We start from the raw sequence: 72089 nt of genomic DNA, 5'->3' as shown, positions 1-72089 counted from the left end.
AGCTAAAATGATAGATAGATAGATAGATAGATAGATAGATAGATAGATAGATAGATAGATAGAGATACAGATATAAAGTGTTATGTGGAAAATACAGAAACTGAAGAAAATATAAGTATTATAAAAGACTTTCTCTGTGAAAACAAAATTAAAATAAATTTGAAACTTTGTAAATTCACAATAAGAACTAAACATAACATTGATTACAGAAAAAAGACAAAAAAGAAAATATATGAGTGGCATTTAATTCAATGGAAAAAGTCCTGCATAAAATAATAGGAACAACCACACAATATGGCACATGGATTATACACTGCAACCAAGTAGAATTTACACCAGGAATTGAAATAATTGCAGGAGCATGTAAAGATTTATTGGGAAATAACTTAAGATAATTTTTCATACTCCTAAATTAAAAAGAAAAGTCAAATGATCATCTGAAATGTTGACAAAATATTTGACTTATGTTACTGAATTGAGAAAAGTCACTTAAGATAAGAATGGAAAAAGACATTTAGTATGTCAGAAAAAGTCAGAAAAAGTACATATATATCAGAAAAAGTACATATATGCGGACAGACTTCATTCATATTGTTGACTGTCCTGGTTCTCAAGCCTTTAGCTTTGGCCTAAATTAACACCAGGATCTTTCCTGGGTCTCCAACTTGTAGGCTTTAAGACTCAGTCTCTATAACTGCATGAGCCAATACAGATTTACAAAAGGATCATAAAAGAATCCCATGAACTTGATGGGAAAATATTATTCCCTGAATACCAGGAATAAAAGAGATTCCGTTTTTACTACCATTCTTTAACATGGTGATAAATTACTTCACAGTAGACAAGAGAAGTGAAAGATGAGAGAGTAAAAACAAAAGCATCAGTATTTGCAGCAGTAGTTGCCTACCTAAAAAAAAAAAAAAAAACCAAGAGAGTCAAATGAGAAAACATTATATACATGAGATAATTCAGTGAGGTTGTGGAGAACAAATTTAATATGGGAAAATCAATGACTTTGATACATGCGAACAACAAATTAGAGAATGTAACAGGAGAGCCCACTTATACTAACCACTAAAAGTGACATTTCCGGAATAAATGTCATAAGATTTGTGCACGGGCTAAGTGCAAAGTACTTTAAAACATGGCCTAATCAAAAATGAAAACAAGTGACTATTCCAACCATGTTTTTAAGAAAACATATCATCTAAAATATATCCATTTACAGAAGTCAGTTTGAAATTGTAATTATCCTTGCATGGGTGAAGCTAAGGGGAGGCAGTCACTCATACATTCTCATACTTTGCTGGACAGGGTTTAAATTAGTATAATCTTAAGATTCCTCTTTGAGGAAAGACACCAATTCATCTTAACGCCCTACAAAATGACATATGTACAAAGACTTTTACTCCATCATTATAAAGGGAAATTATTGAAAATAAACTACCTGTCCATAATCAAGGTTCTAATTACATGTTAGTTTATTCATAGAAGAGACTGTAATGCAGTTGTAAATTCAATTTTTAAAAGTATGAAAAACTATGGACATAGATATGAAGATAACTTAAAGAACAGTATTAACAAAGAAAATAAAGACAGAATGATATGTAGAGTAAGTCACTATTCATTTAAAATTTGTATTTCTCTGTATACGCGAATAAATCCACAAAAAGAAATAAGTAGCAGCTGTTGCTGCTTTGAGGGTGGAAGAGGATTGGGATAGACAAGAAACAGGAGTGAAAAGGAAAATTGTAAAATATATATTTTGATCACTTGGATTTTGAATTTATATAAGTCCATTATAATTAAAAATAAAACATTAAATTTTTAATAGCGATAACGAGATGCAATAAAATATAATAAAATATAATTTAAGAAAAAAGACATTCAAATGGGAAAAAAGTTTGATTCATACAATCTTGAAATGTTAACTATTAATGACTAAGTGCTTAATAGGTGCTATTCCCTGTTTGTTGTAGGCATTATTTTACATGTGAGAGAGGTACTGTTATTATTCTCATTTACAAATGAGGAAACTGAGGTAGGGAGCTAGGTTGCATGCCCACAGTCACACTGGGCAGCTTTCAGAGTCCCCCAGTTTTAAAATCACTCACCACATAGACTCAATGTCTTCATTTGTAAAACAGTCATGATTCTATCTGTCCTGTCTCGAAAACTTGCCACAAGCTCATACATATTTGTGTGTGATGGGAAAGCAGACAGAAATATCTACAATTTAAATACTTGCTGCAGAGCATAGACTAGAAAAGACATAAGAACCCATTTCTGAAGGGTAAGGGCAGCAGTGGAGAAGCTCATCTGGCTTCTCCCCTTGATTTTCTTTGTCACTCTGAGGAGCAAGTTATACTGCAAAAGTTCTGGATCCTGGCTGCAATGTAATGACATTTAAGGAAAGAAATTATGTACACTGCCAAAAAAATGGTCACTTTCTAAGAAAATATCAACAGTCCCATCCAAAATAGTAACAACTTTAAAAATAGTGTAAGCCAGGAGCATCCAGGGACTCCGCTTCCAGGGAAAGCAGATCAGCTGGGAACAGAGAAGTCGCAAGCTCTGGTGTGAGGAGGAAGTTTCTGGGAGTCAGTTGGTGATTGTCCCCAAGTGGGTCATCTGGATTCCTACTAAGTGGGTTTCCACTCACTGGGGGGCAGGTGACTCAGTCAAGAGAACAAGTGTTTCCAGTCTTTTAGCAGAGTGGCTTTAGGCTTAAGGTTTGCTTTGAGAAACAATGGGCTTCTATTCACAATAGCCAGGACAGGGATGCAACCTAAGTGCCCACCGATAGAGAGAGGATGGGATCAAGAATATGTGATCTATCCACACCATGGAATACGTCTGGTCATCCAGAGAGATGAGATGTTGCCATTTATAGCAAAATGGAAGGAGCTCAAGGGAATGATATGCAGCAGGGCCAGTCAGAATGCCAAAGCCCAGTACTGGACATTTATATAACAAAAGCAAAATACTTTTAAAACCTAGTAGAGGCTAATAAATGAAGTGAGGTTTCTGACATTAAGAGGGAGGGGATGGGGAGAAAGAGTCCAGAGGATATCAGGGGTGATGGGGAGGGGGGGAGAACTTTAATCCAGAGAATATCGACATTCAGTGAGAGTGTTTGCAAACATGTACAATACATGAAAGAATGAATGAATGAATGAATGAATGAATGAATGAATGAATGAATGAAAACCAAGTGCCCTTCATACTGTGCACAGCAGCAATCTGGAATCCTGCCTGTGACAAAACTCTGAGTCAGGAATGACTGGGAGCGAAGAGACTTCCAATTCACCTAAGCTCCTGCTCTGCCACCTTCACATCTCAGTAGTTACTATTTCAGTTTGAAAAAATGACAAGAGAACAATCCCTTGGGAATCTTGATTGTCCCTGGGAGAATCTCCCCAGGCCAGGCTCCTGTCCACAAGACCATCTCTCCCTCCAACCTCCTCTTCTAAGCAGCAACAACAGTAATGTCAACTGGCTTCAACAATCTTTGTGTTTCAGGTGGACATGGGAGGCAGGGGATTTGCAACATTTACATCACTTGCATACATGTTGCCAAGATAGGAGCCAGATGATTAATGTACATGCACTTTCCAGCTCTCCAGCAGCCCCACACCCAGCTAAGAAAATAGAGACCCAGAGGTGAAGGTACATGCAAATGGTGAGAGACCACATCGCACACAGGGAAGAACTAAAATTCAGGTCTCTGGGTGCTGAGTTGTTTAGTTCTGTTGTACTCGTCACATTTGCAATGCTATGTCGTAACTTACTAGGAACCTACCCTCTAACAAAGCTCTTAGGCAAAAATGGCCAAGTCACCTCTTTTCTCCACCTTTCCCTCTGTATCCCCTAACTGACCAGGCTCAGAGATTCAGATGGGTGGGAGGGCTGGGAGATGGAAGTCGGTGTGGGAGGGGTCCGTGGGCCTCTGCTGGCTCTGGGGAGACATTTGGCTGCTTGTGCGCCTTTCTACACGCCGGCTGTGAGCGCCCATTTAGATAATGTCTACAAGCACCACTGAGCTATTCAAAGGTCAGACTTCGCTGCACTGCATTAGTCTAACAAGAAGGCGAGCAATGGCTCCACAGCCAAGGAATGTCTAATTTGGCCGGTAGTCAGAGAAGGGTGCAGAAATCAAAAATCACCCTGGTGGCCACTTCGTTCCCCATGTCCAAATGAGGAAGACGGGCTTCAACAGCAGCTTCTGGGTAAAATGCATGAAAGCTGCTGCTTCGTGGAGATTTATAAGCATCAAAGGACAGGCATCCAGGAGCTGGGCTAGACCCAGTGGAACAACCGATTGCAGATTCCAGAACAATTCACCTTTGGAGCACAAGGCACCTGTGCTCCAAAAAAAAGTAATCCAAGCCAATGAACAGGGATCACCTAAAAAGCAAAAAAGAAGAAGAGAAAAACCAGTTCCGCTAAAGGACAACTTAATAAAATGCATGTGTTTGATTGATCCTGGGGAGAAATTATTTGCTCCGGCAAATTACATTTATATCTAAACATCATATTTTCAAATAGGATTGCGTTCCGAGCCCAGCACCACTGGGGAGGCAGACAGTGTGTTGAATGTTCCACAATAGTCTATATAGAGCCTCTCTATTAAAATCTCATTTCACTGGGATAAGTCCTTTGAGAGAAATGTGTGGAATAACGTGGGAAACCAGTGGACCAACACATATTAAACATTCCTGTGTGTGCATTCACTACGTGCTTGGCCAGCACTTAATGCACAGGGGAGAGTGAGGAGGCCAGTGGCACAGGAGTTTGGGAGATGATTTGTTTTATCTTTAACCTGCTTTCTTCTTTCCTGCATGTAAATCAAATAAGGGGGGTTGCTGATTGTGAATTTCCACCCTCATCCCCACTCTGCAATCCCACCACTTCTACATGCCTTATGAGATTCCTTCCTCAACTGCCCTGGTGAGCAGTGGGAAGTGAGGCTGAGAAACCGAGTGCAATGTTTATGGTTACTGTGCACCTCCACAGCCAGGAATTCCAAGAGCCAGGAATTCCTTAGGTGCATGCTGGGCTCATGTTGTTAGGGGGAAAAGGCAGTCCCAAAGCAAATTCCATACAGGCTTTGTGGACTCCACCCCCACCCCAGGTCAAAGCCAAAGACACTGGGAACTCCAAATCCCATCACCACCAAAGGGAAGGTGGCTGGGACCTGAGGGTGGGGTTAAGCAGCCAGGTGGATACAAAAGGCAGACACGTGGGCTTTGGGGGTCTCTCCATTTTGGGGCCCTCGGCCAGCTTGCGGCGTCCGTCTAGCTCTGAGAGTGACTTTGGGGTTTCCAGGTCGTCGGATCGGGTAGGACGCATTAAAGACTTTATTTCCCTATTTTCTCCCTGAGTTGTACATTTTCCTTATTTCTTTTTCTCTTGTAAATAAACCTTTTATTAACCCTTTTGCGTGTGTCTGTAGTAGAGTATTCATAAGTCCCTTTAAAGCGCGCGGGTGAGGACCCACAGCCAGGAACCCGTTTAATATCGGGGTTGCTCTATAACAATGTGAGAGACACATGATTCCCCAAGAAATGGAAATTTAGCTCCAGCTCAAAAATCAGACATGTTAGGATTGTTGCACTTTTATTATAAGAATCAAGGAGAAATGGCTCCCTGTTGTGGGTGGGCAGCCACGTGTAATTTATGTTAAAGGCACCTAGCTGGAAAGAAGCAAGTCCTCTGAGCAGCAACTATATACAGGGATTGCATACAAATACATTTAAGGAAATGAGGCTTTGGATCATGATCTGTGCCAGGGGACATTTGGAGATTCCAGGAGAAGCAGAAAGAGACCCAGCCAGATGCAGCGTGCTGCAGGTTGGACAGAGGATGGCGGGAATGGTGGACAGCCAGGGTCAAGATGAAGGCCAAGGTAGATGTAGAATGTGGAAGAAAATGTTATTTGATCTTGAATGTTGTTGTTATTGATCTTGAAGCATTCATGGAATTGCACAAAGGAATGTAAGCTAAGAAGAAAGGAAAATTCAGACAACGAATAGCAAATGCAAAGACAGAGTTAGGAAGCATATGGACTGACCACATGCTCCCTGGACAGATAGCCTGAAGTAAAGAAACAGATGCCTGCACTTTATGTCTGAATGCCCAACAGTCACATCAATTCTCTTTGATGGCTACAGGCGGTCCTTATTCTGCCCTTGGTGGGTATTGATTTCCGTGACCCTTTTACCCAGCCTGGAGGTGGCGTCTGTGTTTGGACCCAGCCTTGGGTCCACACTCCTTTTCCTCCACTCTGTTACACCTCCTTAGCCTTGCAGGGGGCGGCCAGAATAAACCTGCCCGGCACCTCACCTGCCCTCCCCTGTTTCAGTGCCCTGGCACCCTAAATCTAAGTTCTCCCAGTGGAGACCTGTGCACTAGGCAGAGTCAGGCATCCATCCCGAGCACCATCATTTGTGACTGGAGAGGATCACATACCTTGGCCAAATACAGCGGCAGCCCTGTTCAGCCCTTCCCCTGCTGCTAGGCCTCCAGGCTGCTCCCCCAGGAAAGTGACATCAGCATCTACCCAAGATAAGGATAACGCCTTTGTTAAATGTCACAAAGGTCTTCAAACATTTAAAAAGATAAGGAAGGGGCGGTGAGGCACACTTTAGAAGCTGTACCAGAAATGGAAAGAAATGTGAAAGCTTTTGCATTTAGAGGCAACCTTTGCTTACATAGGGAGTTGCTGCATGGAGATAGTATGTAATTCCTTGTTATAAACACGTTACCCCATGTTCTGTGCTATATGCAACACTGCTGAATAAATAAGACCTTTTACTCCTTTGACTTGACAAGACCCCACCAGGCTTCATTGGTGCAATAATTTACCTCCTCCCTCTCCTCTGTAGACCCCTATAGGAAAACAAAATATCTGACTTTCCTATGTACATTCAAATCATTTGTAGCATGAAAAACATATTTTATGCATCCTCTTATGTAAACTTAACAGGTTAACAACATACTATATTTTCACAAGTCAATGGAATTTTAATTTTATATGATACATGGTCTGATAAATAGTGTCAGCAAAGACAGAAATTATATCAGTCACGGATTGAAAAAAAAAATAGAAGGGGAGACTTGCAAAGAGAATACTCTTAAAATCTTTTTAATATTGGTTGTGTTTTCTTTATAAAGCTACCACAAAGTTTCCTATTCATACAGTGTCCAGTTATTTTAATTTACCAGTATTGGCTGGTAAGTTCCTTTCCCTGAGCAAGGACACACAGAGCCAAATTGTGACTTGTCTTGTCATCCTTTCAACATGACAAGCTTGTTCCAGTAGTTATTTGATCACAAGACATACTGAATATGTGTGTGCATACTTACAGTGCACGGGCATGCGCGCGCACACACACACACACAAACACACACACACCCCAAAAGGCAGAGCTTCAAAATGAAGCCTGTAAATGTGTGGTTGTTATAGCATAAATCCACCATTGTAATGACTGTTCTACCAGATTCATGCTCTCCCAACAATAATTTGGCATGCTATTAACTTAGCCTTTGTCATTCTTCAGATATTTTAGTAACAGTCTCTTTCCTTCTTTGTTTATAATTTGTAATGCATTTCCACGCTGCAGATGTTTTGGGCTCAGTTAAGATTTCCTGCTTTCAGTCAAAGGGGAGAAGCTGCACTCTTAGGGACAGCACGTGTACTGTCCAGTGAATGACAGTAGCTGTAACTTCCTATTAGTACAGATAAGAATTCATTTGCTATTTGAACTTGGTCTCTTGTTACTTGGAATTTTTTGCAATGCATGTAAATCAGGATAGTTAGTAAAAAAAAAAAAAAAAAGTCAGACCTGATGCGCAAAGGAAACAGAGGAAGCAGCTGTTCCTACAAGGAGTTGATTTCTGTACCTGGTCACTGAATTTGACTCTGAGTTTCTTGGTGGCCAACATCAAGGGGATTCATACTTTGTTATCATTCAGAACAGACTACAGACCAATTATTCTTAAAACATTTAGGTCTAAAAGTCTATTGATTGTACCAAAGACCTTGAGAATGTCTCTTCTACTTAGAATATATGAACTTTATCATGAATATGCCAATAGTATTGAAACATGTCATAGATAAACAAATGATTATTTTTCCACCAGGCCTAACTTCTATCATCTGGACTACAGGCAACTCCACACTCAGCTGAGCATACATAGAGTTAACTTTAATAGAAAATAAAGGAACTGATCTGAAAAGGGGAGCTATGTGCATAAGCACTAACTTGTTCGGCTTCATCATCTGGGACATGTAACAAGCACGTGTCCAGGGCTGCCTAGCAGAGCTTCTCAGGGGCCCCAGGGTGCTCCTGCACTAGCCTCCTCATGGAGCTGCCACATCATACCTTCTCTCCCCCAAGTCCCTTTGTCACTGCCACCCTCTGGTCGTCACCTCTGCTCCCACGGAAGCTGTCCCCTCCTCTGTCACCTCTGCCACTCCAACAAGCATTTCCCTTAATGCTTGCCATGGCAAAACTGAGCTAAGTTCCATTTTTTATATAATGAAAGATACTTTTATCATTTTTTAAAAGACAAATGCAAATGAGACTATCTGATCCAGAAAATTAATTTTTAAGAAATGTCTTAAGTGAAATAAACGTAAAATGGAAAACCATCTCTTCCTGCAAAAATGGCTAAAATGTGCATTGCCAAAAAGCTATCTTCTAATTTGAGAGCCCCAACTTGGCACGTCCCTTGAAAGAAAAATAAAAGACTTTAATACAAAGGACATGTGAAATACTCACATATTTTTTAAATGTGTCCTAAGGTCCACTTTTTAAAGATTGCACTAATTGTCCAGTGATAAAAAGGATGAAAATAGCCTGGCAAAGGACTGTTCGCCATTGTGAGCAGGTCTTGCTTCTCCCAGAGCCCCAGGAAACCTGAACCTCTGAGCACCCCCTGGATCCACCCCCAATGTGATTTCTCAAGTACTTCAAACTTGAGTCCCACCTTGTGCTTCCGGCCTCCTGAAAGGCTCTCCCTGGCTCCCCCACACCCCTGCTTCACCCCTGCTTAAGTGTCATTAACTTCTCTTTTTCCTTTATATAGTCCCTGCTCGTTGTTGTCTTATTCAGACTTCATAGGTGCATTTTTACTTTTCATATTAAAAAAAATTAGTTGGAACCCAAAAGAACTGAAAGTATGTTTTTAAAGGGATGTTGTATGTTCACAAGACAAAAATGTTCATATCATTATTCTCCATATTTAATATAATATATATAACATATATATCTGTTCAAAGTTACTTGTTTATTTCTTCCTCTAGCCTGTATTCTCTGAGGACATGGACTGTGTAGACTTTTTCACTTATAATCCTGTTTCTGGCATGTAGCACTCGGTCACATCTCTTTCTTAAAAATAAGGAAAATGGAGCCTCCCTGGTGGCACAAGGGTTAAGACGCAACCTATGAAACTATCTGCAGCCACTGCAGCATGAGTTCGATCCCCAGGTGGCCAGGGAGAAACCCATATGGTGCAGCAGACCTCTCCTGATTTGCCTGCTGCTCCCCTTGGCAAAGTATTTCAATCTACCTGTTCTGTTCCCCACCCTGTCTCTGGTGAATCCTCTCACCCCCCACACCTCTGACCTGTACCCCAGCTCTTATATGCATTAATAAATAAATCTTTAAAAAAATAAGGAAAATGCTGAGTGGTAGGACCAGATCCCAGCTTTGTGCAAAGACACCATTTATACCTGTGTCTCAGAGTTCACACCCCCTATATGGGTACCCCTTAGCCCTGAAAGGAAAATTGTCCACCTCACTGTGGAATCTCCATCAGGTGAGCTCCCTTTGCTGCTTTTGATGCAGTTACAAAGGACTAGTCTCTCGGATAAGAATTAACAAGTTTGCCTTCCCCCATCGCTTGCAATTTCCCCCTTATTTGACAAGTTTGCCTTCTTTATGACCAGTCTCTCAGATAAGCATTAACAAGTTTGTCTTATTGCATTCCAAGGAAAAGGAAGGATATCCCTAAAAGGATAATAAGGAAGTTAAACATCTAAAGAAGTTAAACGTCAGGTGCTAACAAAGCAAGCTGGCTCCCACCTGATTGTCCACATGCCTGCATCAAAAGGACATGCTGACCCTCATCCATCACCCTTTTTTTTTTCCTCCTTTGTATAAATAACCCTGCACTCTGCCAAAGAGTAGGATGGTGGTCTTTCAGACATGAGTCTGCTGCCCTCCTCATTTGTCCACAAATTAAACCACTTTCCTTTTCCTCAAACTCTGTTTCCTTTTATTGGCTGAGGGAAACTGAGGCCGGCATTTGGTTTCATATTTGCCTCCACCCTGAAGTGTGGCTTCATTCTCTGCACCCAGTAGAACAATCTTAGAATATCTAATATCATCTCACAACATCAGTACATTTCCCCAACACTCACTCACAAAACTGCCTTCTATCAGGGATCATGGTGAAGAACACGAGCCCAGGGGTACTGAAGCGGATATGGTCTAGTCATATCAAAACTATTTCTTTAGTTTTCTGCATCAACGTTCATCTCCAGCCACTAACTGCTCAAGTCAAAATACGTAGGTTCCACAGGGATACACCACAATTTCTAGCAGAGGGTAGTCTCAGCTCACACTGAGCAAAAAAAATGGGCATGGTCTCCTTATTCTCTCTAGAACAATGTAGACATGAAACAAAAAAATGGAACACAGTTCAGGCCCAGCACCTACCACAGTTCACATTAAAACCAGCAAAACCCTGGTTTTCTTAGTTTTAAACTCTTTCATTCAGGTTTATGACACTTTCAAATTTTGCCTGAAAACTTTTTTTATAATTGGTAACTAAATATGGCATGCTCTAACTGGTCCTTCTAGAACAAAGCAACCAGTGTTCCTAAAAAGAAATACCAAAATTTTCAATGGATATGAAAGAATTGCAAGTGATAAGTTTTGCGATTGCTGCCCATCATGGTTGCCAGATCTTGCTTTTTGATTCATACTGGGACACTCGTTGCTTCCACTCCAGCCACCAAGGGTTTCTTCTTCTCAAATCTCGACTTTTAAATATGTATTCAGTTCTTGTAGAAAGCATTGACTCTGCATCAGTTTCTTTATTAAAGGTTTTATATCTTTATTAAAAGTATTTCTTTAAGATCTCTTTCCAATATTTAGTAATACCTCCTTCAAACTTGAATTTTTACAGCAACAGGAAACAGGAAATTATCAACCTCATGTTAGAACTTAGAGCAAATTTTTGAAAATCCTTTTCTTGAATCTATAAACCTGTAAGTTTTCTTGTTCTATTTCTGTTTCCAAATGAAACAGAACTCATTGTCCCCTCACAGGCCTAAAGCCAGGGGAGACCAGTCCTCTCTTGCCTCAAGAGCCTCCCCATCAGACTCCAAGTTCCCTCTGAATATTCTGAGAACATTTCCCCACCGGAGCGACCTCAACAAGCCTCACCTGTATGTCACACGTTGAGACCAGACTGCAGGATCTCATGCGAGCTGGGGTGCTCTGCATGGGAAACCACTGCAACGGCAACCGTCCTGCTGCTTGGGGGAAACTGTCCAGGTCCCTGCATGCTGCTTTTCCCTCGCAAAGGCACTGCCTGGGGGATTTGAGCCTGAGATCAAAACGTTTGTATCAGGAGCTCTTCTTTTACAGCAGGCACCTGAGACCCCAGAGGATCCTTCAGTGAGGTGGGGTTATATGGAGGTTAAACTGGCAGATGCTGAACCAACCAGGTATCTTTGCAGCACACCCATTACTTGGTACATGACCTAGAGGGAGGTACTTGATCTCTTTCCATCTCTGTCTCCTTATCTGTAAACTGGGGGTGACAGCTGTCCTCACTTCAGAGAATCTTCATGAAAGTAAAATGAAGACTACATGTAAAACATGTATTTTCCCGCACACATGAAAGCCCAATAAAAGTTATCTTGTATCAGCCACATCATCTACTTCTTCCTAGAACTGATTTCTAGCTCCCAAAGTTTTCAAGGACCGTGGCTCAGACTTAATCCTTGCAAGTATAGCTCACTGCCTGCTCCTCTCCTCAGATCCCATTGGAAATAAAACACCTCCTCTTGATAGTCACTTGATCCATTTGGGGGTCTGCAAGGTAACCAGCTATGGAGAGAATCTGGAAAGAGAAAGTCAGGTGAGGGCTCTTTCACTCATTTGTCCTGCTCAAGGCAAAAATAAATGCACCTGAGTGTTGCATGCTGGGGACTCCTCACACTGCAGAAGGGCACTCTCTGATCTTAAGGACCTCTCAGCCCAGTGCAACAGCCAAGTGAGAATCATTGAGGATCATTACCAAGGATTGAGTGAGTTGCTGCTCTAAGCACTTTGAGGGAATATCACATTTAATCCTCCTAGCAAACCACACAGAGGATAATTGTTGTTTCCACTTTGACAGATGTTGCCACTGAGGGCCAGGAAGGGAAAGTGCATAGCCCAGGAGGTCTATTGGTGAATGAGGGAGCTGGAATCAAAACAAGACTGTCCAAGTGTAGAACTCTCACCCACACAAGCTCCTCATACTTGCCTTTGTTTGTCCCTAGCTGTGTTTACTTTGAAATGTCTTGTTTCAGGGCAGATGGTTGGTAGCCTGTCAACACCTCTAGCCCCGGATCTAGTCTCCGGTGTATGTAGAGGGTGAGTTCAAAATGAATGCCTTGGGCCTCCCTGGTGGCGCAAAGGGTTAAGCACCACACTATGAAGCAATCCGCAGCCTCTGCAGCATGAGTTCGATCCCCAGCCAGCCAGGGAGCAACTGACATGGTGAAGCAGACCTCTCCTGTCTCGCCTGCTTCTCCCCTCAGCAGTGTATTTTGGTCAGTCTGCCTGTTCTGTTCCCTGCTCTGTCTCTGGTGAATCCTCTCACACCCCACATCTCTGGCCTACACCCCAGCTCTTATATGCATAAATAAATAAATCTTTAAAAAAAAAAGAATGTCTTACTTCAGAAAATTCAGGTGACAAACAAATCAAGAGTCATACATGGCTGTTGTGGGTTATGTTGAACCTGATGGGCTGGGGCCTGCCTAGCCAGGGCCTGGCAAAGTTTCTGAAAACCTTGACAATCATGGAAGGATCTAGTCTTTCTTTCAGGCAAGGAGTCTCTCAAGTCCTTCAGAACATTGTAACTCTTATTGCATCTGGCTAACTCTAGATTTTAATGGGTAGGGTCAGAGAGACGCTTTTGAAGCAAAGCACAGGATACATGGGAACAAGACAATGGAGGTGAAGATTTTATGGGTGCTTTATTCTTTAGTGACCATCCAGTAAAAGAAGAAAATTAAATTGAAAAAAGAAATTGTGTCTTACAGGATATAAAAAAATTAGAATAAATCACAAGGCAGCAAATGCTTAGATGAGCAAGTCTAAAAATGATATATCCTGTTAAAGCAACTCCAATATAATCCACTATCACATTTTAAAAAAATTAACAAAATAATTCAAAGTTAATTTGAGGGGAAAAAGAAAACTTAAAAAAAATAGTGAGAGCTGAAGAAAGAGACACTTGTCTTACTAGATGAGAGGCTGCACTGCAAGGATGCTACAGTAATTGAAATGTGATCCTGGGCAGAACTAACAGACAGATGAATAGAACTGAAGGCTGTCCTGAAAAAGACACAGCATATAGAGGAATTTAGCATATGACTAGGCTGTCATTTAAATCAACAGACAAATGAAAAAAAAAAATTCCAATAAATGGTTTTTGGGACAACTGGCTAGCCATTCGAATAAAATTTAAATTGGATTCTTAACATGGGTCTTATTCCAAAATCAATTCAGGATAGATTCAACATTTAAATATAAATCAAACACATAAACACACTAGAAGAAAATTTAGGTGGATACTCTTATAATTCTGATGCAGACCCTTGTCTAATCATGCCATCCAAGTGAGATACCTGGAGGAAAAATTTGAACACAGAAGATGTCAAAAAGTTATTTGGCAAAACCCAGTGCCAACAATATAAAAAGGGGGAAAATAATGAAACATATGACTTGGCCTCTTTGACAAGACACTGAGAAAAATTAGGTGTTCGTGATTCCAGGGAGTAAAGTATGGGTTCAGGAATTCATGCCAGAGACAGACCTGAGGGTACCAGGTTTGGGTGCTCTTCTGGGTGCCAAGGACATTACTAGAAGGGAGAAACTAGAAGGAGACAGAAAACACTTTTTCAGTATCATGAAGAGATGAAAACTATGATGACAACCATGAAGCCGAGGACTGCCCGAGAGAGCAGTGGGGAGCAGGTCCCCATGGTGGAGGGCAATCTGCATTACTCAGTCTATAGATACAGAACTTAATCTCATCCAGAACTATGCTCGCAGACACAGCCAGAAGCACGCTGATAAATATGGCAGTACCTCCTCGCCCAGTGGAGTTGAGACACTAAAGGAACCACCACATTCATTTTGTATTCCAGGTTCCTTGGTACATAATTTGTGCCAGGTACATTTTTATTGAATGGAGCTTGTTGAAAGAAGTTCAGATGGCCTCAATCTTAGGCCTTAATGCTACACAAAAGGCAAGAAGCAGGGGGGAAAATTAGTAAGAACTAAGGACTAGAAGAGAAATAATAAAGCCACAATGGACTGAGGGTGAATGGTTATTAGTTCAGATTACACACACATGTACCTTTCAAACTGAACCAGAGAAAGGACACTTCTAACCTAACCCCTTCATTTTTTTGAAAATAAATTTTATCTTTATATTCCCCATACAATTGCAAACCCCTCATTCTGACTCCAATCCCTCCCCTCCCCGCCCCCCACCCCCCATTGAGTGTCTCTGGTTCATAGTTTTCTGTTGATTTTGATTTTCACTTTCTTATAGTTAATCATTTTCCTGGTCCCTTATTTAAGTTTTCTAGATTCCTGCTATGAGTGAGACCATCCGGTATTTTTCTTTTTCTTTCTGGCTTATTTCTCTGAGCATGATCCCTTTCAGCACCATCCATGTAGCTGCAAATTGCACAAGTTTATCTTTTTTGAATGGTGAGTAATATTCCATGGTGTATATGTACCACATCTTCTTGATCCAGTTATCTATTTTGGGGCATTTGGGTTGTTTCCAAAGCTTAGCTATTGTAAACAGTGCTGCTATAAACATAGGGGTGCAGGTGTTCTTTGGACTTGACGTTTCTGTGTCCTTTGGGTAAATATCTAGGAGTGGAATTGCTGAATCATATGGAAGCTCTATGTTTAGTAGGTCCAGAAATCTCCACACAGCTCTCCATAGTGGTTGGACCAGTTTGCACTCCCACCAACAGTGCAGGAGAGTTCCTTTTTCTCCACAACCTCGTTAACATTTGTTGTTGCTAGTTTTTTTAATATGTGCCATTCTCACTGGTGTAAGATGGTATCTCATGGTAGTTTAGATTTGCATTTCCCTGATTACAAGTGATGTTGAACATTTTTTCATATGCCTATTGGCCATTTGCATTTCCTCTTCAGAGAAGTTTCTTTTTAGCTCTTCTGCCCATTTTTTGACTGGATTATTTTCTTTGTTGTTGTTGAGTCTCATCAGCTCTTTGCATATTTTTGTGATCAGTCCTTTATCATTAGTGTTGTGTGCAAAACTGTTCTCCCAGTCGGTGGGGTTTCTCTTTGTTTTTATTATTGTCTCTTTTGCTGTGCAGAAGCTCTTTAATTTGATGTAGTCCCAGCTGTTTATCTTTGCCTTCACTATCACTGCTTTGGGTGATGTGTCTGTGAAGATGTCTTTGATGTGCATATCAAAAGTGTTTCGCCTATATTTCCTTCTATGGATTTTATGGTTTCAGGTCTTATGTGTAGTTCTTTAATCCATTTTGAGTTGATTTTTGTGCATGGTGTTAGGTAGTAGTCAAGCTTCATTCTTTTGCATGCAGTGACCCAGTTTTCCCAACACCATTTATTGAACAAACTTTCTTTGCTCCAATGCATAGTCTTTGCTCCTTTGTCAAAGATTAGTTGACCATAAATCTGGGGGTTTATTTCTGGATTTTCTTTTCAATTCCATTGGTCTGTGTGTCTGTTCTTGTTCCAATACCATGCAGTTTTGATGATTATGGCTTTGTAGTATAGTTTGAAGTCTGGGCGTGTGATGCCTCCATTCCCTTCTATTTTTTTCAGGAGAGCTTTGGCTATTGGGGTTTTTGGTGTTTCCATATGAATTTCATCAATAATTGTTCTATTTCTTTGAAGAATGCCATTGAAATTTTTATTGGAATAGCATTGAATCTGTAGATTGCTTTTGGTAGGATGGCCATTTTAATAATGTTTATTCTTCCAATCCATGAGCAGGGGACATCTTTCCATTTCTTTGTATCTTCTTCTATTTCTTTTAACAGTGTTTTATAGTTTTCTTTGTGTAGGTCCTTTGCCTCTTTTGTTAGATTTATTCCCAAGTATTTGATTTTTTTTGTTTCAGTAATAAAAGGGATGTTTTTTTTGATTTCTTCTTCTTCAGATTAATTGTTTGTGTATAGGAAGGCTACTGACTTTTGCATGTTGATTTTGTATCCTGCCACTTTACTGAACTGATTGATGAGTTGAATTAGTTTTTCTGGGGAGTTTTTGGGGTTCTCTATGTATATTATCATATCATCTGCAAATAGTGATAGTTTGACTTCTTCTTTTCCTATTTGGATTCCTTGGATGTCTTTCTCTTGTCTTATTGCTCTGGCTAGGACTTCCAGTATTATATTGAAAAGCAGTGGTGAGAGTGGACATCCTTGTCTTGTTCCAGATCTTAATGGAATTGCTTTCAGCTTTTCACCATTGAGAATGATACTGACTGTTGGCTTGTCATAGATGGCCTTTATGATGTTGAGGTATGTTCCTTGTATCCCAAGAATTTCAAGGGTTTTTATCATGAATGAGTGTTGCACTTTGTCGAAAGCTTTCTCAGCATCTATTGATATTATCATATGGTTTTTATATTTCTTTTTGTTGATGTGTTGGATAACGTTGATTGATTTTCGGATGTTGAACCATCCTTGTGTCCCTGGAATGAATCCTACTTGGTCGTGGTGAATTATCTTATGGATACATTGTTGGATTCTGATAGCTAAAATTTTATTGAGGATTTTTGCATCAGTGTTCGTTAGGGAGATTGGCCTGTAGTTTTCCTTTTTTTGTGTTGTCCTTGTTCGGTTTTTGTATTAGTGTAATGTTGGCTTCATAGAACGTGTTTGGTATTGTCCCTTCCTTCTCAATGTTTTGCAAGAGTTTGTAAAGGATAGGCACTTATTCGTCTCTGAATGTTTGGTAGAATTCATTTGTAAATCCATCAGGTCCTGGGCTTTTTTTTTGGGGGGGAGATTTTTGATTACCATTTCAATTTCACTGCTTGTAATTGGTCTGTTTAGGTGTTCTATTTCTTCTTTATCTAGCTTTGGGTGATTATAGAGTTGTAGGAATTTGTCCATCTCCTCTAGATTGTTGAACTTGTTTCCATATAACTGTTCATAGTAGTTACTGATTATTCTTTTGATTTCTGCTGTGTCCATAGTGATTTCTCCTCTTTCATTTATGATCCTGTTTATTTGTGCTTTCTCCCTTTTTCCTTTGTGAGCCTGGCTAGGGGTTTGTCTATTTTATTGATTTTTTCAAAGAACCAGCTCTTGGTTTCATTGATCTTTTGGATTGTTTTTTTAGTTTCAATTTAATTTATTTCTGCTTTGTTTTTTATTATTTCTAATAATAGAAATAGACTATTATTTCTAATAATAGTCTCCCACTACGTATATGTTTTCTCTGATGTCTGTGTTCAGAGATGACAATAGTTGTCTGATATAATTTGGTGCTCCTTCGTTTGGTGAATATATGTTAATGAGTGTTATTTCTTCTTGAAGTATTGTCCCCTTGATCATAATGTAGTGACCATTGGAGTCTCTTTTTATCTTTTTGAGTTTGAAATCTGTTTTATCTGATATAAGTATAGCTGTTCCTGCTTTCTTTTTTGGTCCATTTGCTTGTAGGGTTGTTTTCCATCCCTTAACTTTCAGTCTATTTTTATCTTTTGTAGCTAAATGTGTTTCCTGGAGACAGCAAAAGGTTGGGTTTTGTTTCTTAATCCAGCCTGCAACTCTGTGTCTTTTTGTTGAAGAGTTTAGTCCATTTACATTTAGAGTTAATATGATATGTTAGCATCTCTATTTGCCATTGTGTTTGTCTTTCCTTTGATTTTATTTATTTATTCTTTTAATAACTTTTTTTTTTGGCCTTCTTTTGTTGTTATTCGTCCCTCTGAGGTTTTGGGCTTTAGGACTCCTTGTACTATTTTTTTGGAGTGGGGGTTTAGTCATAATGAAATTGCAGAGTTTCTGTTTGTCTGGGAAGGTCCTTATTGTTTCTTCATAGAGGAAGGAGAGCTTTGCGGGATAGAGTATTCTTGGTTGGCATCTGTTTTCTTGGAGTCTGTTGACTATGTCCCTCCACTCTCTCCTTGCCCATAGTGTTTCTTTGGAGAAGTCTGATGTCAGCCTAATTGGTTTTCCTTTGAATGTTATCAGTTTCTTCCCTCTTGTCAGCTTCATTATTTTTTCCTTGTCCTGGATTCTTGGGAGCTTTACTATTATGTGTCTTGCTGTATTTTTCCTTTCATCGTGGAAGTTTGGTGTTCTTCTTGCTTCTTGTATATCAATTTTCAGCTCCTTCTTCGCGTTTGGGAAGTTCTCTTCAATTTTCTCCTTGAATATTTTCTCTGTTCCTACATCTCTCTCCTCTCCTTCTGGGATTCCTATAACTCTTATATTTCCTTTCCTCATGGAGTCAGATAGTTCCCGAAGTCTTTCTTCGGTCTTTTTCCTTCTTATTTCTCTTTCCTTTTCTGTTTTGGTTCTTTTAATTTCTGTGTCTTCAAGAGTACTTATTCATTCTTCCATTTCATCTATTCTGCTTTCATTGCTTTTCCCAGAGTTCTTTAGTGCCTCCATTAATTCTTTGATCTCCTGCATTTCTTTTACTTACCTCTTTAAGGACTCAATTTCATTCTTCTGATTGTTGATTATTTTTCCCTTATGATTGTTTTCCTTTATGACTTCTGTCAGTTTTTTTAATCATGGCAATTTTAAATTCTCTTTCTGGAAGGCTCAGAAGATTTTCCCAAGTTACTGTCGTTGCAATCTGGGCGGTGCTTTTCTTTTTGTGGTGTGCTTTTTTCCTGAGGAGTTGTTCGGTTGCGTGTGGTTCTTCTACTCCCTACTGTCTGTTTTCTAATTTCTATGCATTGGGACACTGTGTTGCTGGGACTGGCCGGCATCTTGGGTGACCTTCTCCACTCCCCTCTGGCTCTTCTGGGAGCCATCTGTCGCTTTCTAGCAGTCTTTACTGAAGAAAGGTCCCTGTTCTAAAATGCCGATGCGGGGACACACTCCCCTGCATGCCTGGTCTGCCCCGGCAGTGGGTTCCCGCTCCCTCTCTGGGCTCAGACTGCAGGCCAGAAGGGGCCTGGCATGGGCGAACTTCCCAGCTCACCTTTGGCTCCTCAGGGAGCCTTCTGCTGGTCAGGCAGTCTTTACTGAAGAAATGTCCCTGTTCTAAAATGGCAATGTGGGACGCACTCCCTGAGTGCCCTGTCTGCCCCCTCACCCCTTCATTTTAAAGACAAGGAAACTGAAGTCAAAAGAGGAAAGTTGACTTGCCCAAAGCCACCAAGTGAACAGTTGAACAACAGCTATTCTAAGACTAGCTCTCCACACTAGAACTTGAGTCTCATGTTAAAATGATGTGGTTTGCCATTGCATCATCCTGCCCAAGGTCCTGGATGTCCTAGACTTTTGAAATCCCCTGCTAGCTTCTGTTGAGCCCTGTGTGGTAAAGAGTTGGGGGCAGAGTGATCTGACTCTGGATATAATCAGTCCTCCAGGGAGCAATGGCTTGTGGTGGCCTTGAAAGTCCATATTTGGAGAAGAAAGGCAAAATGGATGGGAGGCAGTTCCAGGAACTAATTGCTTTGAGATCATTGGAATCGATATCGGTGGCCCCAGGCCAAGGCCGTCTTTGCCTGTCTGGTTGCTGACATCTTATGCTTGGTCAGCCGGTTGCCCGCTCCAGAGTGATAACACTATTGATTTTCATTCTGTCTCATTAAAGTCACCCTCTCACCTTCTGAGAAAGAGACAGAGTCTGTTCTCACAGTTGGCTCTGCCCCGTACAGCTTAGTGGAAACAGTTACAGAATAAAAAGTTTATCTTTGCAATTTCAGACCTGATTCTGCCTGCAGTCTAAAAAATGCACTTACATGCAAATCAAACCATCTGATTTTCCTAAGTGCTGCTTTTTCATCTTTCTTGATATGTCAACTTTGTAAAAACCCAAATGAAAGGTTTCCTGCCTCTTCCCTGTGCTCCGATAATGCTGGGCTTCACATGTTCTGAAAGTGAGGTGCTTCCTGGGTCTCCCCCATGAGCAGTGAGGGATATGGGGAAGGTGATGGGCTTTGGAGTCAGACAGAGATGGATTCAAACCAGCCACCAACATCATTACCTTGCACAGATGAGCTAACCCCTCTGTAAGCCTTCAGGTCTCATCTCTTGTTGAGCTGGTTAACTGAGATCCTGTGTGGGAAGTCTCGCGCCAGTGGCCCATCCTTCTGTTCATGTCTCATCTTTTCCCTTTTCTCCTGCTCTTTTCTGATGGATGGACTGTGCCCTTTGCAGGCAGGACATTGCCTTCTCATCTTTGTGATCCCAGCACTGCCCATGGCACAGGGGAGGCACAATGAATGCTGGTAGAATCATCTTCTAGATGATGGAACTGCTCTTTGAAAGAGTCATCAGTCTGTCCAAACCCGTGCCAATGAATAGAAATGAGCGCAAAATCACAGCTTTTTAACACTGTCTAATCTTCCTCTAAGATTTGGTGCCTCATATAAGTCCTAAAACAACACAATAATCAGACAGACAGAGCGAGGGGGGTCACTGCATAACTTCTCTGCAGTTAACTAATTCCATGTCTGCATCATGGTTAGCATCGACGTCCCCCAACCCCCTGCAGCTGCCTCCCGCAGTCTGCCCACTGCACACCCTGCCTATTTATCAGGCACCAAGCAGCAGTGATCAAACCCTGGCCACCCACTGCCCTGTTACCTGTATCAGGGCCCTGGGGCTCCTGGGCTTCATGCTGCACTCCCAGTTGTAATTTAACTTCTTTGCAAACAACACTAGTTAAGCCATTGTGCCCTGGGTGCTCCAGTTATACAGACACATTCTCTCTTCACAATTCTTGTTCTGAACCCCAGTCTGGTGAGCCTGCCTTGGTATCCAAGGACAGCTCCAGGGGCTCCAGGTGGTGGGTCTGCATGCTATGTCTCTCCCACCAGTTCTGGTCATTAACTCACCTCCTGGGATCCTGGGTACCAGGCCACCTGGCAGCCCCGCTGGTGGTCTGTGTGCCCACAGTCATTCTGAAAGCAGGTTTGTTTCCTCAGTCTCTCCACATCTGCACTCCCCAGGATGCCCCTTCACTCCAGCTGGGTCTCAGCCTCCTCCACTGCAGCTAAGTTCTTTCCAAACACTCCTTTCACTTACTGATGGACTCTCATTATGCAAATCTCCTTTATTTCATCACCTGCTACAAATTACATACTTGGCCATTCATTTGAATTTAACAAGGACAATTCTTAGTCATTTCTCTTCTGATATTATTTATTTAATAACTAAGGACTATACAGTGAGTGAAAATACAGAAGTATAAAGAAGAAATGAAAGTCCTCTTTCAAGCCTCACAAATCCTAGCTGCCTTCATAGAGATGACTGAGGTCAGTAACATCACGTGAATGTGACGGTGGAAGAACATTTCTATTTTTTCTCCAGATTTCTGAAGCTGCTCCCAGTTGGCCCTCGCTAGACCAGATGTGCAAATGCGAGCATGAATTACCCATGTAATGGCTTCCGATGGGAAGGCCAGGCAAAATGGCAGCTTCATTGAGCCTCCGACTTCTGGTTCTCAATGGTCCCCAGTCCCATCACATTTGGTGATGATATTTCTTCAGCATTTCTCTGGGATTGGTATTCCTACAGCTAGAGGCATAGCACTGGAGGACGAGAGGTTCTCAGAGCAGGAAGGCACCACAAGCTGGCTGTATCCTTGAGCACAGCACATGAAACCCGGGCTCCAGCGTACATCAGCTCTTTGTTAAATCTGAACCACATCCTTAGTGTCAATACTGCACCTAACCCCTTCCTAAAGTAGGTTTAATTGGGGAGGGAGTGGGACTCTAGTTCTTTCCAACCAGGCAGGGAAACGCCAAGCCAGAGCAAGTCAGGCAAACACTCCATCTGCAGCAGAGCAGACTTTGATCCCTGGCATGTGGGCTCAAATCCCTCTTAAGAGATAAGGGGCTCAACACCCCCATCTGCCACATTCTCTCTAAGCCCAGAGACTCTGTTCTAGTGATGGGAGTCTGACAGCCGGGGTGCAAGAGAGTTATTAAAATCCACATCTTTTTCAAATCCTATGGACTTGGGTCCTTTGCCCACCCATTTGGGCTCATCCTGACCTTCTCAGGCTGACAGTGAATTTCACATCCGGGTCCTTCGTTTACAGGGACAGTAGCTACTCTGGGACAGGCACTGTCCTGAGCGCCTTCCCTGCAGAAGCTCATTGACTGCACACAAGGAACTGTGTGTGGTGTTGATGGAAATAATCCCTGCTCTGAAGTGAATGCCAAGCTCAGGAGAGAAGCTTATTAAGGAGGCTGTTTTGGAGACAAAGTGAGGACCCAGGCCAGAGGAGCAGTCAGTGAATTTCTCTGGGTCACCCACTCTCTTCCCAGATGTGAAGACCCACGTGCTCAGTTTGGGCTCAGTTAACAAAGGTAAGTCACACGCACACAAAGAATACATCATCGTTCTCCACGAAAGGAAGAAATCTAGTTAATTCCTAACACTTTCTAAAAGAGGTGGCTATTTAACATTCTTAGGTAATGATAAAAGAGAAGCATGAGTCTTCACTTCAAAGTGATGAGTTTTACAAAGTGAACTGAAGCAGAGAGTTTGGTGCAGGGGACGATGTGAGGGTCGAAGCTTATTTACATCTTTTATCCCAGACACCGATTAATTGATAAATAAGAAACTCTTCATATCTTTAAAGCCATTTCTTAATCTTACGAAGTCAATTCAGTCAGAGCTGTCTGTGCTGGGAAGACAGAAGGACAAAGGTTATTTGAATCTCTTATCCTACATATTCCTGGATAGATATGAGGGTACAACAGTTACCTCCTGCTCCTTCTTCCAGCACTTGTGAGTATGATGTAGGGGGGGAGAGGAGCTGTGGGATTTCCAGATGTTTCCTGCCCCACCCCTTCCCTACAGGGCCTCCTCACAGCAAACAAAGCCATTGTCTTCCTGACTTTTGGCATCTGAGGCAGCCTTCTCAAGGCAGAGGAGGCATTTCCAGCCTAGAAAAACGTGGAATGGGGGCTCCCTGGTGGTGCAAGGGGTTAAGCGCCATACTATGAAGCAATCCAAAGCCTCTGCAGCATGAGTTCGATCCCCGGCCGGCCAGGGAGCAACCCACATGGTGCAGCAGACCACTCCTGACTCTCCCTCTGCTCCCCTCAGCAGTATATTTCAGTAGATCTACCTGTTCTGTTCCCCAATGAATCCTCTCACCCCCTGCATCCCGGGCCTGTACCCCAGCTCTTGTATGCATAAGTAAATAAATCTTTAAAAAGGAAAAAAGAAAAACGTGGAATGTACTCGTTTTAGTCAACACAGTCAAGTTCAGGATGCCCCTCACCAGGGTGCCAGAGCTGCTTTCAGAGCCCAAGCCCTAGACACCATCTTTATTCTCAAGAACAAAAGTCTCCTTGCCCATGGTGAGACAGGCGCCCTCTAGCAGAAGATTCACCAGAGAGAGCCAGGTGCAGTTGTACCAGGCAAAGTTTTATTAGCAAGACTCATGCATGAGGAAGCCACAGCTGGAAAGGAGAATTTAGCTTGGCTCCTTGAAAAGGGGTAGGAGGAGCATTGAAAAGTTAGGTCTACAAGGTGAGGAAGAGAACAGTGTCCTAGCTCGTTCTGTCTTGGATTTCACCCAGGCATGTGCAGAGGGTTACACTCCAACTCCACCTGCGGGTCTAGGCCGTCTCCCTCCAGGATGTTGGGAGACAATCATTCACCAGATATCTACCATCTAGCATGTTGCCTCAGGGTCAGTGGTGGGCCAAACTGTTTGCATAGGGCTCCCATGACTTGGTCCTCCTGCTCACACAAAGCTTGGGGCCACTCATCCTACCATCCTACCAGCTCCCAGTGCCTCTATCTTGGCTGACTCACTGGCAGGCAAACACCGCAGGACAGAAGGAATGTTGTGTTCATTGGAAGTCGGGCGCACAGGGCACCTCCAGTGAAAAATAGGCAATGAGTGCCTCTGGCTTGCACCTGAAGATTTAAGCCACTTGAAGTACCTAATAATCTAGAAAGAATGTTGGTGAGAACTAAACTGGAGGCGGTGCTCCAACCAAAGCCTCGCTAAGAGGTGGAAGCAGAAACCTCCTCTGGAGAGCACATGAGCTGGCAGAAATGAAATCCCCAAGGGCCCAAGCAACCAGGATAGAAGAATAAAACAATGTGTTTTGAGCACCTGTTGTGTGTTGGGCTTTTTGCTTATATTATCTTTTTAAATCCACACAACCCACAATGCAGAACCATAGGCAATATCCTTACCAGAGAGATGAAAGACAATGGGACAGAAAGATGCCCCAAGTACAGATCTCGTGCTGGTAGAACCCCTACTCATGCTGAAGTTAATTTGAATCTACACACGCTGCACTTTCTCTCTTGCTGAAGAATTAAGCAGAGGTGTAAGGCAGCCAGGGCCAACCCAATAAGAGCAAACCCTGCTTGAGCTCAGGACCTGGAGAGGGCCTGGTGACTTCAGGGACTTGGGACAGAGTGACACACTGCAGACACTTAGCTGCTTCGTTTGTTTGTACTATTAGCCACCAAAGGCTGTCCTGCCTTCCAAATCTCTCCTCAGTTGCACGCCAGGGATGGGGTCTGTTTTCTTTCTCCTGTCCCCATGTCAGCTTCCAGATTCGCTAGAAATATCACCACAAACATGACAGAGACAGATGCTATGAAAAGCAGCCAACTGTTTACACCTGGCTCTCACCTGATCAGTAGATCTCATTTGATCCTCAATAAACTGATAAGGTGAACCTTACTAAATTGATTGATTTTTAAGATAAGGAAACTAAGTAAAGAATATAAGTGATAGTCCCCAAATCATGCAACTGTTATGCAGTAGAGCAGGTATTTTGAAGCTACATCGGCCCAAAGTCAAAGTCTATGCCCAACTCAGTCACTGTGGTCTCTAAGGAAGCATGTGCTATGGCAGACACACAATTAAAATTGTGGATTCAGTGTCTAAAGCTATAATACTAATCTTGAAATTGTATTGCATTGTGTGGCTCCCACATCACTCATCATACATGTTAACTTTTTTAATGAAAGCTTACGTGGTCTTTAGAGTATCTCCTTCTTCCTTTTTCCTGAATTGATTTGTTGTATAACCATTCATCTGTTATCACTCCTTTCCTTATGTCAATTCTTTAGCTTTTGTTCTGTTTTGTTATTGATCCTGTTCTCTCTTTGCATTTCTTGCTTCTGGTGTCATTTAGAACACAGCCTGGTTCCCAGCCAGCACTCAATAAATATCATTTGAAATGTACCTTGCACACAGTAGCGGCTCAGTAAATTTTCATTGGATTAAATATATTCTACCTCACTCAATACTCTAATACTTGGCACACAGTATTTATTCAACTAACATTTTTTAATGACAAATCTGTAATGGGGAGAAATATCAGGGTGAAGGCCAGAGGCACAAGCATGAAATAATTCACCAGAAACAGAGTAAAGAACAGAAAAAGTGGACTTATTTAAATACCCTGTGGGAGCAGGGATTGAAACAGGATAGGCCAATGATGGAAGAAGAATTTGGGGCTCTCTTTTATAACCTATTTGTGTGGACTTCTTACCGTTAGTGAAAAACAAAATCTCTAAGGACACACATGGATGAGAAGGTCAGAAACTGTTTCATCAGGGGAGAGAAGAGTTAAAATGTTCAGTCTGCTGTGGAGGATTTAAACTTCAAAATTATTGGAGATCCATGGGGTGAATGGAAATCACTTATCTAAATCAGGATGGTCAAATAAGGGCTCTCCAGCTCTGTAATTCACTTCCCTCTGAAGCCCACCTCCCAACCCCTGTGGAGAGCAAGAAGCATTGTTTGGGGTAGAGGAGAGAAATTTCTCTTCTAGTATCCTTGAGGCTCTGAGATTGAAGGAAACAAGTTTTATTGAAGTTTTACCTGAACATGGGACACTCTCAAGAGAATGAAGATGAGAATAAGGACTAGAGCAGGAAGCTTCTATGCCTTTCAGACAAAGGAACAACGCATTTGTAAAGAATTGGCAAGACCAAGGGTTTGGGGCTAGAGAGAGCAAATGGTGATGAAATAACCAGGAAGACGAGCGTTAGTTTCACAAGGTTGGTTTGTACAGATGTTTCAAGCCTCCGTCCGCATCGCTCGTGATTAGAACGTCTTCCTTCCTCCTGGTACAGGGAGGGCTTTGTCTCATTTTCAGGAGGGTCAGAGCAAATGTTGTTTCATAAAAGTGTCTCTAATTCAAAATTATATGTCAAAATGGCAAATTTCAGGGAATATATTCTGGTTTCCTTCAGGCAAGAGAGCAGAAGTGGGTTGGTTTGTAGTGGTGAAACAAACTTCTCTCCTCAAGCACAAAATCTGCTGTTGCATTTTCCTGCCCTCTGTGGATCTAAGTTAAGCACTTGGAGATGGTACTTGAGTTCTTCTTGATTAAGGTAAAGTTTTAAACATCAATATTTTATTGATTTTGAAGTGCACATTTTTATATTCTCACATCTCTTGCTGGTGTCTTACAGCTACAGTTGGCAGCATCCTTTCCCTCAGAGTGACATTGTAATAATGGCACTTTAGACTCAATAATCTACTGAACAACAATTGACATCTCTAGGCTGAAAGTCAATGGTTTGAAAGTCTAGAGGTGCAAAAATAATCTTTCTTCCATTCTGAATGCTTTTCTTTCCAGCTTTGTGGAGCTTTTCCCCCATTTTTTAAATTCATTCATAAATTTTCTTACATCACTGTTAATTCTTGGACAGTATTTGTTTTCTCCCCTCAAGTGTGGTTTCCATTGTTCTCCCATCACCATCCATAGCACCCTGATCCATCACCACAGTCCCTTGTGCTCTTCCCTCCCCTACTATGCGCCTCAACTCTTGATTCAAATCCTCTATAAGAAAAGGTTTATCAATGAGAAAACAAGTAAAAATTTATTAACATATACAGTAACTCCCTGAGTTGGCCCAAGCCGCCATCTTAAATCCATCTTTCGCTAAAGACAAAAGAAAGATGTAGGAGGGGAAGAGACTAATTTTGGGAAGTTACTGGAACAAGACATCCTTCTCTTCTTGGTGCAGAGGAGACACAATTATGAAGAGTACATTTCCAGTTGTAAATTTCCTTTGTAAGGGTTATTTATAGTTTGTTTTCAAAACATCTCCTGTGTCTTTAACTTCTCAAAATTTTCTGCTCAAAATAATCTGAACACCAAAGAAGAAAGTTTTGAGGTGACACGATCAGCCACCATTCGAAAAGCATTTCTGTTCATTAATCCTAAGGTGTAACATGACCACTTGGAAATATATGGTACATCATGGGGTGTGTGGGGAGGGGTGGTATGGAAGGAGAGAGTCACAGCAAAGGGAAGCTTAATGTGGAATCCAACTTGGGTAAATTTGTTTTTTTTCTAGGGTAACATATCACATAATAAGAAAACATATTTTAGATGATACCCGTGGTGAATATTTTCAGTGGGATCTAACAATAAAATAAAGAGCTAATAGAAAGCAGCACAGAGTGACTTCTGAAAATGGACTTAAAAGGAGTAAACATAATGGAAGCAGAATTAAAGCAAATGAGATTCATTTACTTTTCTTTTTTGAACAAAATTGGAGTAATTAAGTACAGAGGTGGTGTGACAAGCACTTCCAGAGAATTAGGTGGATACATACAGGGGCCACTGACTGCCTCCCTGGAATTCTTTCTGGGACTCCCACAACTTTTCTGATCCCCAGGCCTCTCGTTAACCAGTGTCCTGCTGAGCAATCTCTGATTTCTCCCATTCTTGGCTTGTATGTGGTTCTCCCTGAGCCCAGACATCAGTTCTTCTTTTGACAGAGATGATGTGGCGTGATGAAATGGGGTCTTGTAGAGACCAAAGCCTGGGGTCACCTCTGGCCAGCTGTGCCAACTGGTCAGGCTCTTTAATCTTTTATCATCATGTGTGTCTCAACTTTAAAGATGGTTGAAGCAGGCCTCCCCGGCGGCACAGAGGGTTGAGCGCAGCACTGTGAAGCTGTCCACAGCCTCTGCAGTATGGGTTCAATCCCGGCCAGCCGGTGAGAATCCCACATGGTGCAGCAGACCTCTCCTGTAGCGCCTGCTGCTCCCCTTAGCAGTGTATTCTGGTTCTTCTTCCTGTTCTGCCCCCTTCTCTGTCTCTGGTGAATCCTCTTACCCTCCCGTGCCTCTGGCCTGTACCCCAGCTCTTGTACAAAAATAAATAAATCTTTTTTAAAAAAAAAAAAAGATGGTTAGTGTCTCTTGGGCACTAAGAACTCCAAATCAGCGGGCTCAAGGGCATCAGACTGTGAAGCAAAAAGTCTTCAAGGGGCCTTCCTGGTAGCGCAGTGGGTTGAGCACAGTGCTGTGAAGCTGTCTGCAGACTCTGCAGCACGGGTTCGATTCCCTGCCGGTCAGGGAGATACTCACATGACACAGCAGACCTCTCCTGCCCTCCCGCTGCTCCCCTCAGCAGTGTGTTTCAATCAGTCTGCCGGTTCTGCTCCCCACTCTGTCTCCGGTGAATCCTTTCACCACCACCACTCACCCCCGCACCTCTGGCCTGTACCCCAGCTCTTCTATAAATAAACAAAATCTTTAAAAAAAAAAAAAAGTCTGCAAGACGGTTGTTAGGATATTAGTGGACACTTAAAGTGCTAATCAAAATGAATAGGTAAATAGATACTCTACATCAAAACTCAAACCTTTTGCTCTGTGTGAGACACTTTAAAAGAAATGAAGAGACAATTCCCCAACTCCGGGGTAAAAATATTTGTATCTCCTTGATTACTAATAACAGAAAAATTTTCCACCTACTTATTGGCTACTTCTTATGTTGTGTCTGTTCAAGTCTTTTAATTGGGTTCTTTGTATATTCTGAATTCATGTCCCTTATCATAATTTTATGAGCATAAAAAGTGTATCGCTTGGAGAGTTAAGTATAGAAATGGCATGATCAGGTCTATATAGCTTATAAATCTTTTTATTTTTTTTCTCTCACCACCAGCCCTTCTGTCCCTTGAAACATTTCTCTTTTCCTTCTGCCTTTACCCTCAGAAATCTTACTTCTTTTATTAGTTCTTATGAGCATTTGGCTTTGATGAGTCATCTACTATGTAAACATCCAATATTTGTCTTTGTCATTCTGACTTGCACTACTATACATGATTCCCTCAAACTCCTTTCTTTCGTTTTGCTGTAAATGGCAACATTTCATATCCTCATGACTGAACACTATTCCAGCATAGACCACATCTTCTTGATCTGTTTCTCTATCAGTGGGCACTTGGGCTGTTCCCATGCCCCAGTGTCTAATCTGTTTGAAAAAGAGCACTTGACAAGTAGCTTACATGCTATAAGGACCAATAATAGCAATAGGAGACAACCATAACAGTCTACATGAGAAATGTGTTGCCTTTGGCCAACAGATATGTTGTTTGTGGGGGAATCTGGTGAGAAGTGGTTCAATTTTTGATACTTTTTGAAAGGTAAACATCCTAACAGATAGGATGGGGTCAGAGAAAGAGTGGAGTATAGATGATCAGAGCTGTTTTAGCCTATGAAGCTGGAAGGATGAATTTGCAATTTTACTGTGCTGAGAAATAAAGCAGAAAGATTAGTGTGTGGGACGGAAGGGATTCAGTCGTTATATTCTGGATGTAAATGAGAGATGTTCATTAGACAGGGGGACACTGTGCAGATCTGGAAGAGGCAATTGGATGGAAGAGTCTGGAGTTCCGTGCTGAGATCTCAGCTGGAGCTATTCCCAAGAACTTCTCAGAACTCTAGATGGTCATTGAAGCATCAGTTTGGATGCTGTTACCTGGACAATGGATATAAGTAACTATGAGATAGGGGGATGAGAACTGACCTCTAACACTTCAATGCCAAGAGGTTGGGAAAAGAAGAAAATCCAGCAAAGGAAATTGAAGATTGTGAATAAATGAAATGGGAAGAAAATGAAGTAAAATACATGAAGCTTTTCCCAAAGGAGAGTGTGATTAAAGGTAACGAATGATGAAAGATTAAGTAAGGTCATGACTGAGAACTGACCACTGGATTTAGTTACAGGGGGGTTATAGTTGTTCTCGACACTAGCAGTTTTTGTGGGATAATGAAGCATGGAGGGAGACGTGAGAAAAGGAGTGGGAAGAAAGTAGAAGTCTCGATACAGTCAAAGAATAATGGTACGGAGTAAAAGAATGCAAGGATTTTAGGGACAACTTACGATTAGAGGCTTTAAATCTTCAGAATTAAAGTCATTCTGGGTCACGACAGCTGTCAGTGAGGCCGTGGTTTGGCTCATCTGGTTTAAGTGGAACCGAAAGACTTTGCAACTAAGGAAATTAGATAGAGATGAAGGTCAGTCTTGGATGGGTAATGCGCATGGACAGTCACATTGCCCAGGGAAAGACAACGCGAGGAGAAACCAGCACTGAACCCAGCAAAGCAAGACAAGTTCTCCACATGGACTGAGGGGGCCACAGAAGGACCACTCACCACGAGGGGGGATTTGGGGAACGATTAAGCCACAGCCAAGACACACACTAGCCCCTTTCTCTTCTCCCCATTATCAGGGTAGAACATGAAACAAAACAGCTGCTCAGAATGTTAGGTCTTCCCCGCAAAGAACAAGTGCGTCCTGTGGAGTGGCCTGCGTCATGTCATTCCTCAATGGGCTGAGAGAGTGATTCACGGTATGAATCACCCATGACATCCATCACGCTGGGTCTCGAAAGCGGCTGAGGATTTGCACTGAGGCTGACCTTGCTTTTCAGGTCCCTGGACGTGGGAGTGTGTGCGTAGGCGTGTGAGTGTGGGTGTTGTTCTATCATTATAAATGAAGGAGGTTGACACGTTTGGCTCTAAACTATTCAGAGATGAGCAAACAATATTAAGTTTGAATGTTCACATTTGCCTTTTCTTTCTACCTTTATAGAAAAGAGATATTAATAAAACCTGACTCCCATGCTCTGGGTTTTACTGAGGCCCACGGCAATGTTTCAAGAGGACACATGGCAGAATTGTCACAACGTAAAAGGAGACTAAACTCTACTTGTTCACTGTGCCTGGAGTATAGATTTCATTTCCTTAGGCCCTGGGATTCATGTCATACAGAATCCTGCAGAAGCAGGTGGGATCACCTGTGACCCCAGATGTCACACCAAAGTCATAAGTGACCCATGTCAGTGTTGACATAAAAATCACTGAAACTGAAGTGAGGCGGTATAACCACTGGACAAGGTAGACCAGGGTCTCCGTGCCAACTCAGCCACAGAGCTGCTTTGAAAATGAAAACTCAATCTTTGCTTCCCCTGAGAGTCTTTGTCACCTAATGTAAAAACAGAGATAATCTCACCCCATTTAGAGGATGTTATGTGCTCACTAAACACACATATGTGAAATCCTCTGACACCAGACCCAGGAAGTGTCGACTCCTTTCCCTTCTTTTACATCTCCCTAGTAGCAGTAGAAACAAAACCTATTCTTTCTGCCATAAATCCAAAAAACTATGCATAAAAAGTGCTCTGAAAAGTATAAAATGTGCCATTGCATCCTCCCTAGTCTGAGCATCTGAAATGTCGTTATCAACATTAGAGAAAAATTCAGACTTCCAGACAGTGGTGCGAGAAGACCAGGTCCCCTCAAAGCCCCAGGCAGCACCTCCCTGGAAGGCAGGAAGACTGAGCTTTGCACACAGCCTGGGTGTGCCCTGGGGCCTGGTTCAGCACCAGGGTGATGGGTGTCACCCATGCACACCCCATCTCTGAGATTCCACAAAAGGATAATTTGAAGGGTGGCAGGGTGATGTAAGAAGTGCTCAGAAAAGGGAAATGATAGCCTTTCCTGTTCATTCTGAAAATCAAACACACTTCACCTTGAACTCCATCAGTGAGTTCACTTCTCTGCTTCACTCTCCCCCAACACCTTCTTTCTCCCTCGCTTAGGAGGGCAGCATGGGCCAGACACAACTTACTAAGAGGGAGCAAGTTCTGGTCCCATCTCCCCTGATCCCCAGTCCCCTCACCTAACACCATTTCCACTGTCTCTCCACGACAAGACCAGGATACCACAAAAGCATGGGTTGAAGCTAGACTGCCCTTTAAGTCCTCCCAGTTAGAACAATCCCTCATTTGTTCTTTTCCTTGGCCTCCCACTCCTTACTCCATTTATTTTAATCTTTTTTTGCCCTTTCTCTATTTTATCTTGCTTATAAAATCTAGCTAGTGTGAGTAATGTTCATATGGTTATGAACACACTGGGTCCTTTGTCATCTGAGATAATGAGAGACGATCATGTGGATAACCCCAAAGTGCAAACACCACCCGTAGACATGACAAGAATGATTAGAACATTCCAGTGTGACTAAGAGTCTAATATTTGCTTTGGGCTGCAATCACTGAGGATCCACTAACTGGTTCACAGGATGGGCAAAGAGAGGCCACCTGGGGAGCCTCAGGAAGCAACAGCACCCCAGGCTAGGATGCAAACAGTGCCCAAGTCTCCTCTACCAGCTACAACCTGTTTCTCATTGGCCTCTGATGGCTTGTGTAGTGAATTCTGTGATGGTCCAGCATAGAACTTGTCAGCGGTGGGGTGCAAGGCTGCAATCAATAGCAGGTCATCCCTGACCTGGAGCTTTAGGGACCTAAGCACCTCAGCTCCTGAGTGATTCCACCTGCAGGGAACCAGACAAGATGTGCTCTCTAGGACTGCTGTCTCTTTGCTTCACTCTGGGGCTGACTACTGTTCTAAGAAAACCCCTTTGGACATTTGCAGCAATGAGACTGGAATCCACAGTGAGGCAAGCTGTCTGAAGCCCTTGTGTTTCCCTGATTCTGCAATGCTGTCAGCTCTTCTGGAACAAAAAGAGGATGTTCAAGGCTATTTGTGCCGCTGGTCTTATGACTGGTGTCCTGCTCTGGTCCCTGTCTGCTCCTCTATTGCTAATAATCTCCTCATTCTCAATTACCCCTTTGCATAGAACTGGGGTGTAGGCCAGAGGTGCGGGGAGTGAAAGGATTCACCAGAGACAGAGTGGGGAGCAGAACAGGAGGATCTACTGAAATACACTGCTGAGGGGAGCAGTTGGCAAGACAGGAGAGGTCTGCAGCGACATATGTGGGTTAGCTCCCTGGCTGGGGATTGAACTCATGCCATAGAGGTAATAGAGCTGAGATTTAACACCTAGACCACCAGGGAGGCTCAGGGAGTCCCCTTCAGTTACCCCTTATCAATCAGTGGAAGCAGCTTAAGTGAGCTCAATGGTTATTTTGATCTGGCTGAGTCCACATTCATATGAAGTTTCTTCTGTTCATCAAAGGTTGAAAATTCCTATGTAAGATCACAAGGTACAAAGTTTTGCATGTTGTTTTATTTAACAGGATACTTTTACTTCTCTCTTACAGAGTTTATATATTTGGAAAGCGAGGTAAAATATAAAGAATAATATATAAAGTAATTACACTATAGCACCCAGAGATAAGTACTACTATCATTCCAGTTTATTATTTTTATTTTCTTTTCTGAGCAGATTAGATAGATAGAGATTAAAAAAAATAGATTAGATAAGTAGACAGAGATAGACAACAGATGTTTTACATGTAATTTTAAATCTTACATTTCATAACATCTTGTAAGCATTTTTGCATCATTTAGTGTTTCTAATGTTAAATATTAATGACTATACCATTTAATTTTATGTATGCATAATTATTAAGTATTTCATTGTTATTGAGATATTGTTTCCAATGTTTTGCTTATTTATATAATATGGTAATGAATATCCTTTTGCAGGAATAATTTTTTGAATTGCTGAGTTTTTTCCTTAACACAGATTCCTTTAAAAATGAATTTCAGGATAAGAGGGTACAAAGATATTTTAGGCACTAGAATAAATGTTCAGAAAGTTTTCTAGGAAAGTAGAAATAATTTGTACTTCTCTTGACAGCATTAAAATGTTTTATTTATAATGTTGAGAACTTCATATAGGCAAAAAAGCAATAATTCTTTTGAATTTGTTTTAGGAATATTTTTCATATATTTAAAAAATTCTCAATTTATAATTTATAATTGGGTATTTTTATAAAATAGATCCCAGGGAGCTCTCTTGTCCCGAGAACCCAGAATAAACAACCATCGGTGAACCAGATGAGAGACATTACCCCACACTGTACCTCCTGGCTACTTTCACCTCGGACCTCCCAGCCTCCCAAAGAGTGAGAAATCAATGTTTGCTGTTTAAACCACATCTGTGGCATTTTACTAAAACAGCCTCAATGGACCAAGATATTCTCTTTCTGAAATTATGCTAATTCTCAAAGTGTCTCCGTTTTATTTCCTTATTTTTTTCCTTTTATTTACTTATATCATCTGCAAATAATGATAGTTTTGTTTGTTCATAAAATATCCATGCACCTCCTTCCACTCCCCACTACAGTGCCCTGGACAGGATGTTCATAGCCGTGTGGCAGGAATTCCAGTCAGTTTCCTCGTTTTAATAGGATTGTGTCTAGTGCTTCACCATTAAGCATTTTGCTGGCTGATATTTTGACACATCCTCTTAGTCACCTACAGAAATATTATGTTTCAGTTTTTTAAAAGCTCCCTTTGCATCTGGAAGAAATATATGGCATTGTATTATATGTATTTATATCTCTTGAAATGACCGTATGTTTGCCTCTTTTGAAATACTGCTGTGATATATTAATAGATTTTCTAATAGTAAGGCATTCTTGAATTTTAGGACAGACTCTATTTCATTATAGTGGATTAGTTACACTGATGTTTACAAAAATACAGATTTTCAAGTACATATTTATAACAGAGATCAAGCTACTATTATGTACTATTGGGTCAAACCTTTCGACCCCTCTTTCAGCCAGCTATTCTATATCTTCAGGGACACTTTCCTAGATGTTATATGGTGTTCTTTTTTGTGTTAATCCTTCCATAATGAAGGTTAATCCTTGCCTTTAAGACTGTACAACAACCTCTTATCTAACTGTAGAACTCTTGAGTTAAAATTTTTCATTAAAATCCTACATTTTTAAGTGCTCATTGTGTATTATTTTCATTAACTACAACCATTTACTTCAAAATTTTTATGATGAATAATTATAAATATACTTAAATATCTTACAAGAAAGGAAATTACATTCTACACATAATGACAACACCTTCAGAATTTCACTAAATAATTTACATAGGGCCTCCCTGGTGGCGTGGGGGTTAAAGACAGCATTGTCAAGGAGTCGCCAGCCACTGCTGGCCAGGGAGCAACCCACATGGCACAGCGACCTCTCCTGCCTCGCCTGCTGCTCCCCTCAGCAGTGTGCTTCAGCCTATCTGCCTGTTCTGCTCCCCACTCTGTCTCTGGTTAATCCTCTAACCCGCCCCACCCCGCATCCCTGGCCTGCACCACAGCTCTTGTATGCACAAATAAATATTTTTTAAAAAGTTAAACAAATATATTTTACATAACAATGACATTTAAAAATTATATGAAGTATATTATTGTAGTTATTTTTATTTGTTAAAATTTATTGAGGTAGAATTGACATATCAAATACTAGTTTCAGGTGTACAACATCATTCACATGTATTTATATACTTTAGGAAATGATTGCCATAACCAGTCAAATTGCCATCTGTTACCATGGTAACAATTTTTTTTTTTTGTCCCTTATGAGGAGACATTTTAAGTTTACTCCATTACCAGCTATAAAATATAGGTATTATTAACTATAGTTATCAAGCTGTATATCACATCCCCCTGAGTTTTTATTGCTGGAAGTTTATACCTTTGACCATCTTTACCCATTTCACCACCCCCATCATTTGCCTCTGGCAACCACCAATCTGTTCTCCATACTGTCTATGAGCTTCTTTGTGTTTTTTTTTTTATTTTTTAGATTCAATATATAAGTGAGATCACACTGTATGTATTTCTGTCTGACTTACTTCACTTAACATAATGCCCTCCAAGTCCATTCATGTTGTTGCAAAGGGCAAGACTTCATTCATTTTTATGACTGAATAGGATTCTGTTTGGTGTACAAACCCCACATTCTTTATCTATTCATCTATTGGTGGACACTTCGGTTGTCTTCTTATCTTGGCTATTGTAAAATTTTTCATCAATGCTCTACATTTTTTAAACTGTCTCAAGAAGTTTTTTTTGTTTTGTTTTTTTAAAGATTTATTTTATTTATTTATGCATACAAGAACTGGGTGTAGGCCAGAGGTGCGGGGGTAGAGGATTCACCAGAGACAGAGTGGGGAGCAGAACAGGCAGATGTACTGAAATACACTGCTGAGGGGAGCAGCCAGTGAGATAGGAGAGGTCTGCTGTGCCATGTGGGTCAGCAACCTGTTCAGGCATCAAACTCGTGCTACAGTGGCTGCTAATAGCTTCATAGTGCTGAGACTTAACTTACTCCTGCACCACAAGGGAGGCTCCATCAAGAAGGTTTTTTTTGTTTTTTGTTTTTTATTGTGGAATCCTTTTTATTTCATTTTTTGAATGTTTTCTTATTTTATTTTATTTTATTTATTTATTTTTTATTTTTATATTCCCCATACAATTGCAACCCCCTGATTTTGACCCCAATTCCTCCTTTCCCCGCCCTCCATCCAAAGAGTGTCTCTGGTTCATAATTGTTTGTTGATTTTGATTATTTTCTTTCTTATAGTTATTCTTTTTCCAAGTTTTTATGAAGTATCATTAAGGACAGTCTAAGAGCAGCATATTTTTTCCAATTAAACTATGTTTTAATTCTTAAAAAAAATACAAGAATATGAAACTTTATGAATAATTCACCCTGAACGTAAAAAAGCCTTTGATTCACAGCTCACATGATCACAGTGATGGGGTTGATGATGAGGGTGATGATTTTAACACAGGAATGTTTCCACATGTGTAAAACAGTATTAATGATACCTACCTTGCAGAGAGATTGGGAAATTTAAATAACGTACTATATGTTGTATGCATCATATCATTGAAATATATTAGTCATTTTTAATGCAGGAATTAACACATGACAAGTATCCAAAAAATACTTGCAACTATAAATGTTTGTCAATTGCACATTACTTTATATAAAACATGATATTCCCCATTTTTTCTCTAAGTAAACCATCTCTACTAATTTACTTTGAGTATCTAGTAATAAAATTCCTAAATGAAAACAAAGGCATTTTTAAAAACAGTTTAATTTGCTTTGTTCACATAGAGATGCATGGTCACAGGCCCATTTCTAACCACTGATCAATTTGATCACATTAACAATTCACCGATCATTTCAAGAACTCTAGGACATAGTCAATAAGAACACAATCCAATTTTGACTTAATTTTACATACTGATCGTAAGTAGCTCAAGAGTTTCATGATAATATCTTTTCACAGACTAAGAAATAATGTTTATAGATATAATAGAATCTTATTCAATCATAAAAATGAATAAAGTCTTGCCATTTGCAACCACATGAATGAAATCTGAAGGGTTTATGTTGAGTGAAATATGTCAGACAGACTAAAATGTTATCCAGAATTCGATTTCATTTTCATCAGGTAAAAAGACTTTCACTGTTGACATATTTCGCCAATTTAAGTTCACAGAAAGAGTGTTTTCAGTTGGTTGGTAACAAATATCATTGGTAACAAATGGCATTTCATTTAGGAGGGAGGAAAAATGGAGAGGCAGAGACTTTGGCAAAGCAGAAGTTCAAACAGCAACGCTGGAGGCCTGACAGAAAACCCACATCCCTAAATAGATCCACAGGTGTCAACCTGTAGTCAGAGGAGCTGCAGGAACAATGAATCAAAGTGGCTTCACTTCTGCTCAAGGGAGCCACCTACTGTGTCACTTTTACATTGTTCTTATACATCTTGTCCATGGAGGGCATGGGGGGGGGGATTAAATTTTTAATAATTCAAGTCATTTTAATGGCATTTTTAATTCTTCAAATGTAAAATATATGTGAACCTTTAGGAAAAAGGTTATTTCTACCTGAAGTGTAACAATTTTCCAAGAAAACTATTTGGTGTGATGTGTAAATGCCAGAATGAAATATAATGAAAAATATAACCAAGATAAAGTTATCACTCATACTGTAGTATAAGCCAAGGGCTAGAGAAGGAGGAGATGAAGGACATCTAATATGGGACATGGCCTTCTAGTTCACATTCAGAATCAGCACCACCTAAGACATCTGCATGCAACATTTATCCTGACATTTGGAAGACAGCAGGGCATGTTTGAAGAACACCCCTCAGGTGGTTTCACACACCCTCCCACCCCCACAGATTAGAGGCTTACTTCAACCTACAAGACTTTACACAAACCAGTTTTATCTCTCTGAACTTCAGTGTCTTAAATATGAGGGTGGTTGATTAAATCAGAGACTCAGAACCATATTTTAAATAAATGTGGCCAAAAGACGTAACTATCAAGAGAGAGAAAATCAAGGAGGTCCCTGAGGACTCCTGAGGAACTATGGGGTTCTGTGGGACTCAATTTGCAAATCAAGAAGCCAAATAAATCCTAGACATATTCTAGCATTAGCATTCTATAATTCGAAATGAAATATGTCAAAACAACAGAAATCTAAGCCTTATATTTCCAGCTATAGAATATGAGGCTCAGCATTGTAGAAATTTTGTCCAAATTGTATCATTCTAAATGTGAGAAAAAGAAAATACCAAAAAGAAAAATTTACACTGCTCTGACTAACAGGTTGTTAGTATTTTTGTGTTTACTTACTAGAGTTCCAATCTGTCCTCTAAAGAATTGCACAGGCAGAACACCTAGCCCCTTCTAAGGAAAAGATGTGGAATACACAAGAAGACATACTAATGTAAGTGTTACCCAAGGATCATCTTGTACTATGAAACATTTCTGTTCCTAGAGAGAAAAATGCTCAGTATGAGCCCTTTCTCCTCACATAGGTTTGTCCCATTTGTTTCTTTGTGCACTAATATAGTAGAATAGAGCACTGCACACAGACCATGCCTTTTTGCATTATCAATTTGCCAATCCTCCCATCAAAAGATGAATAATTTTCTTACCCTTTGAATCTGGCCTTGTAACTTGCTTTGGCCAATAGGAGGAACATTGCAGCACTAATACTGAATGGAGTTCACAGATGAGGCAGAGGAGGACCTTCACCTCCGTTTCCTCCCTCTTGGAATTCTCATCACTCTGTAAGGAAGCCCAGGATAGATGACTGTATGATGAGAACCATCTACAGAGTCAAGCTGACATCAGACAAGTGAGTGAGGCCACCAAACCCCTTCAGGCCCAATCAAGCTGCTGTCTGATTACAGTCACATGGCTGACTCCAGGTAAACGCAGCAAAAAAACCACCCAGCTGAGTTCAGCAAGCCAAAGAATCATGAAGAACAATGAATCCATGTTTGTTTTTTTAGATTTATTTTATTTATGCATACAAAAGCTGAGGTGCAGGACAGAGATGCAGGGGGGTGGGTGAGAGGATTCACTAGAGACAGAGTGGGGAGCAGAACAGGCAGATAGGTTGAAGTACACTGCTGAGGGGAGCAGCAGGCGAGACAGGAGAGGTCTGCTGCACCATGTGGGTAGCTCCCTGGCCAGGGATCAAACTCGTGCTGCAGTGGCTGTGGATAGCTTCATAGTGCTGCGTCTTAACCCCTTGCACCACCAGGAAGTCCCAAATCCATGTTTTAAGTCACTGTATGTTGGGATATTTTGTTACTCTGCAAGTGCTCACTGCTGTAAGGAATGTGTTTCTCTGTGGCTTTAAAAACCAATGAAGATGAAAGTTCTATAGTTTTGTCTTTAACCCTTTAAAAGTACCATAGACTTCCTCTTTCATCAGACAGAGCCTTTCCCGCCCTCACTCCCTTAGTCTTCTTTAATGGGAACCTACTTAATTTTGCATCAAGAATTTTTAGGAGATGCTACAGTTGACTAAGCTTATTTCCTTTTTTATTGTCTTCTTAATTAAAGATATATTCTCTCTCTCAGATTCATATTCCACCACCTAATATATCTTCCTTTCCTCCCATGTTTCCTAAGTAATTGCACTGCAATGAGGGAGGACATATATTTCTAGCAAGAAGCAATGCTTTTTTTTTTTTTTTTCCTGGACCAATCCTTATCTTGTCCATGGCACATACTCTCTGGCTGTTCCCAGCTAGACACAGGGGCTAAATGATACTAATTAGAGTAGGCAGCCACAAAGGGATTTGAGTCGGGTTCCAATTTGCAAATGGGACGTGTGTTATTTGAATTTGGATTTGGATTTCGACTGGACTAAAACTTGCTTTTGTACATTAACTTAGAGTTATTCTTAAATACACACCAATTGTTATACTCCCCCTTCTCACAGGAACACACACAGCAAAAATGGCAAATTCTTTTCAAGTCTAGTTAGAGGGTTTGAGTTGATATTTCCCAGCTGAAGTTAAAATTGGAGATTCATATTTGAAACTGTTCTGCCTTTGTAGCCTTTTAATAGCACCAAATCCTTGTTTGGGAGGGTTTTTATTTGGGGGAGGGGTGAGTAACAACTGGATGGAAAATCAAAGAAGTATTCACAAAATTTGTTCTGTGATTTTTGTTATGGCTGATAGTCCAACTAACTCTGCAGATTCATTGGATTATTTTGGAAAAATTAAAAACTGACACCAGCTAACTATTGTGTGTTTGTTCTTTTAATTGTTAAAAATACCAAAATTGGTGGAACCATTTTAATCCCCATTTTGTACATAGGAAATATGAAGAAAGAGGTTAATTAAGCAAATCAACTGTAATTCTATGCTTGGTCTTAGTCCCTTAAGGAGTCCCATGATAAGACAAAAGTAACCTTCACCATAAATATGTCCCTGCTATGTTATTCTGAAGTAAGTGATAAATAATTAGCCCTATATTATGTAAGTAAAAACTGACACATGACTCCTAGAATCTTAGAGTTTGGAAATCATCTACTCTAATTTCTTCATTTTGCATATAATGACAATAATGGGGGAAATAAATGACACAAAGTCACATTGGGGTCACTGGTAAAGCTGGTTTGGGCCAATCGCAGATGCACTGAAGACACACGGAGCACAGCAGGAAAGGGGAGCTGTCCCTTGGAGGTTGGTTTGATTCCCCAGAAGGACCACTGTGTGAATTTGAATGCATCAAAAGAGGCAGGACTGGGTGATTGTGGAATTTTGATCTTGACAATGAAATTCTCAACACTCTCAATGACAAAATACCACTTCCCCAAATAAATAGCAAGCTAGTGTTATTTAATCAAAAACAAATTACCTGTGATTCCTAATAGGCTTTTTCATTAGCAAGAGAACCCAATGATATAAAATTTCTTTGACTAATGGAAACCATGGAGAATGTCATACCTGCAGGGAGCCCCTAATGCCACAATGGGTCCCTAATGGAGGGTACCTGGACACACCCCCTGCCCCCTGCAGTCCTCTGCTTTCACTGGACCATAACCAGAGCATGTCTTCCTCCCGCTCAATAATTGCTTCTGACCCAAAGTATTTAAACCAAAGACTCGCTTTCCTTTCCTGGGACAAAAGTGTCTTATGAACTTCCCTAAGCACATTTCTCCATTGTGTTTCTAAAAGCTGCTGACCTTCCCTCACCTTTCCCAGATCAGGCTCCTCCACCTAGACTCTCCCTAGAGAATCAAGCTCTGCTCCTAGGGCTGCTCTACCAGCAGTGCTGCAGAATCAAGAAGCAGCTGCTTGGAGGGGCATGGGGTTTTATTGGATCCCTGTTAATCCTTAGAAACAAACAAGACAGATAAACAATATCACACCACAGTGGTGAGGGTGAGGCTCCTCCTGAGGACATGTGCTATTTTCATACGTGTCATGTATGATGACTTTGTACCCTGCATGCATTCCAGAAGCTGCTCTTCACACTCTGAGCCTTTAGAGAACATGGTAGGGAGCTGGTATTCTATGGTGACCCTCACTCTTGGCTTCCCAGGGGGCGTATTTACATCTACCTATGTGTGGGGTCCTCCCTTGCCAACACTGCTTGTCTTCTTGCCCTTATCTGGGTTGAAGGGTCAAGTCGGTGGAATGGGAGCCACGGATGCAGAGTAGAAGAGTTATGCGGGTAGATTTAGCCCGAAAGCAAAGGAAAAGTTAAGAATCCAAACAGGTTTCCGATTGATGAAAACTGCAATGGGACTTACGTCCCCTCAAAATGAGTATGTCCTAACTTTCAATGTAATGGTATTTAGAGATGGGCCTTTGGGGGACAAATAGGTTTAGATGGGGTCATGAGGGTGGGGGCTCCGTGATTAGATTAGTGCCCTGATAAGATGAGGAAGAGATGCCAGAGCTCTGGTTGGCTCTCCCTGCTGTCTGAGGACACGGTGAGAAAGCAGCTGTCTACAGGGCAGGGAGGCTTCTTACCGGGAACCTCCCTCACTGCCCCCTGGCTCTTGAATTCCTGCCACCAGAACTGTGAGAAAATTAATTTCTGTTGTTTAAGCCACTTAGTCTATGGTATTTTTTTGCAGCAGCTCAAGCACACTAAGACAGACGCAGAAGGAAAATATCATTTCATGCCAACGGAGCTCCTATTTCCTAATCATAAAATTCCTCCAAAATATTGAGGGTGGTGGAGATAAAAAGAAAAGCCAGGCACACTGAACTCTTTTGTGCCAATGGTTAAACTCCAGCAGGGTCCGAGCACAGAAGTGACCCCCCACTTGGCGAAGCCCTTCCAGGATGGATTCAGGGTACCCACCAGGAAGGAAGAGCTTCGATTTCTACTTAGTCTCTGGAGAGATGGGGCCTTTTAAATTAACCAAAAAAAAGCAAACAAACATAATAACAACTGACATATTGCCATCCTAGCTGTGTCACACTCTGCAGGAGGGACTCGTTTTAGTTTCTGGACAACTTTCCCACAAATAAACTAATAATAAAAGCTCATCATTTCTGTTCCTTCACAGCATCGCCCCAGTCACAGCTCCCTCGAACTCAGAGCTCATATTGCTTTTGCTGCTTTGTGATGTATGTGTGCTGTGTGGACACAGGTCTGTCAGCTGCTGCAGTCCCTCCATGTGATTTCCCAGGCCCAATTCAGAGGCTGAGAGAGAAAGGACCATTGACCCAGCAGATCCACTGTCACTGCTCCAGCAGAGGCTTTTCACACTGGGTCTTCCTTACCCAATCAGTTTTCTTGTTTTGTTTTTCTTCCTGACAGTGAGGCCAAGGGCAAAACCCTGTGGTTCAAAACACATTGACATTAGGATGCTCCACTCAGAGTGAAGGTCTAGCAAATCCTAATACAGGATGCAATGTTTGAGACACACTTTTATTAAAAAAAATTACTTACTGTTTATCTGAAATGCAAATTTAACCAGCTGTCCTATATTTTATCTTATAACCCTACACCCCATCCAAACAGCTTGTGTGAGGCAGCTGTACAAAGATGAGCTTTCCAGGAGCCACATGTAATGAGTCCAGCCCCCAATCTTTACTGGAGAGCCGTGTGAAATATACATGTAACCACCGCTGGAACAGACAAAAGACATGAAACAGAGCTAGGCATCTGTTGATAACACGGGTCAGTGTGGCTCTGTGTTCAAGGCTTATTGTTGCAGGCAGCAGCTACCCTGAGCTGGTGTTTCCATTTCTTGGCTGATTGTTCTAGATTGAAGTTATTTTGTCATATCTTGCTGTTGGTAGTGTGCTTGCCTCTCTTGCTTAAGTTTATAGGGATGTTTTGTAACTATTATAAGCTAAACCAAGAGTAAATAGAGAAGCAGGGTGAGGGTGTTAGGAAAATTTTTGAGGTACATGAACATATTTAAAAGCAGCTTCAAAACTGCAAGTCCTACTACTTGGATTTCATTGCATTGACTGGTGAGAAATATTTTTGTTGTATTTACAGAAGGAAAAACAGTGCATTGATTGCCACTGAGTAAAGTTGCAGGTCCACTGTTCTAGTGACACGTCAGATACGTGTGTTTCAGATACGTGACATTGAGAGATGGCTAAATTCTTAAGAGGAGACATCTATTACTCTATTTAAAACTATATTATCTCATTAGGTAATCCTTGGCTTTCCAGGCTGCTCCCGAGTGAGGACAGATGACCAGGGTTAAAGGTACCTATTAAAACCATGTTTCTCTCAGCTTCCCCCAGTGGAATTGCTGACAACTCAAAATTGAATCTCATCAAACTCCCCCAGGCTGCTCCTCTTTCTGTGTCCCCCCCACTCCACCAATATTACCAGCACCCGACAGCCACCCAAGTCAGAAGACTGAGAGTCCCACTAGACTCCCCTTCTCCCTTCACCTTAATCAGTCATGAGCTTAGCTGATTTTCTCTTTTGATGACATTATTTTCTTTCTTTCCATTCACACTATCTTCCTTTGTTTGGTTCTATTAAAATTTGCCAGGACTACATAAATAGCTTCCTGTTTATGTCTCGTGTGCAAACACCAATGGTGCACACCACCATCTGAATACTCTCTCTAAAACACAATCCACCATGTCCTGCTCTACCTGACCCTGGGAGCCAGACCCTCCCAAACTCATGAACCCATCTCCCGTGACTCTCCCTCACTTTGAGTCTTATACTCTTTGAAACAGTTTGTATTCCACCTCCCATGCAGCCCTATTTCACAGTTCAGTAACTCTGCTAATACTGTGTCCTCTACAAGAAACACCTTAAGCAACTCAATAGCCAAACCAGCTCTTACTAATGCCTTTTACATTTCAGTTCAGCCCTCTGAGCTCTATCTAGTCCAGATTTAAACTCCAAACTGGGTTCTTGCTTCCCCTTTGTGTCTTCTTAACTTCTTAGACAGCATCTTCTTTCAATACCTAGCACATAACATCAAAATGGTCCATGTGATCTTTCCTTAACCTAGACAATCAGCCTCTTGAGGGTAAAGGTCCTGCTCATTCACTTTGTCTTAAGCACCTAGGACAGCACCTTTCACATGGGAGATGATGGATGCTGGTGGGGCAGACTATGGAAACTGGAGCCTCAAGTACGCTCTTGAGAGCCCTTGCGCTCTCCTCCATGCTTTGCACCAATCTCAGCTTGGCTTCTCAGCTAGTCTGTAGCAGTGGCTCTCCCTTCTCATGTAGAAATTATAGACCACAGTGATTCCAACTCCAGCTGTGCCTGTAGATGTTGCTTTTTACAGATAAAGCCTCCTTTCCCCATGGTTACAGCTCTTCCACGGCCCCAAGCCACAGTCACTCTGCAGGCTTATCCCACAATTCCATGTCAGGGCTAAGTCAGGCCTCCTAATTTTAAGCCCATGATATAATCGCTGTTACCCCCTCCCCAAAGGGTCTCCTATTGGCCTGAGGCTGTCTTGAATTCTATCACTAGAATCAGCACTGCCAGCTTCCTTTTAATCCCTACTAGGTACATGAATGAGGAAAATGCTGTTATCATTTTCCCATAATGTGATTATATTTTTCTGGTCCTTCCCAATGATAGCTTTAGATAAGGGCTTGTGAGAAAGCAAGAGAGAGAGTGTTGCTGTCTAGGTAGGAAAGGGATTCAAAAGGAAACCAGCAGAGACAATAGCACATCACTTAAATGTCTTTGTAGGACAGATCTTACTTCTGAACAGTAAACATTCAAGAAATGTTATTTTGTGCCTCCCTGGTGGTGCAAGGGGTTAAGCACTGCACTATGAAGCAATCCACAGCCTCTGCAGCACAAGTTCAATCCCCGGCCAGCCAGAGAGAAACCCACATGGTACAGCAGACCTCTCCTGTCTCGCCCACTGCTCCCCTCAGCAGTGTACTTCAGTCTGCCTGTTCTGTTCCCCACTCTCTCTTTTGTGAGTCCTCTCACCCCCCGCATCTCTAGCCTGTACCCCAGTTGTTGTATGTATAAATAAATATATAAATCTTTAAAAAATGTTATCTCGTGTCTTTAAATAAGTACAAATGCAAACGGAATACCCAGTGATGTTGCATAGGTCATTTCTCCAACTTGGGTGTGTTAATATCAATTATAAAATTGGTGGAGTTGGACTTGATCACCTAACACCACCATGAGGCTTTAAGTTACTGCTTCTCCAACTTGGGATAATATTTCTGACCCTTAGAGCAGGGAAGACAGTGCATTTCAGCCTATTAACAAAAGAGAAAACAAATGGTGACACATTTGCAAGTACGTGGTCAGTTACCTACCTCAGGAAGCATTATCCAAGGATCTTAGCACCACAGTAACAATAACAGTAGTAGTAGTAATTACTTGAATTCAAGTACTAATGAAAATTTTCAAAGTGGCTCTTGCCTGTCTTTCACCAAAGTGCTGTAAATGCCCTGTACATGTTAGAGGTTAAGATTTCATTCCTAGCATGGCCTTTGGCTGAAACTGCATATATAGGATCAGAATAGGTTTAGTCCCGAGAGTACCGACCTTCCCATAATCATCCTGCTCACACAACATAAAGATTGAGCTGTGGGCAATTTTTCCCATCGTGGACTGACTAGAACTGGACCATATTTGTGAGATACCCATGAGCAATGTGGAGTCTATGACTTCACCCTTAACCTGTTCTTGGTGGAAGCTAAGCACAAACAAATAGATAACAAGCCAACAAATAGCATTTACAACCATGACAGAGTAGAATCAACTGGATCATCAACAGAGCCCTGCCTGTTACCCCAACTTCTAAACACAGCCCCAAGTATGGGGGAAATAGGTGTAGGGATGATAAAGCTGAGCTCAAAAATTTGATGATCACTTGCTGGTGATGTCAGGTGTACCTTAGCGGGTAGCAGGAGCCCCAGTCATGGGCCACACGTGGATGTGCTTTGAGGGGGGTGTATGTGTTCCAGTAGTGTGTGGTACACTTAATGCAGTGCTTTCTATCCAGGAAAACTCTATCACATTTAAATCTCCAAATTATTAAAATCTTGAAGTTTCTTACATCTGTTACAAGTCTCCTAACACAATTTCCACATGCTGTTGGGTGCCATATTCTGTGTCTGAGGTTACAATCATGCCCAACCCTCTCACTGCAAGCCAGAGATCATTTGCTGCTGTTGCAGCCAAAGCCTGGGAAACAGGGTTTTGAGAAAAGCCAGCTCACTGCAGAGCAGGAGGCTGGCTGGGCCATGGGGTGGTCTCCACACTTGATAGCCAAGGTTCTGGCCTCAGTGTAACCAGAGTCCCCAAGAGAGCAACCGACTGAGGTGCTTCTGCAGTTGAAAACTCCCTCAATGGTCTATTCCCTCTTCTTTGCTCAGACCACCATCATTTAGATGAAAACTGAGTTAGGTCCAAATTGGACCAACCGACTTCTGTTCAAGCAAAAAATTTGGCCCAGGTCTGTAGCTCTTTAAATGGACCATGAAGAATGTTTTATTGCCCGGGTGCTGGGGTGAACTCAACCCCTTACACGAAGACTCACCTTTTACACTGTTATTTTTAGAGATCTCATTACACCCCAGCTGAAACTAAAAATACGTTTCCCAGGACCAGCAGAACTCAGTTTGAATTGTGCAAAGTGACACAAATACTCTTGTAGTCTAATTACATGTGATGTTCCGGCTATTTGAGTGCTCCAGGATCAAGGGCAGATGGCTAAATTGTACTTTTCCAGAGCAGCCACTCCATTGGTTTGTGGAGACTGTTGCCCTCAACTAGCTTTTTCGGGACTGGGGTTGTTTCTTCCGAGCTGAGAGTGGTTGTCACATCATTTGGTGTGACTTAAACAGCATCACAGGTCCCAGAAATCCCTGCTCATGAGAAGTCACTCCCAGGTGTCTGCTGACTCTGCTACATCCTCCCCCACCCACCATGCTCCCTAGCGCTTGGAATCAGAGGCCATACAGTAGGAGAGCTTCAGGATCTAAGGAAACCCTTCAACCTCTGACTCAGGCAATTTCCTCACCTTCCTGAATCTGAGTCCTCATTGGAAAATGAGAAAAGTAAATGTTGGGAAGACATAATAAAATAATTTCTGTGCATGGAAAAAGTCTAATCAGTTATCACATTTTTTTTAATTCAACTTGCTCGTTGACTAGTTCTATCAGTGGGGACACATGTTGAGCAGTGATCAACGTCCCCTAGGGGGTATGTGATATGTCAATGTCACACCTGACAAAGAGCATTGTGGGGAGCCACTCTGGGCCTCCAGCCTGGACTCTGGCGTCACCAGCTGCCAGGGAGCATTGTGTCCTGGAGTCCTTGTATTCCTGGGACAGTTGCACTCACTCTATTGGCACACTTAGGGGTGACGGACAAGGCTACCTAAGATGGAATGCTAGCTCTCTGTCCTTGGATGAGTTCGTTAAGCTTTTATACCTAGTTTCACCTCCTAATGTGATTTTGAGCATTACATGGGATAGCTAAGTATGATGCACATGTTTTTTTTAGCACATTGTCATGAAGTAATTGCTCAAGAAATACTGACTGTTGAAAAATAGAGAAATATTAATTCAAAGAAATCTGTACCCCCATGTTCACCATATTATTTGCAATAGCCAAGAGCAGGAAACAACTGTGTCCATCAACAAAGATTAGATAGAGAAGGTGTGTAATGGAATACTACCCAGCTATTAAATATAGATGGGGGTCTCCCAGGTGGCGCAGTGGGTTGAGCACAGCGCTGTGAAGCTGTCTGAAGTCTCTGCAGTGCGGGTTCGATTCCCGAATGGCCAGGGAGATTCCCACATGGCGTGGCAGACCTCTGCTGCCTCGCCAACTGCTTCCCTCAGCAGTGTATTTCAGTCAGTCCGCCTGTTCTGTTCCCCACTCTGTCTCTGGTGAATCCTCTCACCCTCCAGTGCCTCTGGCCTGTACTCCAGCTCTTGTATGCAAATAAATAAATCTTTAAAAAAATAAATAATAAATAAATAAAAATAGATGAATTCCTGCCATTTGCAACAACATGGATGGACCTGGAAGGTATTATGCTTAGTGAAATAACCAATTGGAGGAAGACAAACACAGTGTGATAACACTCCATGTGGCACACAGAGAAACCAAACAAACCAATCAGCTAAATAAGACCAAAAAAAAAAAAATCTTTTAGGCTCTTGGAGTAAATGAGGGGTTACCAGAGGGGAAAGGGAGAGAAAAGTGGGTATACTGGGTAAAGGGAGTCTAATTTTAGGGTGAAGGATGGACTTGACATTTAGTGGGGAACCTAATGTAGTATATAGAGTTGTTGATTTACAACGATGCACATTATATAATGTTAGAATTCAATTTTACTTTAATAAAAGCTTATTTTAAAAAGGAACAGCAACGCTGACTGTGAGTGGTACTGTGGGAAGTGTGTCCCTGGATGAGGAGACGGGGTGATCAAAGAGAGGACCCTGCAGGACAATGGAAGGACTATCTCATGCCACGTTTGACTGTATCATGGAGACTATTAGGCGAGAAAAGGCAGGGCCTCACGGCTGCCCTCTGTGTCGGCTGTGTTCCCTTCCAACATCTTGTCGATTTTCATCTGTCTCCACTCAATCTCTCCACCAGGAGAGATTGTCCATGGTTCTCTAAGGACAAGAAATCCCCTTGTCCCTACTCACAGACCCCTCAGCCTCTCCACTCAGGGGGATCCTTTTCCATTCCTGTCTTCAAATTCCCCTGGCTTCACTGGTTCTCCAAGATGACCAGACAATACTCCACACCACAGCAAACCTCCCAAGTGACCGCCCCACATGGTCAGGGAGAGCAGCGTGTTTGCAAAATGTCCTCCTGAGGACAAACCCAGGGGCCCCAGCTGTGTAGCCTCTCCAAGTCCAGAGCCGAGACCAGTTGAGCACTGAGCAAGTTCCCCCAGGGGGTGTGCGATGTGTCAGTGTCGCACTGACAAAGAGCAGGGGGGAGCCTCATGCCCAGGGTAAGCTTGTTCTGCCTGGAACTGAAGCAAATTTCCCACATGGGGCCACAGGCAGGGAGGCCATGGCACAGAAGACCACAGGTCAAATGAGATGGCCCTGGGTGCTCCTTGTTACGAATGATGTGCTGCTGCGAGGCCTTCTCTTGGGCCAGCATCCTTTGGAGTCTCTGCAGAGCGTACCCAGACACTCTGTGACAGGAATTTCTTAGATGACTTTTTTCCCAGAGAAGTTTTGACACAGTTGCACCGAGAAATAAAAGCCCTGTATCACTGACTGTGGGGGAAGAACAATGATCTTGCACACCCAGGAGGATGGCAGATCAAACAAAGTAGATTGGAAGAGTAGATGCCATCCACCTCCGGTTCTGAGTTATCCCTCCATGTACACCCCAGAATTTCTGAGGGTCGCTTAAGGTCATGGCTTCATTCTTTCTCTCCATAGCTACAAGTACAGAACCTGACCCCTGAGCAAAGGCCGCAGCACCCCTGGGGTGAGTTACACATTCCTTCCAAGATTCCTGCCTCTTCCACATGGACTTCCAGCCCCAGGGTCTGCCGTCACCACTCACTGAATGAGGACAGCCTCAGGCCACAGGACACTCTCGTCAGGCACATCACAGGTCTACTTTTAGGTACATCTGAGCAAGCCGGTGGCCCACGTGCCCTGACATGCCGGGACATCTCAGCAGCATCTGCGGGTGACAGACGTGGCCCAGAACAACAGCCCAGCGACCAGGCAGCCAAGACAGGGAGCACTCGGCCACCGCTGGGAGGAGGTCTGCCTCCTGGGAGCAGCCCGGCTGGACAGCTGAGCCTCGCTAATCCCCTCCCGGTGGAGCCACACTGGGTGATTTTCATATATCTATGACTTACGTGTTGTTCTTTACATCGCTGCTTTATTTTCAAACCTGTCAACAGGCCTCTGAAAAGGTCGCACACATGAGCAGAAGCCTGGCCGCTCTGGAAGGACAGAAGCAGCTGCAGGCAGGAGGGAGGAGGTGAGAAGGGCAGCCGCCCCAGACCTGGGAGATGAAGCAGGAAATCACAGGCTCCCCTGCTTCTCTAATGAAAGCAAAACACAGGCCTAGCATTTTACACTGTGATCCCTCTGGTAAGGGTGGAAAACTGGCTATAAATCCAAGATTGGACCACACACTTACTGGACTGTATTTATCAAGTTTCTTAATAAAGCAAAACGTTCAGAAGACTTCAGGAGTAAACTTTTTTTCTTTTTCTTTTTCTTTTTTTGACAAAGACAGAAGCCAGGCAACCAGCAGTTTACTGCCTTTCAGCTGCCAAGTGGGTAATTCGGTTAAAATAGGCACGGCCTTGCATTTGTTGCTACAAAGCCACGGGTCTGCTATTTGCAAAGAGGCCCGCCTTGTTTGATGTTGGTTGTTGCTAAATGTTTTTGTTCCAAGTCCATCTCAAGGTAGCTGAAAGAAGGCCCATGGGTCACCAAGGCTGAGAGTGACGTCTCCACAAGCCCTGCTCTCCTGACACCATCACATCAACATGACAAATGCTAACCCAGGCAGTGGGGGAGGCAGGTGTTGGGATAAATACTTTTCCTCACTGACCAGTTGATTCAGTCTAACCGTGGAGTTCAAGTTCACTGACATGGGAACATTAGTACTGGAAGGGGTTGGTTCTGAAGCCCCATAGGTCCACATTCAAGTTCAGGTGAGAAAACTGAGGACTACAGAATGTGTTGGAGGATGAGCCAGGACTCAAAAATTATCAGGACTCTTCTCCATTTATCCCACTCTGTGGCCTGGTTCCAAAACTTTAACCAGACCTTTAACCAGACAGATGTGTAATGTGGTGCAGGAGTTGGGGAGAGTGGGGTGTCCTTCACGGTGAAGCATATTACAGATCCTTTCAAAGGCAAAGTCACCCAGACCATGTGGACAGTTCCAAGTTTCTGAGTTCTCCTAGGGAAACTGCAGAGGGGAGATACCAGGAGAGGCCAGGAACATTGGAGGAATGCCATGTTGTGAGGGGAAGGACCCTTTCTGGAAAATTCTGAAGCTCTCAGCAAATGCATTTCAGTGCAATGGGATGTCAAGTTGGAAGTTTTGATTAAGGGGTCAAGACACAAATGCCAGGGGGCCTCCCTAGTGGCGCAAGGGAAGCCCCCTATGAAGCTATCCACAGCCACTGAAGCATGAGTTTGATGCCTAGCCAGGCAGCAACCCACATGGTACAGCAGACCTCTCCTGGCTCACCCACCGCTCCCCTCCGCAGTGTATTTCAGTCAGTCTGCCTGTTCTGTTCCCCACTCTGTCTCTGGTGAATTCTCTCACCGCCAACCTCCACCTCACCCCACACCTCTGGCCTGTACCCCAGTTCCTGTATGCATAAATAAATAAATCTTTAAAAAAAAGACATAAATGTCAGATCTTAAATGATCAAGGAGGCCTTTACATGACAATTTCACAATTCCATGACCCTCTCTCTGGAGAAGGCCACCTCTGCAGTGCTCCCAACCCTCAGGCTCTTAAGGAAAGCCTCAGGGAGTGACGTAGAGTGTGTCCTCACAGTTAGGGGTGTGGACTAGAGTCTTCCTCTCAGACAACCACCCACTAATGAGAGGAGTGGCTGGTAAACTCAAGGTGACAGCACTGGACAGATGGCACCCTGGGGGCTGGCAAGACTAAGTATTTCCAAAGGCCAATGTGAGCCACTTGAGGGGCCATGGGGGGCTCAGCAGAGCATCTAAGGGGTATGTCACTAGAATAGAGACCACTGCAAGGGGGCAGGACTGACAGGCAAAGGGCCCCAGTGATGGGAGAAGACCATCCAGGAAACTGGGGAAGGCCCCAGGCCTGGGGATCCCAGAGCCTACAGTCTAAGGCTGACTCCCTTGGAGCCCAGCCTGCTCCAGGGGTTCTTGCCAATGGTTAGTCGGGGGCGCATTCTTTGGGGGAGGAGTTTGGGAGTCAGGATAGAACTGGGGGATAAGCACCAAAGAAGGCTATGGTTTCAAAGGCCAATTCTTCCCAAATGGCACTAACTGAGTCATTATCAACTAGTCTCACTGAGGACGGGGCGCTGGCAGGGGCATTGTTGCACTCACTCTGCCAGCTGCCTGCCCTCTACTGGGCACTGACTGTGTCTTACATCCACTTCCTCCTCCTGCTTTCCAAGCCTGCCAGGGGTCAAAAGCAGCTAGTGAGCAAGAGAGGGGTGAGGAAGATAGAACACACAACACTCTTCTCTATGCATGCGGGTCACCATATCCTTGTGTGTGTGTGTGTGCGCGCACACACACACACACACTTCCTTCCCAAAAGGCAAAGGATCCACCTGTAACAGAGTTTCACAGAGTTGGGGTGGGGGGGAATCATAGCTTTGAGTGAAAATGCAAGTTTTGGTGATTTCCGTGGGCCGAACACCTCGAATGACATGTAACAAGACATACAAACAGACACAAGCACGACATGCATATCACCATCCCACAGCCCGATGAGGTTGGGTTTTGCTTGCGTTCACCAAGGTCACATTGGACTACAGCACTGGATAGGACTCAGAGGTATAGGACTCCAGCTCTTCAGGTGTACATTACCACACCAAGGCCAACAACCAAAGCGCCCAAGTCCTCACCACAGGCCATTGGACACCACCAAACCCTGCTCTCCACCCTCCCCACTCCCTCTGTAGTTCCAAGTCCACAGTTAGATTTCTAGGGCTTGTAATTGCTCTGGCTTTATCTGCCCTTTGTTTGGTTTCTCTGTTCTACGTCTTGTCAATAAGTGACAACATCCAGTATTTGTCTTTCTCCTTCTGACTGACTTCACTTAGGATGATCTCTTCCAGATCCATCTATGTTGTCCAAGTGGTGTAAAGCACACCTGTAGAACAATCCCCACTATGAGAAACAAAAGCATAAATTACCCAGGGCCCCTCAGGCTCCTCCTCACTTCTTCCTCCCTGAACCACAGGGCAGCAGCCCAGCCATGCTCCCAGAGCGCAGCTCAACTTTGCTGTCAACAGAACCTGGGGTTTTGACCGGTCTGGAGTCTGGTCTTATTACTAATGTTGTCACTGAGCATGAAAATATGACTTCAATTCCTATTATCGTCAGGCTAAGGGGAATAGTTTTCATAATAAAAATGGACGAGAAGCAGATTTTTATCAATGACAGAGGCAAAAAAGAATTTTTTCAGACTTTCCCACCTCTCTCCAGCAGCCCTCTGCACACCCCCCTGCCGAACACAGAGACCAGCCTGAACAGGGGCTTCAATTCGGGTTGGGCGCGTGTCCCAGTTCCCAAGAGCTGGGGGTCATGAGCCTCCAAGCCATTGGCCCCTGCATGGGTCTCAGGAAAGCAAACCATATTTCGCTGTTTTTCCCACATTTTTGCCTAGTCAGTGGATTTCCTGAGAGAGTGAGGGGTCTTAGGAAGTCTGGTCAGTGGGGAAGGCCTTGGTGTGGGGAAATTTTCAGCCAGCATCATTTTCCAATCAGGCAGCTATTTGCTGTCGTTCCCTCGGCCTTGCCCGCCAGTGTGGGCCGAAGGTGACAATCACAAACAGGCAGCAGATTGCCACAGAAAACTCATCATGTGGTTTTCCTGACTCATCCTAACAACCCATGGGCTCCTCAAAGTGGAGAGATTATGTCTTCCCTGAAAAAAATACTACAGCAATGACGTCAGTTGCCACTGCTGAATGATAAAACGCATTTGTTAGTCTTTTGTTTTAAGTGCTATGTTAAAAGGTAGGAGGTGTTTGTCTGGACGTTGTCCCTCTGGATATTTTTTGAGACCTCAATTATTTTAGCCAATAGTGGATGTCAAATGGACCCACCAACATTACCCAAATGTTTGTTTCAAAGGAGACAAATGTTCATGCAAATATAATATTGTGGCTGGACAAACTTAGAAGAATGAATTAAATTAAGGATGCCTGGAAAGGTTACTGTATAATATAAAGTACTTTATAGTATAAGTAGGGACCTGCCCCTACTTTATAATAGGGGCACATGGTTAAAATCTGAAACAGATAGAAACTTGAGTGGTCACCTAAAGACAGAGCAGTTCTGGCTTTGTTCTCTGTGCTCAGGCTGGGCCTGGCTGCCTTGAAGCCTGTGCCAAGGCAGGAGGCTGTGGAGCTGAAACTGGTGCAGTCTGTACCCTGTGCCAGGCACACCAAGACACAGCCAGCTCCCTCTGCAAACAGGCTCGTCCGCTGAGTCTCATGTGTGAGGGGCCTGGTGTCTGAGTTCTTCCAGGACACCCCCCAAAATGACCATGTTTGTTAAAGGGTAATGAAAGTGTTGTGCTGTTTTGAAGTTGCTCTATTATGAAAACTCAGAGCCACCACAGCAACAGTATAGAGTTAGACCAGAGAAACATTTTTATTTGGGTGGAGCATTTTAGCACTGTCTGCTAAAAAGAAACTGGCTGGCATTACACTGGTTTTATAGAGTTTTGCATTTTCCCACAAATGAAACCCTGAACCCCTGGGTGAAGGCTCCCACACTCACTCAGCCCTGAGGTGCCACCAGCTCCAGGTAAGGACGCTTTGGCATTTCCCTGGGCTTGAAGTATTAGGAAATCCCCATCTGGTCGGGACGCCTCCTGGTGTGGATGAGGAACCTGAGGTCAGGGCAGGGCGGGGCATACAGGAGGTGCACAGGACAGTGCACCTCAAATGCCACCTAAGACCAGGGAGAGTAGAAGGGGAAGGTTTGCAAGGGAGCCTGTGGAGAAGCAGATGAGATAGGTTCCCTCCAGAGGCTGAGCCACCACCAAGCTGCCACCAGGAGTGGCCTGCGCGGGGGTGGGGGGCAGGGGGGGGCAGACACGGATGGTGAATCTCCAACTTTCCTAAAAAAGCCAGAGAACCTTCTCCTCCCCTTTGGTGTGAAATCTTCCACTTTTTGTAATTTGGTAACTATTTCAGATGACTTCAAGAAAGTAAAAAGGGAAAAGGAAGAGGGAGGATGAGAAGAAAGGAGAAGGAGGGAAGGAGAGAGGAGGTTGGAAGGAAGGAGGGGGCGAGGGGAGGAGGGAGGGAGGGATCACCTGGACTCTGCTTTGAAAAATAATTAGACTTTTTTTTTTATTTAAATAATAAATTTTATTTTTATATTCCCCCATACAATTGCAAACACCCCATTCTGACCCCAATCCTTCCCCTCCCGCCCCCCACCCCCAAAAAGTGTCTCTGGTTCATAGTTTTTTGTTGATTTTGATTTTCACTTTCTTATATTCATTTTCCTGGTCCCTTATTTAAGTTTTCTAGATTCCTGCTATGAGTGAGACCATCCGGTATTTTTCTTTTTCTTTTTGGCTTATTTCGCTGAGCATGATCCCTTCCAGCGCCATCCATGTTGCTGCAAATTGCATGTGTTTATCTTTTTTGAATGCTGAGTAATATTCCATGGTATATATGTACCACATCTTCTTGATCCAGTCATCTATTTTTGGGCATTTGGGCTGTTTCCAAAGCTTAGCTATTGTAAACAGTGCTGCTATAAACAGGGGTGCAGGTGCTCTTTAGAATTGATGTTTCTGTGTCCTTTGGGTAAATAACTAGACATAAGACCTGAAACCATAAAATACATAGAAGGAAATATAGGCGAAACACTACGGGATTTGCACATCAAAGGCATCTTTACAGACACATCACCCAAAGCAGTGATAGTGAAGGCAAAGATAAACAGCTGGGACTACATCAAATTAAAGAGCTTCTGCACAGCAAAAGAGACAATAACAAAAACAAAGAGAAACCCCACCAACTGGGAGAACATTTTTGCACCCAACACTAATGATAAAGGACTGATCACAAAAATCTGCAAAGAGCTGATGAGACTCAGCAACAACAAAGAAAATAATCCAGTCAAAAAATGGGCAGAAGAGCTAAAAAGAAACTTCTCTGAAGAGGAAATGCAAATGGCCAACAGGCATATAAAAAAATATTCAACATCACTTGTAATCAGGGAAATGCAAATCAAAACTACCATGAGATACCATCTCACACCAGTGAGAATGGCACATATTAAAAAAACTAGCAACAACAAATGTTGGCGAGGGTGTGGAGAAAAAGGAACTCTTCTGCACTGTTGGTGGGAGTGCAAACTGGTCCAACCACTATGGAGAGCTGTGTGGAGATTTCTGGACCTACTAAACATAGAGCTTCCATATGATCCAGCAATTCCACTCCTAGGTATTTACTGAAAAATAATTAGACTTATAATTTTCCGTCTTTGCTTTGTTGTGTTTTGTACTATTATTATTTTTTTACACTGATGTATCATTCGGTTCCCCTATATTCCTGCTATAAGTGAAACCATCTGATATTTTTCTTTCTTTCTGGCTTATTTCACTGAGCATAATTCCTTCTATCTCCAACCACATTGCTGTGAATGGCATGAGTTTATCTTTTTTGATGGCTGAATAATATTCCATTGTGTATATGTACCACATCTTCCTGATCCCATCATCTATTTTTGGGTATTTGGGTTGTTTCCAGGTTTCACCTATTGTAAATAGTGCTGCAATAAACATAGGGGTGCAGGTGCTCTTTTGAATTAATGTTTTTGCGTCCTTTGGGTAGATCCCTAGGAGTGGAATTGCCAGGTCGTATGGTAGCTCCATTTTTAGTAGACTGAGGAACCTCCAGACAGCTCTCCACAGTGGTTGGACCAGTTTGCACTCCCACCAGCAGTGCAGGAGAGTTCTTTTTTCACCACATCCTCCCCAACATTTGTTGTTGCTTGTTTTTTTGATATGTGCCATTCTCACTGGTGTAAGGTGGTATCTCAGTGCGGTTTTGATTTGCCTTTCCCTGATGACAAGGGATGTTGAACATTTTTTTATATGCCTGTTGGCCATTTGCATTTCTTCTTTGGAGAAATGTCTTTTAAGTTCTTCTGCCCATTTCTTGACTGGATTGTTTATAACAAAGCAAAAATGGACAATTATAAATCAGAGACATCCTGCAGGGGAGGAGGAGGGAGAGGGATCAGAGGGAGGGAGGCAGGAGCACAGGGGACTGTGGTGATGGTGCACGGGTGCCTTGGGGAAGGAAATTCTAAGGGGGTGGGGGGAAGAAAATATTGTTTAAAAATGAACAATGATGTAAAAAAAAAAGAAAATGAAAAAAAAATAATTAGAAAGAGTGAGAGAGAGAGACAAGGTGAATAAACATCAAAATGCTTACAATCATTACCTCCAAGTGGTAGAATAAAGGATGAGATATTTTTCTTTATTCTATATATTCTAAATGTTCTATGATGAATATTTATGACAATGACCATAAGGAAAATTAGATGCTCAAAACTCTGGGGTGGGGAAAAAAACAAAACAAGTGTAAGTGGTAGATTAGTTTGCTAAGGTTGCCATAATTATGTGGCACAAACAGAAGCATCCCTCACAATTCCAGAAGCTCTAAGTACAAACTCTAGGTGTCTGTCAATAGGTGGGCTCCTTCTGGCGCCTCCTTCTGCCCTCAGTGGCGGCTGGTCACCTCGCTTCTGGCTTCACAGAGGTGCCCCTCAGCTCTTGGCCTCTGTCTGCCTGGCCTTGCTGTGTCCTCGCATGGCCTTCTTAGGAGGACACCAGCCATTGGGTGAGGACACACCCTCCTCCGTACTCATCTCAACTATTTATATCTGCAAAGACCTTATTTCCAAATAAGGTCATATTCTGATATTCTGGGTGGACATGAAATTTAGGGAGACACAATGAAGTGGATGAAACCCCAAGGCAATTCAGGTCACCATTGACCTGATTAAGCTTTAATTCCCTAGAAGGGGGGGGCTTCCGCTGCCAGAATTACTCGGGCTGAGCAGGAGCAAGAGCTCTGGACCCACAACAGGATTCACCAGAACGACCCAGGGAGAGCCTGAGAATTCACCCCCCCACAATACACATCCTCAGTGGAATGGGCCCCTCCTCAATGTGTCCCATGGTAGATGTGCTCCATGTTGTAGGATTCTCAAATCACAACCCCATTTTAAAATTGTTGGTGGGAACTGAAAGTGGCACTATGATCATGTGCGAGTCTGTGAACTATTGATGACAAAAATGCTCTTGGCCTCAGAAAGGTGGGGTTCATTTACCACCTTCTTTTCTGGAGCAAGCTGTGCAGATCGAGAGGGTTCACCATGGTGTGTTGTACATCATGGAGCAGGTACTGCTCACAATCCTGTATAAACATTTTTCTCTTCAAGACAATCCTGTGAGGCAATCATCCCATTTTTCAGATGGGGAAACTGAAGCTGAGAGGGGAAGCAAATCATAGAAAGGTCCCAAGTCACATAGCTTGGAAATGGCAGAGGTGGGAGTCAGGACTCTGAGGTAAATGCTTGTAAGACTTGCCCTGAGGGATGGGGCCTCCCTGGTGGCACAAGGAATTAAGTTGCAGCACTATGAAGCCACTGCAGCACGAGTTTGATCCCTGGCCAGGGAGCTACCTACATGGCTCAGCAGACCTCTCCTATCTTGCTCGCTGCTCCCCTTAGCAGTGTATTTCAGTACGTCTGCCAATTCTGCTTCCCACTCTGTCTCTGCTTAATCCTCTCACCAACCCCCACAACTCTGGCCTACACCCCAGTTCTTGTATGCATAAATAAATAAATCTTTTTTAAAAAATTAAAAGACTTGCCCTGAGGGGTGGTCAGCACCTCTGAAGTGTGTCACCTGCACTTTCTCTGGCACTGAACAAGCTTCTGAGACCTCGGTGCCATGCCTCCTCACAGAATCTCACTGAGGAACACTTCAAGGTGTCACCTCGGCAGGGACGCTTAATCAGCCTTAGCAAGCCCATTGCTTTTCAATGTGCCAGCTCTGGAGACCACACAGCCCAAGAGAGACACTCTGTCAGAGGAGCAGGAAAGGGACAGCTTCCTCTAAAGAACTGATACCTTTTGCCTTTGAGGCAAAAGGAACAGGGTTTGCCTGATTTTCTAGTTTCTACATCAGACGTGTCACCTGAATCCCCATCACCAGTATCATTCTGAATTTCTGTGACACATTTCTCCAGGCTCTGCCCTTGGTCTTGACCTACTTTATTATGCATTTATACATTTTTTGGTCCCAATTTCTGTTTTAATTTACAGCTGATTGTTGTGCTGGATACTCTCCAATATCCACTTTTTCTCCAGAAATCTTTTGTTAAAGAAGGTAGGGTTTTTTTTGGGGGGGGGGGTTGTGCATTATTATAGGAGAGGGGAGCTACCAGCCTTTTGCAAGGAGCCTCCCCTTGCATCTCGTGCTAGTGCCCCTCCAATAAATCAAGTCCCAACAAGCTAACACTCTCCTCACCCCAAGAAGCACACAAAGAGGATTCCAGTCTCCTTCTTTATGTCTCACTCTCTTCTCCCATCTTGAAGAGTCTTCTGGCTTCTATTCTGTCTTAGATCCCTGTCTCCTAGTGAGTTAATTGAATAGGCAAAAAAATCAGTTGCCAAATGAATTCATCATTTATCTACCTCAGGTCATTACATTTCAATCTAAAAAGAAAGATTCACTGGTTTCCACAAAAGTTGTGAATTTCTCTACAAATACACCTAATTTTACATAAGGAAATGTAGAGCTGGGCTACCAACATGGTCAACATAGCAACATGAAATTGAGGGGGATGAGCCCACTCTGCTCTGCCTTTCTCTAACCTCCACCAGACCCCCAGCTCTTGTTGGTGTTCACTTTTGGTGCTGGATTCAGCAGAAATGCAGGTGTTTGAAAATGCAAAGCCAAACAAAGTTGTAGACAAATTTCAGGGCCAGACTCCAACTCCAGCTCAGCTACAATTACTGAGCATCGTCCATGGGTGCTAAGTGTTGGCACATTTTTTAGCTAATCCTTCGGTTACATTGTGAGCTCTTCTCCCAGAGTTCTCTGGCAAAGTTAGAACCATCTGGAGGGCAGACTTGGAAAAGCCAACTTCTACTGTATCCAGGTATGTGATCAGCCGCTCAAGAAAAGAACTAGTCCTGCCTAAATAAACAGCCACTGCATTGCACCCCACGGCCAGATCCTGCAGATCAGATATAAAAGTTCGAGTGAGTCTGATCATTCCCATGTCCACACCTGGCCTGGCACACTTGGCAGTGACTGGCCTGGATGGAGGCTCCCCAGAAGTCAGCCTCCTGTGAGCTGAGGTCACCGAGGCAGAAAAGACCCAGCAGAAACCACCTGCACAAAGCAGGCTCCCTACAACTAACTGCACAGGTACAGCAGGGCCGAGACCATCCAATGGAGACTCCACAGCACAGGAATTAGGGAACAGTCCATGCATCTGTATAATGAGAACCTGAACCCAGGGCACCCTTACTTTTATGAACATTGTTCTTGCCAACTAGTTTCATCAGTATTTACCCTTCCAAAAAGAAAAAAGAAAAATTGTCACCCCCCACCTCCAACCAATAAGGACATAGAAGGCAGATATAAAGTGCCTGATGTTAGCCTACGTAGCAAGTGTTGTTAAGGCCCCCATCACCATATACCAGACATAAACTCCTGCATGCCGGGCCAAAGTTGCATACCATTCATTTGCATGGGCATGACAAAACTATGCAGTGTGCCATCTTGCTCTTCTCTGGTTCAAAATTCACTGTTTTACAACACAAGGTAAGATTTACAACATTATTAGGATGCACTATACTTTATTCTTTGGTAGTCACAACTTCAGGGAAAATATTAAGCAATGGAAATAAACATCCGTGGACTAGATTTTGCAAGATGTTAAAGCAAGGAAATAAAATTAATTTGTATCATTTGTTTGTCCAACTCAGGGGACATGAAAAGAATCATTGCATTTTTCCTAAGAAAGTATATTAGGACTAGATTCCAGAATTAAAAGAAACTCTTGCAATCATTTAACCAAAGTCTCTAAGACTGGACTCTGGGAACTGTTAAAAGTGCATCCATGTGTATATATCCTTTGTTATGTGAGACAAGCTAAGGATTTCATCAGCTTCTGAGAGGAGGTTACTATGGATTGCAATGCCCTTAGTTTATGGATGGAAAAAAAAAAACTCTTGTAAAGTGAATTCATAATAGAGTAGGTACAGAGGTTTCAGACTGTAGGCTTTTCCTTTCCACAACAGTATTTTAATAGCATCACTGTTTTTAAGGAGAGTTTGGGACCATTTTGAAAGGTTAACCACACCTCCCTATCTGGCCCTGTCCAGTAAGAATCCAGAAAAATCTGCCATCAGTTTGGGTCACATAGGGGACAAGGAAAGCAGGCCTGCTTGACAGGAATGGGCAGAACCTTGCAACCCAATTAGTCATTATGTAAGCCTTTAAGTCTAATTTCTCAGTCTCTTAACACTTGGGGAATTCTTCAAAGAGGCTAGGAAATTGGCAGAGCATCATTTGTCCTCATGGGCATTTTTATTAAATTATAAGCAGATGTATATTCCCACACTGAAACCAGCACAAGAAGCTGCTCTCTACGCCTTGGCTTTCTGTGCAAAACTCATTTTCAATTATCTTGATCCGTATTCAATTGTCCCACCTCCCTTTAGCAAGAGAGCTTCTAGGAAACATTAGGCACAAAAAAGCAAGAGCAATTACTGCACCATCACCCAAAACATAAATCAATAATAACAAATGAGCCTACATTCTTACATTGTTTATCTTGGGCCCTTGTCTAGACCACATGGAGTCAAACTTGCTTTTCCTCCTTTGTTTTATAAAATTACTGCATATAAACAATCTTGGTGATGAAGTCAGGAATTTGGTTCTTCCTCCACCGCTTTAAGCTGACCCATTCCCAAAATCTCAGGGTAGTAGCATCTTGTTAGATCCTCTTTCCAAGGCTACCCTCTGCAGCGACCTCTGAAATTTGACTGTCTCTGAACATGCAAATCATCGCACAGACTTCAAGACAGCTGAGATAATAACAGCAACAATAACTACTAACATGCATGCTGAGAGACACATCAAGAAGTGTACTGAATACATTATAAAAATCTCCTTTAATCCTAACAGATTTTGAGGTCAATGGTAGTATTTACCCCCCATTTTACATAGGAGGAAACTGAAATTTAGAAATCCAAAGCTACAAGTTGATAGTGCCAGAGCTGGAATTTGAACTAACTTCTCAAGCCTGTTTCTTCATCATCAACAGAAAGCACAAAATTTTTGGCTAGCAGTTTTACTCATATTTGGTTCTTGGTAAAGGGTTTTCAAATTAAGATGACAAACAAATATAAATTTATTCTAAATTGTCTAAGAATTTAGCTATCGGCATTGGGAGAATTTCATTTGTTACAAGTTCATATTTAAAAATCATTGTTTACTGAGCATTTACCATGTGCCTAAAAAAACCACTGTGCTAGGTGTCTTGTATGCCACTGTGATCTCCAATCCTTCAGGGATGACTTTGTATTTTAGATAAACTGAAACTGATGTATAAAACAGGTAGCTGATTTACCCATAGTCATATAACTAGTGACCAGCAGAGCTCAGGCTAGTTCCCTTTCTTCTGGCACTCTCTCCTATGGCTTCTCCTGTGAGCTCCACCTTCTATGTGTGTGAAGAGAGCAGTACCAATTGCCTGTCAAGCCATGTTCGTGGAACACACCTCGGGGTGTTTATACACATACACCACCCCCTTTGTGGGCAACATATGTGTATGGATCCAGAGAGGCTGAGCACGGAAGGGCAGTTGATTATAAAGTGTTTCTCTTTCAAGTAGCTCATTGTGGTACCTAATGCACTGGGGCCAGTCCCTTGACTTATAAATGGGGTGTACCAACCTGCAGAACCCCAACTCTTTCAAGACTACAGTATTGTTAATCATTTGCAAACATGGAGCAGTGGCAAGATCTTGGAGTCTGAACTCACACACCAAAGGTGTACTGTTTAATAACCAGTTCTCCAAGTGGAACAGGGTGAGGGCAGAGAAGCTCTGATCTGTAACTTTGTTAATTTCCATATATAAGCCCCTACCTCCCATCAGGACTCATTTAGAGATATCAATAGAATGCCACTGAACATGGAGTTGGTAAGAGGGGCCAATAGTTGCTCTCAAGAGCTGCTACTAGCCAGCTCCAGGACATCATGATCAGTAGATCCTTTTCTAACCCCATTTTATTGCTTCTCAGTGCAAAATTTGAGCAAGATGCTTAGCCTTTCTGAGTATCAATTTCTACTTGTATAAAGGGGGGAAGATACTAGCAATAGAAATGATGGCACAACTAGAGGGCTTTTAACAGGTGAATACGATCATCTCCCCACCACCACCACCACTTCCAGGGGAAGCTGCACCCACAAAGCAGGACAGGAAAGAGAGGCAAAGAAACATTTATTATAAGCACAACCAGTGCCAAAGGACTTAATTAGGAAAACTCTGATGTGTAGGGTCAGATGGTCAAGATTGGTGGCCTATCCTATCCTAACCTATCCTCCTATCCTATCCAATCCCATCCCATCCTATCCTAATCTCTCCTCTCTTCCTACTCTATTCTGTCCTCTTACCTTCTCACCTCTGCCAAGGGGTTTTTGCCAGGGCCGCCCTGCACTAGCAAGACCTAAGTTGGTCCAGTGGCATGAATATAAGAGTGAAGCAAGAGAATCGCAAGGTAATGGGGCTTACTCACATGACAAGAAGGTGCCAGACCCTCTTAAGGGATCATTAAGGGGAAATAGAGGAGACCTTCCACACTCAGTAACTATTTTAACACTGAGGAGCAGGGGCTCATCCCTGGTCCGGTGGCCCAGCTGGCACTCAGTTCCTGGGATTAACACCATTAGATGGTGCTCCCTGCCTCTGTTGTTTGGTTGCTGGAAAGTGTAATGATATTAAGCAATCACCAATTTTGCCAAAACTGTTTGGCCCAATTTGACCATCAGCTTTTCTTCACCTGAATAACTCTGAATGAATTCTGGCTGTTCAAAAATAAAAATAAAGAAGCTAAGTCTACTTGCGATTACATGCCATCCTTAAGATTATCCACTCCTGCTCCACGCCAAACCTACCATCAAGTAGTGAGGTTGATTTACTATCTGAAGAACATTCAAAAGGATAGGTTTATCACATACTCAGAAGACAGATATGAAAATGCATTTATCAAGTATAAACTTGTTGAAATCAGCAGCTTCCATCCCATGCTGACCATTTTGAAAGGGAGTTGCATCTTGATGTTTAGGTTCTTAAATGGTTGTACAAAACTGTACATTACTTTGTAGTGGTGGAGTTTACTTTTCAGCATGAGTCACATCATTTCGAAGCAAATAAACTGTATTATCATTGCAGCACTATTCTAACCACCAAGTTATGGAAATAACCTAAGTGCCCAACAACAGAGAAGTGGAGAAAGAAGCTGTGGTGTCTGCACATGGTGGCGTAACACTCAGCCACAAGGAAATCTGTGCTATTTGTGACAACATGGGTGCACCTAGAAGGGATGATGCTAAGTAACATAAGTCAGAAAAAGAAAGAAAAACACCAAATGATTTCACTTACATGTGGAACATAAAGCAAAACAAACCCTAGAAAAATGGCTGCAGAATTGAGGCTACTAGAGGTGAAATGTGGAGGGTAGGGGAAAACAGGGGGAGAGGGCTAATGGACAGGGGAGCTGAGAATGATGGCACTTTGGGAGTGGTGTGGTAACCTAGATCTGAGGAGCTGTGACCCTGGCCCCCTAAATCATATACACTATTGCAAACCAAGGTTACATCAATAAAATGATGCTACTAAATAAATAAATAAATAAATAAATAATAAATAAATAAAACAGCAAATAAACTCTGTTAAATACAATGTTCAACTGTATTCATTCTGGGTAGAGAAGCCAGTGAGGAGTTGGGATTGTTTTATCATTATTTTGCTTTGAGGTAAGGTAGGTTTACAACACTGTATGTGATTTAAGGGTACAGGGCCACACCTCTTCAGATATATGTCACCAAGCTGCATCCACCACCAAGCAGTCATAATCTTCCACTGTAATCCATGGGAGTGGGGTGTTTAACTGATTTTGCCCTTAATTGTATCCTCACAACCCCTGGAATTCCTTACGACTGTGATCTCTCTGCGGTGAGGTCCCTGAGATCCGTGAACTGGAATGGAGATTTCTGCATTTGCATGTGTGAAGCTCCAAAGACCTGAAGAGCCCCAGTTTCGTTAAACGGAGTTGCCATGATGCAGGGTGTTGAGAAGGGAATACAGAGACTGACCTTCAACCACGTCTCCTAAGAATCTCACAGATTGTCTGTCCTTTTAATTTCCACCAAGTGTGACAAGGGAGAAAAGACAATCTGACTGCCTAAAATACATCCCAAATGTCTAGGCAAGGCACCTAGGATAGACCTCCCTTGGCACACAGAGCTAATGTCAAAGGCCAAAGAAATGGGAATGGCTGAGGAGGGTAGAGAAAGCAGCAAAGGGCACAGGGAAGGCCACCCTGTGAGGTCTTAGGATCCCTCACCATCGAGGACCCGACTGCATGCTGAGAGGTGCTGTCCCAGAACCCAGCAAATTATAGGAGTCCAAGGAATCTTAAGTGAATTGCATGGAATTAAATAATTAAAATAACATTAAAAAGCCACCCCCCATGTCTGGACTTCAGAACCAGCCTGTGTGCAGACACTAGCACAAGCAGGGTCGAGTGAGGTCTACACTGCAGACTGGCAAATGGCCCCGGAGCCTGGCCAGGAAGCGAGTTCCCAGGCTGTCAGTCAGCTCGCTCAGTCTCTGGGGCAAGTTTCTAAAGATGCACTGACCTACAGGGCAGTCTTTACCCACATGTGGCTATTTGCATTTAAATTTAAATAAGTGAAAAGGACACAATGAAAACTTTAGCTCCTCTGTTGCAGGAAGGCATTTCCCGGGGTGGTAAGCGCATGAAGCTACTGGCTTGCTCCTGGGAGAGTTCACATACAGGAATTTCCATCATCACAAAAGTTCCATTGGACAGCACTTGTGGAAAGCACCTTCAATATACGTGAAGGTCCAAGAAACTCAGATCCTTTACAGGATGCAACATGAAGACTGAAACTCCCTCCTCAGGTTTGCAAGCAATTAATCAAAGCAATTATACAGAGGAAGAGGATTTGTTCTTCCTCTGTGGTCAGCCGGGAAGTGTTTCAAGAAATGAGAAGGAAAAGGGCTTGTTTCTTTTATTACATCCAACTTACTGTATTTAATGAAAAAAAGCAAGGAAACCCACACGTCGCAAAAGGACTCAGGCATGCAAAATTTTGGCTAGCAAATCTCTTAGCAATAATGCTAATTTATATATACATAAGTTGACTCAAGAAAGGAGGCAAATTTTAAAACTCCGATTTCAACCACAAGTGAAGTGAAAACAAGGTGTGTTCTCATTGCCCGCCACGGACACAGGTCCTTGTTGGGCTACCTCAGCAGGTTTGAGCTCAAAATGTACTCAACAGCACTACTCTAGAACTGCTCTGCATTCTATCTGGGTGTTTTGTTTGCATAGGTGTGGACATCAAAATTCTGCTTGTACAAGCGGACTGCTTTGTGCCCAAACCCAACCAAATTTTCAGTGGGAGTCGTTTCTTCAGTCACCCTATTCTTCCTCTGTTTCTTCAAAAGGGAAATATTGGGCCTCCCTGGTGGCACAGGGGGTTGAGCACAGTGCTGTGAGGCTGTCCGTGGCCTTTGCAGCACGAATTCAATCCCCAGCTGTCTGGGGAGCAACCCACATGGCACAGCAACTCTCCTGTCTTGCCCGCTGCTCCCCTCAGTAATGTGTTTCAGTACATCAGCCTGTTCTGCTCCCTGCTCTCTCTGGTGAATCTTCTCACCCCCCGCGACTCTGGCCTGTACCCTACTTCTTAAAAAAAACGATCAAAAAACAAAAGGGAAACGTTCCCAGCCAAGATATGTTCTCCCTTAATGGTGTGCAGGGCTGGGGGGATCCCTGCTTCCTTCATTTGCTCTGGGCACCCTACTGTCCAGGCCGGGTGGAGCTGGGAACTATGACTGTGGATGCAGGGACTCTGTGAGTGTGTGATTGGACTCTCCATGGGTGGAGACCCCTGTGTGAGGGGACAGCTGCGGGGTGGTATGTGTTGTTCTTGGAGCTATTCACCAAATGCTTTTAGCTATCTCTCTTCCAGACACCTGGATGGCACTTTGGGCTCCTTCTAACAGGTGGGACCATGTGACTACTTCCAACCAGTGGTGTGTGAAGAGAGGTCTCATGTGATCACTCCAAACCAGAGCACTTAACTGATGACATGAGACCCTTCAGAAGTCTCTCTTTCCCTGCCACAAAGACTACTATTGTTTGGATAATGACTTTTCTGTCAGCCCAAATCCTGGAGGAGAATAAAGCAGAAGAAATTGCTTAGCTCAATGGCAGTAGACACACAAAAGTCAGAAATAAATCTTTGTTGTTTCAAAACTCAGTTTTTGAGCTGCTGATGCTACATAGCCAGCTTTCTGGAACTTTCTGAAGAGAGCACTAGCTCCACCCCTTAGTCCTCTCCTAAAGGCTCTACCTCCTAGTACCATGGCATTGGGAGTTAGGATTTGAACACATGAATTTAGGGGAGACACACACAGTCTGTTGATCCCCTGAGTCTGGTGTGAAGAAGATATTCAAGGCAAGACAAACAAGGAGAAAGAGCAGTTAACCCTGCTGCAGCAACACTCCGCGTGAGAAACAAGGACCTAAGACTTTAGTGGAGGGAATTAGAGAGAGAAGAAAAGATTCAGAAGATATTTGGCAGGTAGAAGGGACAGCAGGCCAAGAGGACATTCAACTGGACTATGAATACTCAAAATGGACATGTTGACCCCAGTACCAAACAGCATATTGATCTAAGTAAGAGCACATTATCAAGATTTAAGCATATTGCACTACAGACAATTCTGAGCCTCAAGTGAGATGACAAAGGAACAGGACAAGACCCAGTGGCTCCTCATAAGGTACGAGCTCTTGCATCCAAACCATATCTTCATTTACATATTTCCATGGAACTCCCAGCTCTTTAAATTTGACTTTTATCATTGGTGTGTTTCCTACACATTTTCTTCCCTAGAGAAAAGGATGTGCAGTTCCCTAGAGAAAAGGGTGTGCAGTTTAGTTTGGGTTTGTTTTTTTATCATGGGATGTTTTTCATCCAGCAGTTACTTTATTTAAAGGCGGGGAAGGGAAAGTAACCAGGTTGAAATCCATTGTTTTTTTTAAAGCAACTGGAAATAATCGATGTGCATTTGTAACCTGTTTCTAAATGTTCTTGGAGAACTGTTTTGAAATGTCCTGCTGTGACCCATGAGATCCTAATAGATGAAGCATGTTTTTTTAGATCAATGCTTAATATGAACTGATCACAGATTGAATAAGCAAATGAATAGGCTGTTGTTTGCAGCTCTTTTGAAACAGCCAGCTTATGAACCTTAAGGAATAAGCAAGCAGAAGTAGAGACCAAAAATGTCTACGCTGTTCTTATCTTAAGATTTCAGTGGGAGCCCATCTGCAGGCTCTGTCTGGCACTCCATGGGGTATAGTTGGAAGGCCTTAACACTGCAGTGATCCTTAGACCAAAGCAGGGGCTTCTGTTTTCTCTTCTTGTGATAGTGGAAATTTCAGCCATGATGTCTTGTCTCCTCTTCCAAGTTTTAGACAGAATTAGTTAAGCACCATGTTGCTCCTATGAAGGAGGAGTATTTGAGCGGCCCTTGCAAGATGGCAAGCTGACCAGCTCCACACATGTGAGAGGACAGCCCAATAAAAGTTGCTGTCACTCAACAGAGCCTCCAGCTCTGCTTGGACAGATTTCCTATTCCATCCAGTCTCCTGCCATCCTCTGGAACCATCCAGGCATTTGCTTAGTGGCCTGGGATCTACCTGGGTCAGTTGAAAACTTAAAATTACCCAGCACCATTCCTGACTCAGAGAAGGCCCTCAAAATATGTTTACTTCCTTCCCTTTCTCTTTCATGGAAGAAGGATTGGGCATCCATAGTCAATCTGTTCTGGAAGAAAGCCCATTACTAAGGCTCCTAGAGACCCAGAGAGACCATGTTCCCATCACACTCCACTGGGTTAGCAAAAGCAAGACCTTGTACCCCTTCAAAGTCCACCATGACCATCACATTCCTCATCATCTTCATCTGGAGTTTTCTCTAGCTCTCTCTTTCAAATGACTTCAGATCCCTTGGGTTTGGAGCCTGAGAGGATGAGCAGTAATTATTAAAAGTGAATGTGACAAAAGCCAGGTTGGGGAATCCCGTCCCTTCAAGGTTGGATGCTTTGAGTTCTTGCTTTGGCAAAGGTCTTAAATTTTAGAAAGCATTGTCACACACCTCTCTAAAGCCTGCAGTAATTTCCAGAGCACAGCAGACTAATCTCATTTCGCAGATGGGATTGGAGACTGGAGAATTCAAACTCTGCCTAGACTCATAGGACCCTAACTAGAACTCAGACTTTGGCCAGACTGGCTTCGTTCGAGTACTCGAGGGAGAAATATCTCACATCCCTTGATCAATGCACTTCTGCATCCTGGCTTCTGTGTGATGTAAGAGGCTCTGTTGCATACTCCCTGTCCCTCCACCCTTCCATCACCTCATCTCCTAGAATCCAAGAGGGCATGAGGTCTTACCAGGAGAAATTCTAGCACCTTCTTTTCTAGTCTCCCAATTCAACTTTCCATTTTCCATTTCAAAGGATCTTTTGTAATAAGGTCTCTTGAATCTTTTTATCAGGCTTTTCTAAAGCCTCTCTTTACAAATGTTTTCTTTCTTATTTTCTTAAATGAGAAATTCACTACGGAGTGAGTTCTGGGTCACCCAAAGGTTAGGGGGGAGAGGGAAGGGGTATCATCCTTCCCAAATCCCACCACATAGTAACCTGATAAGGTTAAACTCAGAGTCAGAGGGGTCACTCCATTTAATTACAGATTGGTCATGGAATGCCTGAGTGCCCATAAGAACACAGCCAAGTGCAGTTGTTGAAAAGAAAAAAATAATTATTTGGAAGTAGAAATTAATTTCTTGCATCTATTTGAACCTCTATTGATTTACAAATTACCAGAAGGTAATTTGCTTCAACAAACTTAATTCCTGTTCCCTGTTCAATTCCCTTACGCTTTTTAACTAATGTTTTAATTCTCCTCTGCACTCTATGCCACCAAATCAAAGCAAAATTTGTCTGTCTTTCATTTGCCAAAACCAAGCAAATTTGGAAGAGGCGAAATTACTAATAAAGGACAAAGGACTTTAAAGAAAATGCATTATTTCATTTCAGTGAATGGGAATAGAGTACAAAGAAGCTTCATCATGATATTAAATCAAAGGAATGTAAATCACATTATTCATATTCATAAACTGCTGACTACATGCGGTTTCTGAAAAGTTTGGGGTGGGAAAGCCTCTTCGTGGAGGAGAGACTTGGTCTGGGAGTGAGAACCCCCCAGCCAGGAGGACAGGCTCTTTCCAGCACTGGTTCCTTTCTCCCACCAGGCAGCCATTTTACAACCAACACACACTCTGGCTTTCTTGCTGCTGACATTTCAGCCTCTCACCAAACAGGCCTGAAGGGGCGCGCTTCTCAGCACTCTGCTGACCAGCTCTGTTGCATCCTTTCCAAAGCCAAGCTGGATGACACTCACAGCCACTTTTCAATGCTCAATGAGTTTTTAAAGCTAATTAATATTGATCACCCCTAAGTCATGCGTGATAAAACAGTCCACATTTCTAAAAGCGGCCACAGACATCACCTTCCCACCTAACCCTGCATGAGGTCTGTTCAGACAGGGCCCCAGGGGGTTGCAAGTCCTGCCTCCCCCTCTGCTATGTGACATTAGTCCAGCTACTTTATCTTGTACTTCCACTTTCTTACCTGTAAAATAGAAATTGTTAACTGGAAATAAAGTCTCTGTGTTGGTTAGACAGATAGTT

This window comes from Talpa occidentalis, unplaced genomic scaffold (genome assembly GCF_014898055.3).
Source record: "Talpa occidentalis isolate TD23 unplaced genomic scaffold, MPIMG_talOcc4v2.1 talOcc4.8, whole genome shotgun sequence".
NCBI lineage: Eukaryota > Metazoa > Chordata > Mammalia > Eulipotyphla > Talpidae > Talpa > Talpa occidentalis.
The sequence above is the reverse complement of the archived record's forward strand: the minus strand, read 5'-3'. Positions refer to the sequence as shown.